Source organism: Mus caroli, unplaced genomic scaffold, assembly GCF_978045245.1.
Source record: "Mus caroli unplaced genomic scaffold, Mus_caroli_1 scaffold_19, whole genome shotgun sequence".
NCBI lineage: Eukaryota > Metazoa > Chordata > Mammalia > Rodentia > Muridae > Mus > Mus caroli.
The window spans coordinates 50,543,831-50,615,919 of NW_028227274.1; the positions used below are offsets into that span (position 1 = coordinate 50,543,831).

At 41.3% G+C, this 72,089-nt stretch overlaps 1 protein-coding gene across 3 annotated transcripts; it reads left to right on the plus strand.

The window, feature by feature from the left end:
- Positions 1-8,852: 8,852 nt before the first annotated feature.
- Positions 8,853-57,474, plus strand: Znf475 (zinc finger protein 475). 3 transcript variants are annotated; one of them, XM_021150625.2, is made up of 4 exons: positions 8,853-9,011; positions 31,048-32,270; positions 54,137-54,317; positions 57,308-57,474. In XM_021150625.2, the coding sequence occupies exons 2-4, from the start codon at positions 31,254-31,256 to the stop codon at positions 57,457-57,459; spliced, it is 1,350 nt and encodes a 449-aa protein (XP_021006284.1). In that variant the 5' UTR covers positions 8,853-9,011; positions 31,048-31,253; the 3' UTR covers positions 57,460-57,474. The 3 variants fall into 3 exon arrangements, with proteins under 3 accessions (XP_021006284.1, XP_085689624.1, XP_085689625.1); XM_085833498.1 differs by lacking the exons at positions 8,853-9,011; positions 31,048-32,270 and adding exons at positions 39,160-39,260; positions 50,329-50,372; XM_085833499.1 differs by lacking the exons at positions 8,853-9,011; positions 31,048-32,270 and adding an exon at positions 39,160-39,260.
- Positions 57,475-72,089: the final 14,615 nt, after the last annotated feature.

Sequence of the window (72,089 nt, forward strand, 5' to 3'; positions counted from 1 at the left end):
AAAACAGAAAACTACTGTCAAGTGGAGATCCTGGTCACATACTGCCTGCTGCAGGACCTCTTAAACCACTGTCACTTTCTTCTCTTTCTCTTAAACGATGACACCAGGATCTATGACTGCAAATTAGGATTCAGGCATCTTACTTCTCAGATGGATCACATTTATCAAGTGTTGACTTGAATGTGAGGAATTTTGACTCATCCCAGCCCCATACACTGGAATGAAAGAAAACATTTCTTTGTAGGCAAAAGGGCAATAAAGTGAAGTCTTAAACTTGCTGTGAAGCAAGAATAGGGAAAGCTCAGGAATGGACTGATTGACTCATGAAATTATTGATGAGGTTTTAATAGAATATTTCAGTGTGAGAAAGGAATGAAAAATATACAGAGAGAAAGAGAGAGAGAGAGAGAGAGAGAGAGAGAGAGAGAGAGAGAGAGAGAGAGAGAGAGAGAGAGAGAGAGAGAGATGAGGGGATATATAAAAGGAGCAGGACATGGTGGCTTACACCAATCTTTCTTCAGAGGACAATCCAACTGTCTGCTGCAGAATGAATACACATTGCAGAACAATCATGTGTATTATTGTTTAATAATAAAAAGTTTAATAAGAAATATACCAAAAAAAGAACCCAAATACACCAAGGCAAATATCTCTGAAATCTGGTAAAAGAGGAGGCAGCTGCAGAATGAGAGAAGTGAAAAGTGCTTCAGAGAGGGGATAAATGTTGAAAACATACAGGAGAGATGAACCATCCCATTCTCTGAGAGTGATGGGAAAATGAACATGAGATAGAATTTTCTAATTACACATGCTCTTCAGTTAAGACACTGAAATATTGGGCTGGCCTGCAGGTAATGAGTTATCTCGATTGATTGTCCACAGTCAGTCACAGATTCAAGCCAGTTGTACCCTTTCTCCCTTCTCACTACTGCACTTAGCTAGAAAAGAAAAAGGGGGGGGGTGGAAGCTGAACTGTCCGTACCACTGACAAGTCAAGATGTTACACTGTCATCAGCCAAGAGCACCAATTTAAACCGGCTTTGAAAAGTTTGGGCAGTAAACTTATGAATAAGTATATACTGGACCTTCATTGTTCATATGCCATAATGTTTCAGACATGCCTAGTGACTGACTAGAGGCAAATTGTTTTTAAATTCCACAGGAAAGTTTAAGTACTGACTCAGCCTTAACATTTTATATCTTTTGTCATCTTCAACTGATCATTATTACCTTTAAAATATAGTCCTAGAAAGTGTGTATTTGGTTGAGGGACAAAAGTAAGTATCCATTTTGTACAAGTGTGATTTAAGGGAGTTGGAAAACAGCTGGGAGGCAGGCGAGGCTAAGCAGATAATTGCTAGGACAGGAAAGCCAGAACTACTCAGACTTAAGGCAAACATTGAAAACCTAGAACAGTTGTTCCTTGAAACAATACGTTTTATAACATGATGTATACAAAGCACATCATTATTGCCAGATACTAAGCATAATACTGAAGAAATATCCCTTTGCCAATAGAAAGAAAGAGCCAATCTTTCTATATAAGGTGAGAGGAAAGCTTAAGTGGGCATTGGAAGATGTTGGTGGAGGGAGAAAAGACAAGCTAAGGAGTTCAACCCAAACTAAGGGTATATATAAATGCCACACATAAATCTACTTTGTGTAAGTGAATTTAAAAAATATATTAAGAATAATGGGATATAAAGTTGCCTGGGTATGGAACAGGGGTATTTTGGGGAACTTGGGGAGGGGGTTAATATAATCAAATAAAGTATATGAGAATTAATTAAGATCTATATTTTTAATAATGGGGAAAACTTAGAGCGGGGCCCAGAGTGAGAGGGGGTGGGGTGAGCAGAGTGAGAAGGGCCAGAGCAAGAGGAAGAAGGGAAGGGGAAAAAGTGGGAAAACTGCACTGTGAAGAGAAGTATCCTGCATGGGTGAACATTTAAGTGGAAAAAGTCTAGTATGGGTTACCTTCTTTTGAGTCATTGGTCAGGGAACCTCCGATGTTCCTAAAACAATACAGGCTATTGTCATTAGAACTCGATCAGACCCTATTGCTGAAGAGACCACACACTTTTGTTACAAGATGTAGAAAAAATCAAGTTGAAACTGAGCAGTAAGCCTCCTTCTTGCTTGCTAGCTTTCATAGTGCCTAAAGGGGCTCTGCAGCCTACTGGAGAGAAAAGCCATTAATGGTCTCTTCCAGATGTGAAATTGAGCTTCAGTACTAGTCAATAGGAAAGATATGCCCTAGTGCCATAATGATGTGACTGTTATGGAGGCAACCACACACATCCTTACTGGATTTGAGGTCTCTTCCATATGAGGGAATTAATGTTGGGTATGGAAAAACTGGCTAAAAGCCTGTGGCTGGGGAGTTCATAGAATTTGCTACTATTGCTCTGCTAAATGTGCATGGAGTCAAAATGCTTTTAAAATGTTTATGATTATACCCATAGGCTAGTGCTGTTCTCAACATTGGTTAGAGAAATTGCTGCCTGTGGCGACTGGCCACTTTTAGTTATATAGCCCTGCAGAGCAGCTTTAGGTACTATGAAAAGCTAGCCAGCAGGAAGGAAGCTTAGTTTTAGCTGGATTTGTCTATGTCTTGCAACTCATAACAGATCAAAATGCTGAGTTGAGTGCTTATCTCTAAGCCGGACATGTATATCTCCCTTTCCAAGGACCAGGGAGCATCACAGAAGAGGGGGCAGACTATGCACAAGAATGGGAGGATGGGATATAGTGCTTTCTTGTAGACATGACATGCACCCATGAACTCCCAGCAGTTACCTGTACCAGACTGAACCCATCAATCTTCCATCACACATGGGAGGGGCTCATGACACTGCACCCTTCCCTGAGGAAGTGTAGGCAGGTGATGGCTGTTGAGAGAAGGGAAGTCATTCCTGAGTGGTGTAGCCAGTGTTAGTGGTTAATTTCGCTTGCTTAAGTAACCCACCATGTTCATGTGAGCAATTATTGAACACACACTCATAAACAGACACGAAAGAAAGAAGGCAACTAGGTGGAAAGAGTCAGTTCAGTGGGCTGGAAAGTGGGTAAAAAGGATAACGGGAACTAAAAGTTTCTGCACATGTCAAGTGATGCAGACTCACGGGATGTTTGTAGAGATATGGTGTTTTGCTGAGACAAGACCCATGGGAGGAGACATGATGTTTGGAGAGAGTATAAATAGGACTCAGTGGACACTGATGGCACACTTATGTACTGCCTAGTTTTGTGTCAACTTGACACAGGCTGGAGTTATTACAGAATAAGGAGCTTAAGTTGGGGAAATGCCTCCATGAGATCCAGCTGTGGAGCATTTTCTCAATTAGTGATCAGGGGGAGAGGCGCCTTGTGGGTGGGACCATCTGTGGGCTGGTAGTCTTGGGTTCTATAAGAAGGCAAGCTGAGCAAGCCAGGGGAAGCAAGCCAGTAAGTAACATTCCTCCATGGCCTCTGCATCAGCTCCTGCTTCCTGACCTGCTTGAGTTCCAGTCCTGACTTCCTTTGGTGATGAACAGCAATGTGGAAGTGTAAGCTGAATAAACCCTTTCCTCCCCAACTTGCTTCTTGGTCATGATGTTTGTATAGAAATAGAAACTCTGACTAAGACAACTTGCACAGCTAGCTTTGTAATGCTTCATTGGTCTCACATCTTTTGCTTCAATGAGAGAGACATGGCAGAGAACTTCTCTTGTCATCAAGGCTGGTCATGGTTGCTCCAGCTGACTCATGCCGATTCTGCAGAGGCCTGGTGGTTTCTGCTGCACTGTGCCACTGCTGCTGATTGGTGTTTGGTATCCTGACACTACTAAACTGGACTGCTGGTATCCTGACAAACAAAGGTTAGATTTGCCTCAAGGAAATACTTCTAAACAGGTCAACATCTTCTTGTCCTATTTACCATCTTTTCTCTCCTACCATTGGATGGTGGGCTAAAAGGAGGGTCCAAGCATTTAAAAACCCTTATTAAAAGTGGGTTAGATATTTTTTAAAAATAGCTAAGCCTACAGTAATGGGAGACTATAATCAAAGTTACATCTGTACATGTGGTGGTATATATAAAAAAGTGTGAAATAACTAAATCAATGAAAAGCACACTTTTGTTTTATTTATTCATTTGTTCATTCATTCATTTTTCTTTTGAGACACAGTTTCTCTGTGTAGCCTTGGATGTCCTGGGAATTCACTCTGTAAACCAAGCTGGCCTCCAACTCATAGACATCCATCTGCCTCTGCCTTCCAAGTGCTAGAATTAAAGCGATGAGCCACCAGAGCCCAGAAAGCTGCACTTAAAGAATAATCACACATTCTTACTATCATGCTGGATCTTTAAAAGAAAAGCATAAACAAAACCTTTCTCTCTGCCTTAGCAGTGTCATTACTGTGCCAAACATAAAGCAAGAGAATCCTTTGATAGCTTTTTCCATTGTTGCTAGACTCTGAACGTAGGTCTCAGTTACCTAAACAAGTAACTTAAAGTCCTCTCTTTATATGTCTCATAGATTTTAAAAAAGCCAGATCGATGATTTCTTTTTGACCAAAGACATCACGCTGTACAGACTAGGGACTACTTAGGTGGCCTTTATAGCTTGAGTTCTATCTCTCTATAAAACCACACAAAAGTATAGGAAACAGTACCTTTGTTTCTCCTTTTCAAATAGGTCTACTTCTTCTCTTGAACATAAAGGAAAACATTCTGTGCCGTCTTAGTTTCTGCTGTCTCTTGATCACTCTTCCATACATCACCTTGCTCCTGAGGTTGAGGTCACTGCCATCTGTGCATTGCCTGTATATCATCTGGCATGGATGTTCTGTGGAAGCAGCAGATACTGTCTTGGGATGGGGGAAGGCTCTCTCATTGGCTGGTGGTCCAGGAAAGAGCCACAGTTCGTAAGCAGGTATGAGGTATATCTGTAATGCTGAAATATGATTAGGAGAATTCTTGACAAGGGTGGGGTGCTGTGGAAAGCACAATTACAAGGCTCTGCTCCAGGGTAAGGACTGCTCTTGGAGGCCTGAGCTACTGGATAAGACTGAATAAATGCTTTTTCTTCCTTCTCCTCCTCCTTCCAGAGGCTTATATTTAAAGTGGACCTCTTCCCCTTTATATCATAAATAAATAAATATATCATAGGACATTTATTTCCAACACTTTAAATTTAGATATTTCAAATTCAATATAGTTTGTAAAGCTTTTTCTTTCTTTTGAAGCATCTTTTTTTTTTCTTTCTTTCTTCTTCTTCTTTTTAGGCCAGATCTTTCAAATGGCAATCTGACAACAAGATCTTCCAAAGGCAGAGTGGAAATCAAGTCATTAGGTGGGAGTAAAATATACCACTGGATTTCCTTTGAATTAAACTTGCATTCAGCGTCAAGACCCTTAATGCCCTGGAGCCCCAGTGTCTTTACCTATTAAAGAAGTATGCTACAGCCAGGCTGTGTGAATTGTTATAGAATTTGAAATGCTTGATGTAAGGTGACTGGCACTCACTATTTATGAGTTAGATAGTAAAAAATGAAGCAAATGCTATGCTAAAATTGGAGGATTGCCATGAGTTGGAGGCCAGCCTAAGCTACAAACTGAATTCAAGGCCAGTCTGGGTTGCATAGCAAGGCCATAGTTCAGAAGAAGAGAAAGAAGGGAGAGAAGGAAAAGGAAGAGGAGGAGACGGGAAAGAGAATGGAGAGAGGGGGGATGGGAAAGGACGAAGTGGAGGGGGAAGAAAAGGAGGAGAAGGAGGAGGAGGAGGAAGAGAGGAAGAAGTGGAGGGAGAGGAGGGGGAGAGGGTGAAGGTGGAGAACATAACTGGGTGGCCTAGAGAGAGACATTCAGTGGAACTTACTTCAACAGACCTCAGAAACATCCTGTCTACATCTTGATGCATCCATGGGGTGGGGAGGATCCTTGCACACAGAATAAAGCTCCTGCCAAATTTAAATAAATGTAACAGTTATTGGTAGCTTTGGGGGTAAAATCCAGGCTTTCATCAGTGAGGAGACTTGAAGATTGTCAAAAATACCTACAAGGAGAAGAAAGCATCTCTCCAGCTCTATAAAAATCATCATGATTTATTCATTTAATGAAAAAGCCTTGGGAAAGCACACCAGCTGTGGTTTATGAGGGGGACGTGAGCCAGAATTCCTTGGGGGCAGGCAGGGTCATTGCCATAAGGGGTCAGATCTGGATTATGAGTAGAGGCTGGCATCACCCACATGGACATAAGCATGCTCAGGCATCACATAGACTGTGGTGAGTAGCTAGGCTTTTGGGTGATATTGTCAAGTAACAGCAAGGCAGCTCAGCTTTTTCCATTGGCTTTGAGCAGCACTTGGGTCAAATGTTTGGGGCTGGGGCAGACGTAGCAGGTTTATGTTAAAGCTGTAGCTGGTTGCCTAATCAACACGTGTGAGCAGTTTCTCCATCCCTGTAAATCACAGCCCCACCCCCCTAGTGTTATAAATAGGGATACGTAAATATTTTGGATTCATCAGCCTCCAAGTATTCTTCAGATGTCTTGGGTTCACCCAAACAGAACACATCGTGCGAGCACATTCTCCCTTGCTTTTTTTTTTTTCTCAGAACTGTCTGTGATTTATGTGAAATAGAATCCATATGTTTCTGCCTCATTTACACGTAAATAATCAAACGGTCCTGTGTTGTGAGAGCTGCTTGCTGTCCAAGCTGTGTCTGAGCTCACTGACCCTCCCCCACTCCCCCACAAGCAGTTTAGCCCCTTTAAAAAAAAGCCAAAGAGAAAAAGAGAGGGAAAGAGGCGGGCAGCGGGAATAATGTAGGGAGGCCTGTTTTGCCAAGATGAAATAATCTTCAGTACCACAGTGTTCAATTTAGGCAGAGATGGCAAGCCCAAGAATTTCAAGTGAGTCCATAATATGGGTGTAAACAAAGGCACCTCTCCAAGCAAGTTAAAAGCAGCTTACACACACACACACACACACACACACACACACACACACACACACACTGGCAACTTGATAACCACATTCTGAAGAGAGGGAAAGCGTAAGCCTATACCCTTAGCACCCAGCTAACAGCTGCTGCAGACTGTCATTCCTGATTCCCTGAGAGTGAGTTGTCTGTCCAATCCAACCCAGATACAGAATTCTCCCTATTTCAGTTCTGGTGCCTTAACTTCCCATTTCCTGTCACCCTGTCTTCTGGGCCAAACAGCCAGCTATTGAACTGAGTACTTGTGTGTATTTAGAAACGTGAGCACTTATTTATCATGCAATTTCTTTAGAGATAGCTTTTAGCTCACAATAGAGCAACATACATAGTGCATTGTAATGTGAGGAACATGTTAGCTAGAGACCGGCAAATTGGCCAATGTTTTCTTGCTTCAACAGTGAGTCACTGCCACCTTAGCTGCTCTTATGTCTTTAAGGCCTAAGCAAACACTTAGCCATTAGAAGGAAAGTATCCAAACTAGAAATACTATAGTGGTTACATAATTTTTAAATATCTGTGGAAGATATTGCCACTCATTTTCACAGCATTCATATGAAGGACTTCATGCTCCGAAGTGATCTTTACATGTAACGCCCCCCCACCCCCCACACCCCCCACCCCAAAGAATTAACAGTCCTGTGGATTACTTCGTCTGCTGGGAAGTTAGTTTTTGCTAACTTAACACAACTAGGAAGAAGGATCCTCAGTAGAAGTGCCTCCACCAGACCAGCCCTGGCCATTTCTGTTAGGCATTTTCCTAATTGCTTACTGATGGAGAGGGCCCAGCCCACTGTGAGTGGTCCCATTGTTAGGCCGGTGGGCCTGGGTTATTATAGAAGAGACTGTTTAAGTAAGCGGCATTCCTCCAAATGTCCCTGCTTCAGCTGCCGCGACCAGGTTCCTGCCTCAAGATTATGTCCAGGCCTCCTTTCATTGTGGACTTCAGTCCCTTTCTTTCCAAATTAGTTTTGGTCAGAATTTTATTCTAGTAACTAAAAGTAAATTAAGGCACATACATACCCCAGTTATCGAGGTGGCAGTAAATAGCATAATATAATGTTTATTTCCTCAACCGTAACCCTAAGAAACACTAATAATATATCCCCAATCTTGCCATAAAGGGCAACAGGAATTATCACCTTGATATGTCTTACACACACACATGCATGCACCTGCTTGTGCACACATACAGCAGGCATGTGTAGCGCTTATTGAGATCTTGCTATAATGTTAGAGGACTGTCCTTGGCAGTGGAGGTATACATGCCTCATGATTATAAGCTGTTTTGATGCTCAAGCTTTCATGTAGGCAGAGCATCCCACTACAGAATGGAGCCACAGTCACCTTAATATATCTAAGCATTTTCATATATGAAACAAATTTAGATCATTAGATCATATATATATATATTTTAAATGTTGAACTCAGTTTTTAAAGTGCTTTAAAAATATTCTTTAGGAAATGCTAGAAAAATAAGTTAGGCATCACTTCAATATCCTGCAGTTCCTTGTACTTGAGATTAAAACAGAGAAACAGGCAGAATATTGCGTTTGGGAGTGGGGACTGTTTTATATGGGAAACCCTTTCCCTCTGTCCCTAGATAAAAGGATCAGGAATCTAACAATTAAATGTTGGGGGCCTTTTCTTCCAAAAAGAGTAAGTTGTGTTTCCACCTGCAGAACGAGATAAACTCATCTGCCTCTGCTTCCTGGGTGTTCAGAACTTTGGTCTGGTTCCCATCCACCTTCCAGTCTACTTCTGCTTCCTTTGCCCCTTGTTTTGAAGGTTACTGAGCAGTTGCTAGAGAGCCAGTCCTGTCCCTTCTGTTGACGGGTTGCCAGGATATAGCCAGGCAACAGAAGCTGGGGTTCCTTTTACACGGCAGCTATACCTACTAACTCCAAGTCCCACAGGGGAAATGTGAACCTTAGAGTTCCCAGCTCCTGCGCCATCCTCTGTGTGGCTCCTCACAGGGAGCTGGAACGCCACAGTAAAGGCCAAGCATCCAGAAGAGGACAAATCCAAGGTATGTCTGTGGGACTGTGTTCTCTCTTGTGTCATAGCTCCTCACTCTGAAGCTTAACTTTCAGTCAGCCTTCGGTTATTACCTAGATTTCCTCCACACCCTCCATACCTGGGGGCGGCAATTATGTCTCTGTGAGAGAAAAGAAATTCAATTAGAAATTAGTCTTAATGATTGTAACGATATTTTCCAAAATAACATTTTACTTCCTTGGATAGTGTCGACAACAAGGCATGAACCGTTACTTAAATGCTGTCATGGCTAAAAAGAGAATCAAATTTCACTGAAAGACACAACCTAAAGAATTTCCTTCCAAGTGAAATCTGTTTTAACCCTACCACTGTATTAAATTTATTGGCCAGTTTATCCACAAAAGAAGCGGTGTTAAAGGCTCCAGTTACTCAGTTGAATTAAAGGTTTAAAAAAGTCACCTGAGTGAAATACAACCAAACTTTAGCACTAAGTTTCAAATTCTTAAATAATTTAACAGACGATTGCCACATAGAAATCCTCTCAACCGAGGCAGGGGCATTTGCGTCACCCCGGAAACTGTTCTTTTGACTTCCGGTTTGCCTTCTCTCCACTGTGCTGGCTTCAGACACCAGAGACTGATATTGCCTCCCCCCCCCCCCATGAACTCAGGATGACTCCAGTCATGCAAAGAGTGCCCCTGTTTCTGCCTCCTGTGGATGTGGAGACACGTTTCTGGGCTGTTCCATGCTCCTTTGGGTGCCTCTGCTCAGCTCTTTGATGGGTGAGCATAACTCGGATTGTTGCACATTTGTTTAGCTGATCCATTCGTTGGTATTTGATTTCTTTCCAGTTTGGACCTGCTGTAACCAAGCAGCTGTAAACACTCCTACACAAGTCCCTTCTTTCTACCAATTTCATTCTTTAAGTCTTCCAGCTGTATTGAGATTCATCTGACAAAATATCCATGCATTTAGGGACTATCATGAGGGGTTCTCCTGAAGTATGTGGCAGGAACTGATTGTCAGAGTGAGCTAAATTGAAGTGCCCATTACTTCCCACGGTGGCCTTATGTGCTTTGTTCTTTGTCGGTGGAATGAATGCTTGTGATTCTCTAGCTTGATAAATAGCAGAAATATACTGTATCCTCATGTCTTCCATCATTGGGGTTTGTGTTTGGTCCCCAATAATTAAACTCAACAACTTGGACCCTTTAACCATTATCTTCCCTTCACACCCAGGCTCCAGCTGATGGCAACCACCATTTGAGTTCTACTCAAATGACTGATAAGTTTAAGGAAATAAAAATATTACATATCACTATTCATCAAGGAAATGCAAGTCAAATCTATCTCTAGTCAAAAGCCACCTCACATGAATTAGAATGGCATTTACCAAAAATTATTTTTTTAAAAAGAGGAACTGGCAAAGGTGGTGTGAAAGGAGGACTCTCAGGGGCACACTGCTAGTGAGAATGTAAATTCATACCACTAATATGGAAGAGCGTATGGATATTCCTGTGGAAATAAAAATAAATCTACCATATGAGCCAGAAATCTCATTTCTGCTATATGTATGTGCAAAGGAAATGAAATCAGTATGCTCTACCCCATTTGTAGTACAGCATCATTCAAGCACCAAGATAGGACATCTAAAAGTCCATCAACAGATGAGTGGAATAGAACATTGTTCAGTTTTGAAAAGAAAGAAATCCCCGTGTGTTGGTAGCAAGTTGAACACGGAGGTCACTGAGCTTAGAGGAATATGCCAGGTGCAGGGAGACAACTGCTGCCTGATCCCTTCCATGTGGACTCTCAAAATGTGCCCAAGCCTTCTGGTGCTTATGTGTTTATTTATCTTTGGTTCACACTTAGGAGTGAAACTGATAAGCACGGTAAGGAGAATATTTAACTTTTCTTGAGTATAATAATGCTATCTTAGCAGAGTAATAATTTGAATTTGTTATTGACAAATGAAGTGGGGCAGGCACTTCCTCACAGTTCTCTTTTTAATTGCCTATTCACACTATGACCCACTTAGAAGTTTTTCCTTACCTTTAATGAGCCATAAGCCACACACTAGACACCCCCTTTTGAGTAGCCACACTGATAAGCTGGACAGATAATGTCACCAAAGATGTCAGCGTGGTCATGCATCTTTGTGGTTGCATCAAACTGTGCTCATCTTTACATCACGGGAGGACCGATGAGTGCTCTGTTACCACGGAATAGCACTGCCTACTCTAGCATGTCACTTGTCACATATGTGCAGTAATTAAGCACATACTTTTTTGAATCTGACATTTTTCGCATCGTGTGTTTTGAGAGGACTCATGTTGTATCTTGGTAGGCTTTTTGTATTGCGAGTCAACCCTCTATGTAAGAAGACACCATGATTTTTATATTTTACCTGCTGAGGTGGAAATGTGTTTTCAGTTTTCATTAGTATGAGTAAGGCTCCCGTGGGCATTTATCTATATGTGAGCTTCTGTAGATATATAATTTTATATTTTATACAATGTGTAGCATATGCATATTGCTAAGTGCCAAACAGTTCTTCAGTGTGGTTGTAGCACTTCACATTCCTACCGGGAAGATTTCCCACATCCTTATTAACACTTGGATTGACAATCCTTTTAGCTTCAGGCATTGTAGTATGCATGTCTACAATCTCTGTGGGTTTTGTTTACATATTTTTCATTTAAAAGATTTTTTTATGGGCATAGAGGTTTTGTCTGCATGTATGTCTGCATACCATGTGACCAAAGAGGCCAGAAGAGGCTGTTGGATTCTGAGACTAGAGTCAGAAGCAGTTGTTAGCCATTGTGTGGGTACTAGGAATTGAACCTAAACCCTCTGCAAGAGTAGCCAGTGCTCTTAACCACTGAGACATCTCCCCAGCTATAGAAAAATGTTAGCCTTTTTTTCTGACGCCAAACAACCAGTAACATTGTATATTATTTCCCAAGTTCTATGAGTAGATAACTTTTGTCATTAGTAATATTAAAATTTGGATTGTCTTGTTTTATGTGTACACATACAGATATACACAGCAAATTCTTTATAGCTATAAATCTTAAGTACATTTTCCACTCTGTCACTTGTCTTTTAATTATCTTAATTTTGAAGATCAATGGCTTCTAATGCAGAAGTACTATTTATTATACTTTTATGTTTCCATCCTTTTTTGTTTTGTCTATGACATTTTTGCAAATATCAGTATCATTACTTTCTGAGGTACGCTGTTTGGTTCAATGCATAGTCTTTGCCTGGGGTCTTATTTGTCCTGCATTAATTATAGTTACATATCTCAGGCTAAATAGAATAGTAATCCCTTTATGAAGAGGAATTAACAAGATTTGTATGTTGAAGTATTCCTAAGACTTAAAAAAAAAACCCAAAACTCTTCACTAAAAGTCCTTTTCCATTCTCTTTTTTTTATTTAAATAATAATCTTGAGTTCTGTTGAAAATGTAATGCAAAACAAAGCTAATTTCTTTCAACATAAGCTGTGTTTTGTTAGCACCTACCATAGGTCTGGCAATTGGCCATGGGCTGTCAGTCCGACTGTAGAGAGCAAATAAGTCCCCAGTGCCTAGGAATTCATGTCCATATGAAGGAAATGGATACCACACGTGCAAAGCAAAAACCAAAACAAAACCACATGTTGTAAATGCAGTTCAGAAAACAAGCTGTGATGTCACTGAACAGAACTGTTGGCCGTGACTGCAGAACACGTATGTACGTGCGTACGTGCATGTGGGTATGTGCACACATGGCTGTGTGTTTCAATGAAAGTGACAGCAGTTACAAAAAGAGGATCAACCAGGAAATGACTCTCTGGGTTGATAATGTTTGCAGAGAGACACGAAGAGAGAAGTCCGAAAGCCAGTCAGAGAACTAGAGGAAGATTTTAGGCAAGAGGAAGGACACACAAGAAACCTCCACCCTGTCTACTGAGGGAAAAAAACAAGACTCTGGCTTGTTTAAGAAACTTGAGGTGGAATGAGTGTAACACTTACAGAGGAAGGGAAAAGGGAAGCAAGATAGGGACCTGGGAGAGAGTAATTCTAGATTACAGAGGACCTCAATGGTCAAGAGTTTGAGCTCTATTTTGAGGATGGTGGGGTATCTATAAGCATCTAGTCTGGGTCCTGGCACTGGCTTCTGGTTGTAATTTGCAGAGATAAATGTAGTTGCTGGGAAAATAAATGTCTTGGAGAGTCAAGGTCGAATGTAGTCCTTCTATGCCATGGTGAACACGGATGTGAATGATTAGGCAACCCGCCTGGCCGTGGTATTCTGTGCATAGGCAAGCATTCAAAAGGAATAGCTGAACATCCGAGGGTTAGATGTAGACACACCCTGTATGTGTTAATGCGGTATCACAAGGTATCCAACATCAGGTGGGTCAAAGGAGCACAGAAGTGAAGTCCTCTGAGAAAGGAGACACACCCAAACTCATAAGCAGGAAAAAAAAAATGGACCACACAAAAAGAGTTACTCTCTTTTCTGTGAATTTAGCAGAGGGATCCACGGGGAAGAAAAACTGCTGCTGGTTTTAATGTGTTGTTGCTTTTTGCCCTTCTTCTTGTGCTGGTCGCATTGGCATGAATCCCACATGCAAAGTGTGGTCAGATTGGGGCTCTAGATGGAGAGTTAGGGCAATGGAGAGCATCTTATCCCAAGTTTAAATACTTGTCAAAAGAGCAGCTTATGATATGAACAGCAACAACAAAAGAAGCAATCAGTCAAACAAACAAGAGAGCCAACAATCTGGAGACCGAAGAGATAAACAATTTGGAAAAACCCATACTTCAGGTTTCAGCCATTGCCAGCCTTGTCAGTACCACGTGACCCAAGTTACAACCCAGGTTTGATACGAAGCCATCCTGGATTAAATAATTGCTTAGCAAACATTGGGGTTATTATTAATACATTGCCTTACCAAAAAGCATATGGAAATGGGGGGGGGGGATACATGTGTGTGTGTTGTATGTTAGCGGCTGAGGAGGTCTGTACTCAGAAAGGGGCAATTAAAAGCAGAGAACAAAATGAAATGATAATAAATATGAGTAATAATCCTCTAGCTAGCTCATTACTGGCCATATATATTCATTAAAGCATATAAATATAATATAGTCAAAGTGCACTCATAAACAGGCAATAAAAAGTTAATATATTTGACTTGGTTCATGGCATTTTTCCCTCTCAAAAATACTAGGTGATTGTGCAATGGTACAATCAGATAAATCTTGGACTGCATTATCTGTTTATTTCCAAGCTAGCCATCTTATATATGAAACACATGACATCGAACAAACCAAGATTAAAACCACATTCCCCTCATCAGTCAGCCTTTCCTATGTAAAACACTACCTCAAATGGAATTCAATTATCCTAACTATTGGGGCATGAATGGGTGATAAGAAATTCCCAAATAAAGTTTTCTACAGAGTCTTCTGGGAGAAACTTATGGTAAACAGCAAGTGCTGTTTTCACTTAAAGTGACTTAAGAGGATACTAGCCATCCTTTGCCTAAACAACATAGGTGTTATTGTGATACACTCAAAATTCATCTCCTCTAATTAGACCAAATTAATTTTATTATTAATTTTGGATCCAGAACTTCACAGTTAAGTAAAAAAGAATCAAGATTTGCAGCCTAAAATTGTGCCATCCTTCACAGAGCATTTGCAGGGTAAACCTCCAAATTTGAGTCCCTTCTCAAATACTAACTCCATAATGGCTTGAGATGTTTTCCTAGACTCTGCAATTTCCCTCATGTGATATGGACTTGAAAGCTTCCAGAATTTGGGGCAAGAAAGATGCCTCAGTGCAAAAAGTACTTGCCACACTAGCAGGGGACTAGAGTTCACATCCCCAGAAACCATGTACGAAAGCAAAAACAGTAGGAGACGGTGGTAGCCATGGCAGTCCTAGCTCTCCAATGGTAAGGACACGGCACCCTGAGGTAAGTTGGCTAGCCTAGACTAGCTGAATCAGCAAGTCCCAGGCTCAGGAAATAAAATGGAGAGTGGTCAAGGAAGACACCCAATATTATCTAACACCCCCCCATGCATGTACATGTGTGTGCCCACACACATGCAAACCCACATACACGTATGCACTCCAACCATACACAGGATTAGAAACAAGGACCACAGAGCTGTGAACAAGGAAAGCAGAAGCAATGTACAACCTTTAAAAGAAAGCTAAAGTAGACAATGGGAGAGACAGTGATTGAATACACCTTGAGACCGTAAAGCCCACAGAGCACACGAGGGCCTGGTGAGCTGTGTGCCGTCTAGACATCAAGTGTCTGCCTTTATTGCTCACAACCCAACCTGGATCCTTTAACCATTACCTTCCCTTTACACCCAGGCTCCAGCTGCTGGTAACCACCATTCTACTCAAATGGCAGATAAGTTTAAGAAAATAATAATAAAAAAAAAAGTTAAACATCACTAATCGTCAAGGAAGTGTGAGTCAAAGCCACCTCATAGGAATTAGAATTATTTTTTAAAAAGAGGAACTAGGGGGCTGGTGAGATGGCTCAGTGGGTAAGAGCACCCGACTGCTCTTCCGAAGGTCCAGAGTTCAAATCCCAGCAACCACATGGTGGCTCACAACCATCCGTAACAAGATCTGGCACCCTCTTCTGGAGTGTCTGAAGACAGCTACAGTTTACTTACATATAATAAATAAATAAATCTTTAAAAAATAAATAAATAAATAAATAAATAAAAAGAGGAACTGGCAAAGGTGGGGTGAAAGGCAGACTCTCAGGGGCACACTGTTAGTGACAATATAAATTCACATCACTATTATGAAAAAAATGTATGGATATTCCCGTGGAAATAAAAATAAAACTACCATATGACCCAGCACATCTCTCTATGTGTGTGTGTGTGTGTATATGTGTGTATATGTGTGTGTGTGTGTATATATATATATATATATATATATATAACTTCTGCTATATGTCCTATTATACAACTATGTGCTATATGTCCAAAGGACGTATGTACAATGGAGTATGCTGTGCTTCATATGTATTGCAGCAGAGAATAGATTTTTCCATGCTTGTCACTTAATGAGGGTGGCCTTGTTGATGGGAAATTCTTAGCTTGAGCATAGGAGACTCGGTTCTTGGGTCTAGAATCCAAAATAGATCTGTAGCCATTGCTCATCGCTTTCAGAAGACTAAAAAGCAAGTCTCATTGTTGCCGGGCAAACTGTTAATCACACTTTGCCCACATTGGGTTTTCCACTCCATATTTGTTAAAGTCACTTGCTTGAACCACTTAAGAGTTCTGAAGACCACCCTGAGCCATCTTGTAAGAAGGGTTTGGAAAAGGCCATTGCACAGCCGAGTGCTACGAGCCAGCTTTTGTCTAGTACCCAGCACTGTGCCAGTCAGCGGCAGCGCCAGGGATCATGGTTACCTAGGGGCAGCTAACTGGGAGATGGAGCAAGTATCCTTAGTAAGGGGAGCAGTGCTGTCAAGCAGGATTACAATGTTCCATACAATTTGGATGAGGTTAGAAAACACACTTATGTTTCCCTAGGGTTCTCAGTATTTCCAGGACTGTGGCTGAGATGTCTTTCAATTGAATCTAAATAAAATGTGGTTTGAGTTAGCTAGGAAATGAAAACTTGGGAACTTGTTGGGGTATTTTAATAAAAAGGAGAATAATTTCAGAAATGTCACTAATTACATTTTCTGGTCTGCTGCATTATGTACAAAGATATGATCATGTATGAAGATGGCATTTGAAAGCACCATAATAACAATCATGATATATATATCATACCCGGTATCTGCCAGCACTATTATCTTATGTTTACTCTTCATAACAACCCTGCCAGGTGACTTTTACATCCACAAAATAGGAAGAAACAGGTCCAGAGATGTTAAGAACTTCACTCAAAATTCCAGCTGATAGGACTTTGGGAACTATGCTATCAACCAAAGTCCAAGTTTATGCAGAGGTAATAAAGCAAAACAAATAAAGAGACAACACTAGAATCTTTGGACACTAGAGAAGCAGTCCCAATACTTTGGCTAATGACATTTTCTGCTTTTCCTTAGAAAATTAAACTGTACCAATATATTTAAGCAATTTGCTTCACTCTATGGCTTTCCCCCTACTAATGGTGATAATTCAATTACAATTAAGAACCAAGAGCCTGGAGAGATGAGTCAGTGGGCAAAATGTTTGCTGTACAAGCACAGGGCTAGAGTGAACCTCCAGGATCCATTGAGAAATCTGTGGAGGTTCTTGCCTATAACTCCAGCATTTGGGTGGGAGAAGAGACAGACTGACAGGTCCGTGGTTTATCAGACACAGAGAGCTCCCGGCTCAATGAGGGGCCTTGGCTCAAAAACTAAAGTGGAGAGTGATAGAGAAAGATACACAACAGAAAAGCAAATAGGAAACCATCTTGTTTCCCTAACAAAATATATTGTGGAAGATGAATTTCTCTCGTGACTTAAGCTCAGTGTGATTAAGTAAAAAAACAAAACAAAACAAAACAAAAAACTGTACAGACTAGTTCAGAGGTGTTTGTCAACGTTTTGGAGCAAAAATATTTAAGCATATGTCAGCTATCAGTGACGTAAGATGGGGCATGGGTGGAGCAACTGAAATGAGTATCACTCACGGTCTCTGTGTTGAAAGGAGCATAGAAGTCTTACTAGTTGGGTATAAGTTGTATTTTTGTAAATTACACCAATCTCATTTCCTGCTAAAAGTTTTCTTTTAAAGGAAGCTGTATTATATTGCTGCCTGTGCCCTGGACTACTCGCCACCTGACCCTACCTGCCCTTGGGCGTTGGAGGTGAGATGGGGCAGAGTCAATGACACAGACTCCATGAGCAGGTGAGAAAAGGGGCTGCAAGCTCCTTTAATACCCTCCACCCTGCGCCCCATTGGTCCCAAGAAAGCATCTCTTCTAAACAGCAGTTCCTGATTGGCTGGCATTGTCTGCATCAGTAGTCCTTGGTCTCTTCAAGCAGTCTTCAGTTAGGTCCTCCTGCAGGAGCTGCTTTTGCTGCTGCGTGGCCCCCAGCATTTCACTGTTCCTGCTACAATACATCATTTTAAGAAATTGAAAACTTACTTTCCCTTGTTCCTAAGAGTTAGAAGCTAAAGGTGTTTAGATTTCATAATCCATGTTCTTTTGCCAATTAAGTGTGGCAAGAATTATTATAGGCAAATCTATGGAATGTTTCTGTTTCCTATTTCGGAAGTAAAATTCCTGATACTAACTGAAAGGCAGCTCATCATTTGTTTCAATATATCCTAGTTTGTTCATTTAATTTTTCATCACTTTCCTTCTCATTTCATCTACAGTTCTTGGCCTCCCAGCAGCCTTCCCCCTCCCTGAGCCCCATCTATCTGTCTGTCTATCTGTATGTCTCTCTCACTGGAACTCATCCACACATACCCATCAACATACTCACTCATATTCCTTTATGGATATAGATATGTGTTTCCACCCACATCCATGCACACATCCCATCAAACAATTCCCAGCAGCTAAATGCTCACTTCTATCTACACTTTTGTACCTTCACACACACACACACACACACACACACACACACACACACACACACTCATCTGTGCATATGCATGCTCACTGTCATACTTTCATGTATGTAGTCCCATAAATTGTATCCACCCACACACTCACCCACTCACACTTAATTCTATACTCAAACACTCATGTACGAATGACCCTATCTCCCCATGTGTGTACACACAGTTAAGCTCCCCCCTGACAAAACCTTATACATATCATACAAAAACTGGATCCTCCCTGTAAGCCAGGCCCTGTCATTTTGTAAGAGTGTCATGCTTTGGGTACTTGTATCTTTATAAATGCTGCTGCTCCACTGACTAAAATTATCTTTCCTTCCACACTTACCTGACTTCTCTGCATCCTTCAGAAAACAATTCAACGTGTTTTGTCATAAGAAAGAGCACAGTAACAAAACTGTATCTGTCTAAACTGTACTTCAGCAGTGAAGCAAAGTATGACATGTACATAAACTCCTACTTTACGGAACAATGAAAACCAGTAGATTGTTGAACTATACAACGTGGTTGACTCGTCATGAAGTTATGCTCAGTGAAAAAGTCTATGTACTGTCTATGTTCATTTACATAATATTTCGAAATTATAACATTTTCAGAATGAAAGGAAGATTTGTGGTTAGTGGGTGGGGGGGTAGGGATGAGGATATAATGGAAAGAAGGTAGAAAATGCTAAAAATAGGAAGACAGCATCTTTATAGTATTGGAGCCATTTGGTACCTTGTCTGTGGATACTTATACATGCAGCAAAGTTATATAAAGCTAAATTCACACAATCAACTGAAATGAGTATCCTGGATTTTATTCACAACTGTCACTCTAGTCACACATTTTACTTTAGTTTTACAAATAGGAGGAAAGAAATCAAATACACAAGGGATCTCCCAGTTATTTCTTTTGACTATATTGAATCTATAATTACCTTAATAAAAATTACAATTAAAACGTAACTATAATGCCATCATAATACCTAAAAATTAAGGCAAGTTTTAGTATCTGGACAAGAAGATGCATTTTGAAGGACTACGCTATGAGAAAAGGATAACATGAACCGTGGCCAATGGGAACTCCCTCAGTGTATGAGAGCAGTCACTTCTGTCCCACACAGAGGGGAAACTTGGCACACAGCAAACCATATGGCCACAACTGGGATCTGCAAGCATGATGAGAAACAGAGACAGACCATCATTCACCCAGGCTTTAAGCACCAAGCTCTGCCACTGCGTAACTGCCTGTATCGTTGTTCCTGGGGGGACGGTACACAGCAGGAAAACAGCAAGATCCTCCCACCCTTAGGGTGGGCACATCACGTTAACAGCAATCCTCCTCCTCTGTGTGAGCCTTTTCTAGCTTGGGAGAGGACTCAAATATGATCGACTTAAGAACAAAATAATCTCTCACATATTAAAACGGAAAACATTTTTCTCCGAGTATCACAAGCAGCAGTCTCCAATGTTCCTATACATTTTGTACAGCACACTACAGTTTCATCTGTAGTTTCCTCACGTTTATGCAGTGCACTCATCGAGTATGAGTTTGGTAACAGTGATGCCCAAGAATGGCTAATGCCAGGGACGGGGGTCATGTAAGAAGTTACACAGGAAGGCTACACAGGGGGACAGAAAATCGGAAGGTCTCCATTATGCCAGAACTCCACACACAGAATGTATGATTTGACAAAACAGAAATGCATTAGCAGAATCAAATCATATAGTGACTCTTCTTTCTCCACAAGGTCCACACACCTCCTTCCAGTCACTAGAGAAAGCTGCTTGCAGTGTGGACAGCATGGTTGCAGGAAGAAAGGATCTCCATTAAGCACGGCACATGACACACCTGCATTAATAAGAAATGGGCAAAAGCAATGTGGGCAAAAGCAATGTGCGTTTAAGTCAAGTTTCTGAAGATTATACTTAATGATGATTCTCTCTGATGTAAATAAGCAACACAAAACAATTAGCATAGTCAAAGAAGGAAGAGGATAATGTGGATGAGCCAGGAAATCCGTTCCGTCCACGGTTGGCATAAAACAAAATTAAAAGTTGTCAGGCACTGTGGTTGGGCATTCTCACCCACTTAGAGAGTGACACTAGGACTCACTGGGCACTGTTGTGTTATTGTTCATCTGTCATCATAGAGTGAATTTCTTTTTTAAAATTTTTTATTTTTATTAGATATTTTCTTCATTTACATTTCAAATGCTACCCTGAAAGTCCCCTATACCCTCCCCGCACCCTGCTCTTCAACCTACCCACTCCTACTTCCTGGCCCTGGCATTCCCCTATACTGGGGCAAGAATCTCCGCAAGACCAAGGGCCTCTCCTCCCATTGATGGCCAACTAGGCCATCTTCTGCTACATATGCAGCTAGAGACATGAGCTCTGGTGGGTACTGGTTAGTTCATAATGTTGTTCCTCCTATAAGGTTGCAGACCCCTTTAGCTCCTTGAGTGCTTTCTCTAGCTCCTCCATTGGGGGCCCTGTGGTCCATCCAATAGATGAGCATCTACTTCTGTATTTGCCAGGCACTGGCATAGCCTCATAAGAGACAGCTATATCAGGGTCCTGTCAGCAAAATCTTTCTGGCATATGCAATAGTGTCTGGGTTTGGTGGCTGATTATGGGATAGATCCCTGGGTGGGCCAGTCTTTGGATCATCCTTCCTTCTGTCTCAGCTCTGAACTTTGTCTCTGTAACTCCTTCCATGGGTATTTTGTTCTCTATTCTAAGAAGAAACAAAGTGTCCAAACCTTGGTCTTCCTTCTCTTGAGTTTCATGTGTTTTGCAAATTGTATCTTGGGTGTTCTAAGTTTCTGGGATAATATCCACTTATCAGTGAGTGCATATCACGTGTATTCTTTTGTGATTGGGTTACCTCATAGAGTGAATTTCATGACAGCTCATTTCAAGACAAGCAACTGGGGTATCTCACCAAGGCACTGAGTTGTTACTGGTGGAAATGTGTTTTCTTACTGTGCCATGACTTAAAATTCCAGAGCAAAGCATGGACAGAGCTGGCAGAAGAACCCCTTTGCAAAAGGCTGCTGCATTCACAAAGCTGAGTTCCTCTTCTCAAGATGATTTCATTTCTTATTATGTGTTGTAAGTTGCCATAAAATTAATGGCTTAAAAAAAGAAATCACAACTTCATTATGGGAGAGTTCTGTGTCAGAGGTCACCAAGCTGAGATGTTAAAAGATCACATTCCTTTCAAAACCCCTTAGAGAGAATCTGTTTCCTACTCTCTCCAGATTCCAGGGCAACCCACGTATCTTGGCTTGTTCAGTTCTCCCTCTGTCCTTGAAGTCAGCAAGTATTTGTTTAGCTCTTTGCGTGTTTCAAATTCCTTCTTTCTCTGATGCTTAGGGACAGGCAAGATTTCATGTTTGTGACCGGAAAGAGCCCATAACATTGTAATATACAATGATCTGCTTTCTGTATACTATAATAGAGTTAATATTTAAGTGGCATATTCTACATGGGAACTTGTTAACATTGTTGCCATTCCAGCCAAATTAGGATGGCTATAGAGTCGACCGTGGGATGCCCCATTCTATATTCATTTCCTGATTCTGCCCTTATTGCCTTGGCTTGTCCTAGATGTAAAGAGAAATGGTACTGAAAATGATGTGGGTGACAAAGGATACGAAAGGTGATGGGGCTGGGGGGGAGCCAGTTGAAAACACAAACAAAATGGGGCAAATACTTGGCCTTTGCCATCTTCTGTGTAACTGAAAATATATACATAGATCTTCTTTTTCTCCACTACAAGTAAACAAGCAGATGCTCTGACATCCATGGCATTTGATAGGAATTTGACATGGAGTGGCAGGAAGCTTTCAGTATGCTGTAAGCCACAAGATATCTAAGCTATAAGTGATGAGGTTTTAAAATAAAGAGCTCTCACCACATTTCATGCTTTGCTTGGGCTCATGGGACACAGAGAAGGGAGTAAGTTCCTCAGAGAACGCAGGAGATGAAGTCTAGTGGTTTTCACCAGCAAAGGGTATCTTTAAGTTTTCCTGAGAAGGAACAGGATGTATTACAGAGAATTCTGAAGCATCAATGAGTTCTAACCATATCGGCTGTGAAAGAGTTTACATCATTTGGTGACATCAAGCAGAATGACAATAGATTTTGGGTAACACATCTGCATAGGATGGTCATAGGTCCACAGCAATAAAAGCCCACAGTAAGAAACAGCATTTTATAGTGTGGGTGTAAGTAAACTATGAAGTCTCCAGACTCACTGCTCGTCAGTGAGGAAATCAGGAAATAAAGCCTCATTCATTGACCGGCACAGTAGAAATCCAGCGTGTCCGTGGGTCCTGGTCTGCTTGACTTTCTGCCCAAGGACTTGCTTCAGATACAGCTTTGGGTAAAGAGAGCATTATTAACAGTGTTGATGTTTAAAATGAATGGTCTTAATGATAAGTTTAAGAGTTAGCCAGGCTCTGGGAGACTCTGACCTCCTGGGGGTAGAATAGAGCTAAGGCACAATGCTGAGTCTGTTATTAAGTCAGTGGAGGGTATGGCTAGAAAGGTCCCTCAAGGACACAGTGACAGCCATCTGTCTCTTGCCAACTGATGCCAGCCAAGGTTAGTCCTATGGATTGTGTTTGTTCCCACCTGGACACACTAGAGCAGTGACAACACTTCGAATGCTCTCACCCTTGGCTTGGCAGTCTATGCTAAAATCGGAGCACTGATAATGAATGAGTCAAGAGAATTACAACAGTCAACCTCTGTTGGGTATCTCATAGGACGGGACCAGTAAACCATGCATTGATTTGAAATTCTTTTAAAGTTTGAATACTAAAAGCTGAGTATCTTTTTTCCTCATTTTTGGTAGTAATTAACTTTAGCTTCTTGATAGAGTAAAGAGATCTCATTCTAGGTTGAGAAGGAATTGCAGCTCTGTTCTCCCACATTTTCATTTCAATCTAATTTATATTCACTTCTTGACAAAACAACTTGGCAAGCTGGAAACAGAGGAAAAAGTAGACCAAATTCTTCCATCTTCTCCAATGAGAGATTTCCAGATCAAGTCCTGAAAACCCAATGATTGCTTTTATTGTTAGTAGATTATTTGAATCTTTCACTGTCTAGTTCTTTAGAAAGAAAGAAAGAAAGAAACATCTAACATCCCACATATGGAAAGACATTAAGTGGTAAAGCAATATCCATTAGCTTATATAAAATAGCTCGAATAACATGGGTTGATAATTACATATACCAATGACTTCAAAATATTCAGATTATCCCAAGAAACACTTTTTTTTTCTTGCCATTGTTCCCCCTTCTGTTATCCTTATGGGTTTTCTAAATCCAGGGTCCCTTGTCCTTTCTGATTGAGATTTCATGTGGCACCACTGATCCTCCAATAACTTATTCCTCCTTACATCACTGCCACTCCTTTCTCCTTGGCTCTTCCCTCACTCCTTAAACCATTCATTTCCTCTTTAGCCTACTTTCATTTGCAAGATTTTCTATTAAGTTTTCACCCATGAGTATGCTGTGACTTTAGCAGTCATATCTTTCAGGAAAGATAATGCATCTTCAACTGGGTCCTCAGTTTCTGAAGAGTTGGGATTTATAAATCTTTGAAGTAGTTTTCAAATATCCAGTTAAGAAGAAAACTGTGGAAAAGGGTCAGTTTCAAATGAGGTTCACAAGCAATCTTACAGACTCAAAATAGCCCTAGGGGGAAGCCTGGCCTATAAATTAGTGATGTGAACTGGTTGAGAAACTTTGGAAGAATCCAGATTGCCCATCTGACCTATGGCTTTCACAGTGCTTTGACTCATATTGGTTATGGGACAGGAATGTAGGTTCTTCAAGCTATATCTTACATGTCAAGTAAATACAAACAACCATCCATGTGATATCTCAAAATTTAAATGTAGTGGCAATTCATTTTTAGCACTTTGATGACTACAAAGAAGGTATACATATAGGGCACAATTGGCCTCTGGCCCCAATACTTGGGATAAAATCATCTGGAATATGAAAAAACACAGTATGTGAACCGCTGGTTAGTTTTTGGCTATTATTGTTATTGTCAAGTTGACACAAGCTACAGTTATCTGGGAAAAGGAAACCTCAATTTGAAAAACTCCTCTATCAGATTGTCCTGTGAAACATTTTCTTGATTGACAAATTGACATGGAAGGGTCCAGCTCAGAGTGAGAGGCGCCACCCCTGGACATGGAGGTCGTGGGTTGTATAAGAAAACAAGCTGAGCAAGCCATGGGGAGGAAGCCCAAAGCAGCTTTTTCTCCGAATGTCTGTTTCAGTTCCTGCCTCCAGCTTCCTGCCTCCAGCTTCCTGCCTTTACTTCCCTTGATGATGATAGACTGTAACTTGTAAGCCAAGTAACATCTTTCCTCTCCAAGGGCTTTGGGTGGGTTTTTTATCACAACAAGATAAAGCAGACGGGGACAGGGATTCTCCTGCGAACAGTCCTCGTTCTCCTGAATCCTCCCACTCCATCCTTTTCTTCATCATGTGTTGTATTTCTTCTGCACATTACAGGGCTCTTGCATAGTCATACTGGTGGTTGGCTTAGTTACTTCTCTACCTCGCCACATATCAGTGTGACAGTTCTGTGGCCATACCTGTGTGGCATTTGTGATTTTACATCCTGTGATTTGGATACTCAATATAGAGTGAAAAGTGCAGGTTGGATCTAATCCTAGCTTACATAGGGTGATATTATGAGTCTTAACAACGTAAGTGCCCATGTGGAAGGCTCTACTTAGAAGCATAGAATGTCCATTGCACTCCTTTCCCAGTGCTTTCCTAACACCACAGACTCTTGTGTCCACACAAGGCAGTTAGAATGAATGAAAGTAAAAGAACTTTGGGGTTCAGTATCTTTCTTAGTGAAGAAAAAATGAGGAAGGGGATTTTTTTTAATTAGCAATTAAGATCCAGATCAGAAATGCTCACAGTCCCGCAAAGCCACACCTCTAGCTACATTTTTTTTTAAAATAGCATCACTATCTTTGTCTCTAATACCAATCTTGGAATTTTTCAAGCCATACAGGCTCCAGGTCCCAGCTGTTCTCATAGGACCTTCTGTCAGTTTACCTCAGATTTACTGAGGACCACAAACACCCGTTTCCCTAGTTCTTTCTAGAAGAGTGTGAGCCACCCAGCTTCCATCAGCTGTTCTGGTAATCATTGGTCTCTGAGTGGGATGGGCTGATATCTCTCCATAGTATGAGAGACAGACTGGATTATCAGTAGAGAAAGAGAGGCATACAAAACTCAACAACCTATAACCTGGCTTAAGATGACAAGTTTCTCCTCATGATTTAATTCAATTATTAACAAGTACAGTAGTGACATTTTATAGCTCATAATACCATTTTGTTAAAGACACAAAACCACATTTTCAGTGGAATTTTTATGGTTGAGGCAAGCACCTGAATCTCTGTCATGTTAGGAAAGAGTTCCTTCGAATTTGTACTTTGCAGCCGTAAAAATAATGTGTCGCTCAAATCGAACAGATTTTTAAAAATTACTTATTCTGAATCTGTCTGCATCCATCAGGAAATAAACTATATATGTTATTTGAACAAAAGGAATTTAAGGTACTGTTGATTAGGAACAAAGCTGTTACTTATGAAACTAGCAGTAAAAATGAACAGCATAAGAGAGATTACAGCTCCACTTCCAAGACTGGAAGGTGAGGGCGTGATGGCACACGCCTTTAATCCCAACACTCGGGAGGCAGAGGCAGATGGATTTCTGAGTTCAAGGCCAGCCTGGTCTACAAAGTGAGTTCCAGGACAGCCAGAGCTATACAGAGAAACCCTGTCTCAAAAAACCAAAAACCAAAAAAGAAAATAAAAATAAAAATAAAAAGACTGAAAGGTGATAGGGGACATCCTGAATTACAGCTTAGACATGCAGAAGAGGGACCTGGAGAGATAAGAATCAGATCTTCCAGGAGGAAGTTCCTACTGATGGCAGATGCTGTTCATAGGGAGAGCTGTAGTCTTCCCCAGTGTTTTATACAATAAAACAGTCATTTATACAGTAAGAATTTATTTTGTGCTATAGCGATGACCATAATTAAATCATTTGAAAACCCTTAATTACTATTAGATTTTCATGAATAAAACTCTAAAATATATAGATAGACATTTGTCTCATGTGAATAAAGTCTAAGAAAGGTACTCAGGTTCATGTAATGGGGTTTACACTTAACTGAGACTCAAGTTCACTCAAGCTGGCTCACATCAAGTGTTACTTGGATATAAACTATTCCAAGATGACTCCTAGGGTTCCAGACGTTATATGTATGTTCTAAGCATCAGTGTCTATAAATGTAGCACTTGTCAAGTGAGGGCAAGTCTGGGTTACATACTAAGACCTTGTCTCAAAGAAAAAAAACTTTCTCAAGTCCCATCAATATGTTCACTAACTACAAAGGAACTCATAGACTTTTAGCTGAAAAATCTGCCCAGCTGAAAGTTAGGACTGCATTAACCGGGGGAGTTGAGCAGAATGGCTTTTGGTAAGTAACCCCCACCACACTCTGGGAGGGATAGTACCTGCTACAAGCCTCCCTATAAGTGACTATATTTGTTTCTCTGGTAAGGAAGACCAGAGCATACATTAGGAAACTGTACTCACACAAGATGCGTAGAGAGAATGGAGGTTGCCAAACAGCATAAAAGACAGAACAATCAATCAAACCTTCTTGGCCTTTGGATGGGCCCATTCAGGATAAGCCTCAACTTCTTATATTTTTGTCCCATTTGGAGAATTTGGGTTCTGTACTTATAGAAAGTGGCCATCTCGTGTGTTTATTATATTTATTTTAAAGGATTAAAGTAGTTTTAAAAGACTTGGTCACACATTTGATTGCATCCGACGGCCTTCCTTTTAAAGAACACAGAGTAAAGCAAAAAAAAAAAAAAGGGCTCTGGAATCTCACAACTCTTATGTTCAAATTTGTGTTTCCTTCTCCCTTCTCATGAACCCTAAAGGGAATGGAAAGGGGCATGATCCTGATAAAATAGGAGCCCTCCAAGGCATTCCTGAAATGTTCAATGTGCAAATATGGTTAAAATGCCTGGGCTAAAGCTGGCTGGCTGGCTTCTCAAATTGCTTCTCTTTATGTACGAGCAATGTTTTACGATGTGTCTGGGTGACAGACTGATTTCTTTACGTGAATTAAATATATGTATTGAGTGTTTCTAGTATTTTTGCTTTCATAACCAACTTACAGTGTAAACAACCAATAATCCTTACCCTGGCACGTTGCCTTGCTGTGGTCAGTATATGAGGTGACACTGTGTATTAAGGAATGGAGTGTCATAGACTTCTTGAGTATTGTGCACTGAAGAGCCTGGGTGAGATAACTGTGCATCTTTCTTGTGACTGAGCTGCTCAGGCATTGCTGTTTTTGTTTGTTTGGTTTTCGAGACAGGGTTTCTCTGTCAGCAGCAGAGACATAATACACCGCTCCTCGTCTTCCCCAGAGATCAGTGTCTAGGCACCTCCTCATTTGCTTTTCACTTGCTATGAGAAATGCCTGCAGGAGAGGGACAAAGTTGATGATTAGAATGGGAACCTTAAGAGGCTTCATTGTGCTTGCTACAGAGGCAGTCTTCAGAGTGAAGGTGCATTCTCATGCAGTTAAGACAGTGGAGAACAGCTGCCAGTGAAACACCAGTTGGCCTCACTGAATAGTGTCATGATCATCTTGTGTCTGGCCTAGTTGGCCATCAATGGGAGGAGAGGCCCTTAGCCTTGTGAAGATCATATGCCCCAGTACAGGGGAATGCCAGGGCCAGGAAGTGGGAGTGGGTAGGTTGGGGAGCAGGGTAGTGGGGGGACGATATAGGGGGCTTTGGGGATAGCATTTGAAATGTAAATGAAGAAAATATCTAACTAAAAAAAAGACAACTAAATCAGTCACTTTCTCACACACCTCTACCCCACACCCTGCCCATCTTTCGCTGGCTGGATAAGTGATCCTGAAGAGGCTGGTAGGTTCAGAGAAAGGATGCGCCACACTCCAACCAGAAGAAACGTCTAGCAAACCATATTTACTGCAAAATAAAATGACCCTGTCTCATACAGAACATCCTTGTCTTCGGGAGAGCTCCTCTCCCGGTTCTGTTTTTTCCATCTGCGATCCTCCTCCCATCTCCCTCTTCGAGCATAGAGATTGGAGAGAATTTAGGCGCCTGCCCAAGAGGCATATGAATAGTACATTAAAATGGGGATGGAAACTAAAGGAGAGGAGCTCCGAGGAATTCAGGTGGAATGGATAATGGAAAGAGCTGTACCCTGGAGCCAGCGGGAACTGGAATTGAACCCCCTGTTCTGTCATTTAGAAATTGTCTTGGGCCAACCAACTTGTCTTTTCTGAGTCGCGGTTGGTGTATAAAATTGAGTAATGATATCTGCCTCATCACTGTCTCAGAATTAACTGAACCATAGACATGAAAACTAGAGCACAGTTGGGCCCATGGTTGCCATTCACTAAATATTAGTCTCTTATGTCATGAGAAGGGTGGGGTTAGAGGAGGTGTTGGTGAAGGTCATAGGGCTTTCTCAGTATCACACTGAGGACTGGGCTCTGTATGTGTGTGTGCATGTGTGTATGTGTGTGTGTGCATGTGTGCTTGTGTGTATGTGTGTGTGCATGTGTGTATGTGTGTGTGTGCATGTGTGCTTGTGTGTGCGTGCGCGTGTGTGCATGCATGTATATAGGGAAGAAGAGGGATAGAAAAACAAAGAGAGACAGAGACAGATGGAGAAGCAGTTTAAGGCAAGGGAGCCTGTTTTATTATATTGAATTTTCTAATCTCTTTCACTACTTTCAGTATCTATAACTTCCTGGTTTCAGGGGAAAAGGATAACTAGGTCAGAATAACATTGGCTCTCAGTATCTTTTACTCAACGCTGATAAGTGTGCTTTGTGTATTCCCTAACCCCCTTATCCTGTGCTCTGCGTGCTCAGAGCCCACTATCTTTTCTAATGATACTGAGAAAGCGATCCGTTTCTCTGAGCTTCATTTTGTCTGCAGGCCACTGTGTTTGAGCCAACACATTCTTTGGTTGCCACGTGTTAGCATCACTGCCTCAGGAGCTGTCAGGATGAAGAATCACTTCCTCCTCTGTGCCAGACCTGAGTTGATCTCCAAACTACAAAGGTTCAGGCTTTTCTTGGCACCAGAAATACAGACACTGGGCTCAGATCTCACAGTTCTTTTTGTCCCTTATAAACCTTATACCTGGGGTTTACATATTAGCACTCTAAGCTCATATGTTTGCTGATGTATGCTGAACCTCAGGTCTGGTGCAGAGCCTGCAACCTAAATGGATGCTTTCGGGCTCCAGCCCTGACCCAGTGACCCAGAAAATGAACAAGGATCCAAGATTTCTGATAGAATTAGCTTGTCAACCCACAATAAAATTCACTCATGATTTCTCCCAAGATGAAAACACCTTATGCTTCTGCCCATAGTGAGGTCTCATTATCCTATTAGCTTTTTCTTCTAGTTTGTTTCAGAAAACCAGGGACCATATTTTTTCTTTCTTTCTTTCCCAAAACTGGTTGGCAAAATATACATCAAGCAATGCCTGAAGCCGGGCATGGTGGCACAAGCCTTTAATCCCAGCACTCAGGAGGCAGAGGCAGGCAGATTTCTGAGTTCGAGCCCAGCCTGGTCTACAAAGTGAGTTCCAGAACAGCCAGGGCTATGAAGAGAAACCCTGTCTCAAAAAAAAAAAAAAAAAAAAGAGCAATGCCTGAGCAGCACAGTCACAAGAAAGATACACAGTTATCTCATCCAGGCTCTTCAGTGCATGATACTCAAGAAGTCTATGACACTCCATTCCTTAATACACAGTGTCACCTCAAATACTTAACACATTTCAACAAAATGTGTTTCACCTTTAAATAATGTTTAAAAAAAACAACTTTTGTTTGTTTTTAAACATCCCGAGAAACCCGATGTTTTCACAATTACCAAAGGAGTCTACGTCACTGAAGAGTTAAGAATCCCTGAAGGAGGTGTTTGTGCGATCGTGAAGGTTTTCTACCGGGTCTGTTGATCTCTTTAATTTTTGTTTGTAGTTTTGTATTTCTCTTCGTCTTTCTCTTCTTTGGACATTCCACTTCCTGAACTCAGACTGTTAGTTTGTGTCATCCATGTCAATGGGATGTCATCTTCAGCCTTCTTTTTGAATAATTCTGCTCTGTTAATTTCAGTACACTGCAATTTGTAAATGAACTATTCCCATTTGTGTTGATGTTTCGTGAGTATCTCTAATGCACGGGTAGTTACTAAGCTAGCCAAACAGACTACATGGCCAATTTAAAAAAAAAATGCTGTCTTTTAACAGTTTATGATCTAAGGGATGTGTGTGTGTCTGTGTGTGTCTGTGTGTGTCTGTGTGTAGTAACGTCTTGATTTATATCTCCTGTTCCTTACAGATCTTGGAGACATCTAAGGCTTAATGGGGACTTTCCCACATTTCGGACTGCTGCCCTCCAATGACGCTCTGAGTCACTGATCCAAGTATTGGCAACATGTGGAAGCCCAGGGCAAGTCAGTGTCACTAGCCTCCAAGTCTAAGCAGTAGCCGAGAACCAGTGTGATCTGAAACTCCAGCAAGTACTAGAGAAAGCCTCCTGTGTTCATGGAAAGAGGAAATGAAAGGATTTCCAGCCAATCACAAGGAACTATCCACCGCTCCAAAGAGCCCACCTTCGTTATCCAGCAGGCTACCCTGCCGAGTGACCTCCATTCAACCCTTCTGCAGGAAACACAGTGTGGCGGTCTAACCAAAAACATAAAGGCTAACACTCAGAAAAGGAGACCGGGAACAGTGATTCTATCAAAACGCTCAAGTCGAATTATGTCAGAAACCCAGCCTAGACCCCCTGTGATCCCATCCCGCAGGCCAGGGTTCCGGATATGCTATATTTGTGGCCGAGAATTTGGGTCCCAGTCACTTGCCATTCATGAGCCCCAGTGCTTGGAGAAGTGGCGCATTGAGAACAGCAAACTACCCAAGCACCTGAGGAGGCCAGAACCCTCCAAACCGCAGCCCATCAGTGGCACTGACTCCTACAACCTTCAGGCAGCCAATGAGGAAGCATTTGAGAGTGCCCAGGCTCAGCTGCTGCCCTGTGAAAACTGCGGCCGCACATTCTTGCCAGACCGTCTCCTGGTTCACCAGAGAAGCTGCAAGCCAAAGGGTGAGAATCCTGGACCACCAAGCATGGGTAGTTCTAATATTCCTACTGGTCTCAAGAAAGCTTCTAGCGGCATCCCAGCCCGACCAAGGACTCTCATCTGTTACATTTGTGGTAGGGAATTTGGCACGCTGTCCCTTCCTATCCATGAGCCCAAATGCTTGGAAAAGTGGAAAATTGAGAATGACCAACTCCCTAGAGAGCTGCGTCGGCCACTGCCCCAGAAGCCTCAACCCCTTCCAACTGGACAGTCCAGCCAAGAGGGGGCGAGTCAAGCCGCACTTGTGCCTTGCCCGAATTGTGGCCGGACTTTTGCTGTGGACCGCCTACCTGTACACCAGAGAAGTTGTAAGTCTCAACCAAAAACTTCAAATTCGAACATAGAAAGGAAAGGCGGTTCAAATCCACCCACTAATTCCAAGCAACAGAGGAACATGGAATCACCCAATGGGGACAAGGTAACTGGTGTCATGTAAGATGAAGTAGGTGGACTGGGGACACACTACATCTTCAAAAGGATGAGAGAACTATTCCTAGAGTCAGCCACCTCAGCCCCAACGATGGTTTCTACCAAAGCCTTACTTGTGTCTCAAAGCAGCCTGTCCAAGTGGATCTCCTTTTGGACTCCAGGGGCTGCGTGTGTGTCTATTTTTGCAAAGTAGACCTAACAGAATCCTTGTCTGGCTTGTTCATAATCCTCTTCAGTCCTACAGCCTAAAAGAAATGGACTGTTTTCTCTGATCCCTCGTCCCAGTAATCCCTGGGAGAGACTGTTACTTAAAATGAGTCATTAATGCTGTGTCTACATTACAGAGATATGATTCCCAACCCAACAGCCAATGTTTATTGCTGGTTTATTTTAGTCATCTACCTTAGGAATTCGGTTTTGGCAATATTGGGTTATGCTGAGTTTATCTTACTAAAATAGAATCTGTGTCAAAAACCCCGAATGACTTTAGCAGTAATTAAACACTGGAATGCTTGCTAAGTCTGTGTGCTTTGCAGATGCAGTGCAATTTTGTTGAAGGCATACATGATTATAAGTGTGTGTGTGGGGTGGGGTGGGGGGTAACCCTTTCGTGGATGCTGAAGCAACTACATATGTATGCATGGTTCTGGGAAGTCCTCAGCCCTGTGTTGTTCTGTACCCATTATGGAGACCATTCACAAGATGGTGTCCCCCAACCTCAGTCATTCTAAACAATGAGCCCAGGTATCATCAGCCTATAAAGTTAAAGCTATTAGCCTTTTACTTCGGGGTCTCACCATTAGGAGGATTGGGTGGGGATAGTTATGAAGGTGGCCAATGGATATCCTGCCCTAAAATCAGGACATTGATTGCCCTGTCACATCCTATATGTCAACTGTAAGAAATAGGAGGTGGTCTTTCCTCATGGCTGTTTGAATTCCAGGCATGCTCAAACCCCCTACTCATGACCTCCTGACAACAGTCTTTAGCCAGATACTGCTTAAAAATTGAGGAGTTTAAGGAAACAAAGGTAATTTGGACCCTTATTAAACTGGAGCGATAAGGGCACATCTTTTATTATGATCTAATTTCTCTTGCTTTTACTTTTTATTACTCTGAGAACTGTCTAGTCCGTGTTCCTAGTTTCCATGACTAAAAATTATGGACTTATTAGTTTTGAAGATCCCATGACAGCCATCCTAGAGCAGACAAGTCAGACCAACATGCGGAACAGTTTTTCCAGTGAATATTGAAGACAAACAAAACAAAATAAATAAAAATGGCTAGATTCTTTGCCCTATGGAAAACCAAATGCTTAAGTGAGGCATGGGTTCTGAGCTGGTCTCAGAAGCCTGATCTGGTTTTCCCATCCTCTGCTTGTTGCTTTTCTTCCAAGAAGTTTGGGGTCTGGAAACAGAGAGTAAAAGGATTTGTGTCTTAGGGCCACCAATCAGTGACCATCCCAGCATTCGAACGCACAGCCCCATTTCTTGGTCGCATGCCTTTACTTTAAACATTCTCATTACAGATCTAGAGCTAGCGAGGAGTACGATCAGGACTCTTGTGCTTATTGTTGGAACACATACTTTGTGCTCCAAGACTGAAGCCAACCAGCTAGGCATGGCATGTTCTCTCAGTCACAACTGCCGAAAGAGACCGACTGACTTGGCCTGTGGTGTCACAAAAAAGCCACCTCCCTCTTCCACCCACCCAGTTGTCTGGAGGAGAAGGTGTCAGCAGGGGTGGTATCTACATGATGCCTGTGTGACTGTGAGCCTCTAGGGAGGTCCCTAGAAGACTGGATGTTGCCAGTGTGCACCCAAACCCTCAAAGGCATTGCCTGCCATGTGTCAGTAGCAAAGTGACACCCACCATTGTTACCTGTTTCCTGACATATTTGGGAACCATACAAGTCCCAGTGAATACACTGACAGGTCATATCCAAATTTAAATCAAGCTTGGGTGAATTAAAATGGAGCAAGTTTTAGGTTTCCCTAAAGCATAAGATATTTTGGAAGTGATGGATGTTATGTGTACCCTCGGACATTGCTTTTAAGGTCTATTCAGAACGCCTTTCCTGACGAGTTCACTTTGCTTTCTGGATCCCGTCTGTTGGAATTTTAGCTCCCTCACACCACTTGCCACTTCATACAACGATTCATCTGTTTTTCATAAAGAGCGCTGACCTATACATCATTAGATTCTGGAGTTGAATCTGCCTGTGACAGCTGACTTTTGGCTGACTGAAGTGCATTGCGTTTTACAATCTGGATGCCTGCTTCATCTCTTTCTCCTGTCAATTAGAGCAGTTTTACTTTGGAGTTCTTGATCTGATCTTGGATTAACATCAGCTATTCTTGCCTGATATTCTTAAGGAGCTCAACCCAAATTCCAGAGAGGAAAAAAATATGTCCACAATAACAGGGACGATTGGGGAAACAGTGTGCTCTCTCTCTCACTGGGTGACAGTGAGGTTTGATGGCCAGCTACATTGCTGCTGAGGATGGTCCTACAATTGAAGGTTCTCTTATGATGCAGTCAATCAAAGAAAACAAAAATAAATGCCTGTGAGATCTAAGTGGGCACCTCACTTTATCCTTATATGAACTCAAACTCTGCTGCTATGTATAATCTGAAATACAGAGCCAGATCCACTCTGTGTGATCTTTTGTGAAGTGCTCTAGCAGTGTTTAAGGGGAATAAAAACCTTAATGTGGAATTATGCAAAAGTCTGTTGTCCTAGGGGCACCATTGTCTGGTCCTATGTCGTTGTGATCAGGATTGTGACATTCTCTTCCTGTGAAAGAAGAAAGGCTTGGGTGAGCTACACCTAGTTAAAAATGTCATATGACATTTTGATGGACGGTGTGGAAAAATACAGATTATTGTTTTCAACTTTACTATTGTGTTAGGTTAATAGAACACTCGTTTTGCAAGTATTTCTCCATGGTATCTTCTGAAGAATATGATAGAACCCATTATTATTCCTTATCTTAAAACAAAAAATAAATGTTAACAAGTTGGTTCTTTTTTTTTTGTTTGTTTTTTGGAAGCTGATTGTTACCGTCTTTAGCTTGAGACCTCTTCCAGTTACTTGCAGCACAGGATGATAGTTGAACACGTAATTATAAACCCAAATTCACTCTTTGCCTAATGACCTTCTCTAAGTAAGGCTAGGGATCGACTGTCTTAGGATTCTGTTGGTAACATATGAAGTGTTTATACAAATCCTGCCTTACGTTGTGAAGCTGAAATTATTTTTTATTAAAGGATGCTATCTTTTGTACAGAAGACTGTCTCTCTGGACTTGACTCTGAGTACTTTTGGCATCTCCGGGGTTCAGGTTGCGGCTGAACACATCACTAGCATCTGGTGCTGCCATCTGCTGCTCTTTCTTTTTAATGCCTTCTACATTGTCAAATATGGAACTGCCTTTTTCAAAAAAAAAATTATTCTTTATTCTTTTTAATTATGTGTATGTGGAAAGGTGTGTGGCTATGTGTAGGCATGTGTACCTGATTGAAGGTGCCCTAGGAGAACAAAAGTGTCCAAACGCCCTGCAGCTGAATTTCCAGGTGGTTGCAAGCTATCTTATCTGGGTGCCGGGAACTGAACTTAGGTCCTTGAGTGCTGTTAACTGCTGAGCAACTTCTGCAGCCCCTACACCTCTTTTCTTTTCTTTTTTATGTATGAATGTTTTTCTCTAATGTATGTGTGTGCAGTGCATGCATGTCCGGTGTCCTCAGAGGTCAAAAGAGAATACTAAATTCCTGCGAACTGGAGTGATGGATGGTTGTGAGCCACCATGCAGATACTGGGAATTGAACCTCAGTCCTCTGCAAGAACAACAAATGCTCTTAACCACTGAGCCATCTCTCCAGCTCCTCCAGCTCCACCCCTTTATTTTAACATCCAAAATCTAAGAAGATTCCTGTAGAGTACAATCATGAACTCCAGTTATTCGGGGCTATAGTTATATTAGATTATATTAGATTATAGTTATATTAGATTATATTAGATTATAGTTATATTAGATTATATTAGATTATAGTTATATTAGCTAGAGGTGCTGTTTCCGGGGGTGAATCTCATTTCTTGAAGGCAAAATATCTAATGGGACTGTCTCAACAAGAAAGGTAGAGCAGATATGGACCCCATTTTCATATTTGTGCATGGATTTCTGTTAAATAGAAAGAACACGGAGTCTAGGGACATGAAGGGAAATTATGAACTTTTTATTGAGTATCTTTATGTATTCATCCATTCTACTATGAAAAATGCCTGAGACAGGGTAATTTATGAAGAATGAAGATTTGAGTCTCACATTCTGGAGACAAGGCAGCACAAGGTCAAAGTACCAGCAGCACTGCTGTCTGGAGGAATGTTCTATGTCCAAGATGGGGGCTAGATGCTGTTCTGGCTAATGCTTGTTTTCACAACAGGAGAAGCATTAGCTTCAAGCTTGATCCCATTGATAAAGGTGTTAATTTTATTCACAAAGGTCACTGCCCACATCCTGAGCCTCAATATGTGTTCCACTGAGGATTAAGATTCAGCATGACTTTAGAAGGAACAACATCACTCAGCATTGTTTTAACCATCAGCACTTTGTGCGTGTAATCTGCTCTAAATTTTCTCTAATTGTCTGGTAGGAAGTTTGAGGTTAAGAAAGAGTTGCCTAGAGTTAGGTAGCAGGTTCTAAAGTGGTGCTAGGGCTAGTTCTAAATCTAAATGAGCATATCAAGTGTCCGAGAAGGCATGTTAGAACCTCAGGAGTAATTAATGTACCTGTGTTTGCAATTCCCAGCATGGAAAGGTGGGATTATTGTTACCCTGGGAAGCCTAATCATTAGGCAATACAAAGAGGAAACAAGTTAGCAGACTTACAAGAATTCATCATTGGGAGTTGGCCTAAACACAAATATATACTTATAACAAAACAACAAACAAATGAACAAACAAACAAACAAAAACTATAGACCCAGCTCTTAGTCTTAGGAGGAAATGATAGCAAAAGTAAAAAAATTATCAGATAGTATTAAATTTTGATAGCCCAGTGTGTTGTGATGGGAGGCAACATTGAGAACCTTGGTGAGAGAAAACCTCAAGGGAGATTCTTCATCTAAGACCCATGGCCTGTGAAAGCCTTTAAGGAGCAGGTTGGAATGAAGGTATGGCTATAGGGGGAGACTGTGGTCTGACCTTACAGTGGAGCTAAAGAGCCCACATGTGGCTGGCACCTCATGGGGGATGATTTTGCACTAGAAGCAGCTGTAGGGGTGGCACTTCGGCAGTGGTGATATCTCAAGCTGCCCTCCACAGATCAGTACACCAGTTGCTTAGCTGTACCATGAATCCAGTGATCGGTGGCAGACTTGGAGATGAAGTGGGGTAAGGAAGACCAAGGAGGACTCCCATATTTTAGTGGGAACACCAGGTTTCATCGTGCTGCTTTCTAAGAGGGAAAGGGATGCCACTGGGAATGGTTTCATTCCAGAAATTAAAATGTTACCAGGATATTTAAGTAATCTGAGCTGAGATGTATGAGTTTGGGACTAAGAAGAGAGGACACGGCTGGGATGTCCATTTGTTGGTTATTAGTAATTATCGAAATCTGAACAAGTGCAGGATTACAAAACCAGACTAGGGGCTAGACTGGCTCAGCAGTTGAGTACTTACTATTCTTGAGCAGGAACAGAATTCAGAGTCTAAGATTCACATGGTAGCTTAACAACCATCTCTAATTCCAATTCCAGGGGATCTGAGGCCCCTCTGTTGACCTCTTGGGCACCAAGTACACACAGATATAGGTGCAAACAAAACTACAATGCAAATAAAATAAATCTTAAAAATGAAAAAGAAAGACTGAAGCTGACCCCTGAAGGGGTTGAAGAATGAATATCCAAAAATATGATTGACTAGAAGGGCCTGGTGAGAGAGAGAGAGAGAGAGAGAGAGAGAGAGAGAGAGAGAGAGAGAGAGAGAGAGAGAGAGAGAGAGCAAGCTCTGGAAGGTGGTAGCTGTGAAATTATCAGCACAAGAAGAACAGCAGTAGGCATGCTCAGAGAGGAAGTAGAGCCAGAACTGAAAATAACTTTTCTTTTGGACATGTAGATTTACCTATGAATGTTGGAAGGAACACACGCATTTGGTTGGAGCATGTGGGTATGTTTTGAGAAATTTCGCTCTCCAGTGTAAGAGAAAATAAGTGAATAACTTAGAAGTAGGGGTTTCTTTAAACAATAGAAGCATTGAGACTACATTGAATGACTAAAATAATTCAGTGGAGAGGAAGAGCGAATTGAGGTGTCCAGAAGAGGTAAGACCCCAGAAGAGAAGCAGGCACCAGGACTTAGGATCGCCGGTGCACAGAAAGAGCTAATTGTAGGATGTGTGCTTCTTTATTTCAGGAGGATGCTGAATGCAGAAAAAACAAAACAAAACAAAACTAAAACAAAACAAGTGTATCCACTAGCAGTGGGAAGATGGAGGGGCTGCAATCTGTTTATATTTCTTAAATTCACTATCAGGCACGTCTACCATGCTATTCAGCTCATGAGAATGAGGAGGAAGGCTAACTCTGAGAGTGTTCTTAGTGTTTGTTCCCTTTGTGCCCTCTGTTAAACTGAGTTCCTGAAGTCAAGACTAAGGAAGGTTCTTAGAACTGCTTGCCTCTATTCTCCATAAATCCAAGAGTGACATGGGACTCCTTTTGGAGATGATAGATCACACAATAAGTGGCCTGTGGTTCTCACACTTAGTCATCTTCAGTGGCCCTAGCTCAACTGCTCCTCAGTGCTGATGTCATGAAAGCCAACCTTACCTCATAAAGTGCCTTTTGATGATGCTGCCAGCTGGGCTACTTAATGACCAACTCCACATGACACTTGATCATCTTTCCTTGGGGCCAACCATGCCGGAATATCAGGGCAGCATCCTAAGATCCTGTGGCTCTCAGGTGTAAAAGAACAACAATAAGGTAACAATCCTGGCTCTTTTGTTTTTTAACAGTATTGGCTCTAAAAGCCAAGCCAGGTGAACCTGTGGACAGATATGGAATGTGTGAAGTGTGTGTACTGGGAAGAGCTTTAGAGTTTTAACAGAAAATTTACTATATATGTTCTTTATAAAAAAAAATTTAAAGGATAACACCTATACAAATGGTAGTAACATGCAACTTAAACGTAGAAGGTCTGCCTCAGATTGCATCAGAAGTAGCAAGACTCTGATACAAGCTGATATTCCTTCATGGATTTGCACCAGAATACCTATATTTTGCTTGCTGCTTCTTTAGACAGATAAATGTTAATTATGTGTTACTCCTGTGAGAGCATAGGACCAGATGCTTATACACCAAATATTATTCAGTCATAAACTCAATAAAACTATAGCTACATTATTTAAAAGTTGGTCTATCTTGGGCTGGCAATATGGATCACTGGGTAAAGTTGCTTGCTGCCAAGCCTGACAGTGACTTCTATCTCTGAGATCTGCATGGTAAAAAGAGGGAACCAAGTCATGCAAGTTAACTTCTGTACATGCACACACACCCAATAAAGAAAATCTGACAAAAATGTTAACCTATCTTAACATGTCTTCATAAACCTGACGCTTTTCAATACTTGCTTCCAGCCCCAAATGCATGCATCTAGATTTCCTAGTAATATACACCAATGCTTATGGTTTGGAACATGATTGCTACCCATCCAAATTCTAGCATCAGCACTAAATTCTTCTCCGTGAGTTTTGGAACCACATCAAATGTAGTTGAACATATGCTGGCAGAGTCCAGACGAGCAGGCATGTCCCTGAGCCGCATGAGGCACAAATTCTGCCGTGTGATTGGGCAGAGAGCATCAAGAGAATCTTACCTAAGCTCTCTTCTCTCAGTTGCCATTTATCTACATAGCTCTTCTCCTCCTCACTTCCTGTGTCTTTTTATGGCCTTCCCCAGAACCATATTGTCTTACATACGAAATATAACTCGACAAATGCCCAATATAGGAATTCAGTAAGTTTCTCATATTTTTGTCCAGCTACCTGCCTCTAATACCACGACCCCATCTTTAAAGTCTTGGAGGAACATTCACATCCCAGGCTAGCTTGAATCAGAGAACACCAAAGCATAAAGGCATTGTTCCCAACTTCAAGATGAAGGAAGATAGGGGCACTATAGGCAACAAGGGCAACTCACCTCCATGATGGGAAAATTTATAAAGCAAAAAACAATCAAAAAAATACCTTGCCTCGTAAAATTAGAATTATTTCTGGCCTATCTGACATGGTGGGCTTTGGTTTGTTTGGTTTTGTTTATATAGAAATCTACTCCTAAGCACACTCCCTGAGCTGGGGTCTTTTGCATCTAAACCATAGAAAAATGAGTCATGGAAAACAACTTTCTGCCCTAAGTCCAGCTGCCACTATCTATCTCTTGTTTGCCCCCTCTATGGTCACTGGATAGTTGCCATCTTGCCTGTGGGTTCCCCTCAGTGCTTCCTCCTTGTTTGGTTTGACTCTGTCACCTAGAAGCCACCTAACCATGAGAGTGAGGGCTGTCATCCAACTGATGAGCTCCGAAACAAAACACCAAAACATCCTGTATCAATATTATTCTAAGAAAGTCATTTTTAGGGCAAGAATTTATCCAGAAAATCAATATCCTCCAATGGTATCAATGGTAAGGTCAGTTTTAGTTTTAACCTCAAATAAGATAAAATGGAAAAATTGTTTAAGCAAGAGACTGTTCCTTGGCTGGGAAATGGCTCAGGTGGCAAAGCACTTGCCTTGCAAACTTGAGGACCTTTCCATCTCCAAAATGCATTAAAAAAAAAAAAACAAAAACAAAAAACCCACACCATCTGTGGTAGGGAGGGTTTATAATCCCAATGTGGGCGAGATTCAAATAGGTGGATTCCTGAGATTCATTGGCCTGCCAGCTTATAGTAACAGGGGGCAAGGTTTCCTGCACCACAATAAGAGAAGGAAGAAAGTATCTTAAGGGCAAAACCCCATGCCTCAGACAAGGCTGCATTTGTAAAGAAGCAAATTCATTTAAAGGGAAAGTCTAATATCAAGACAGCCACTGCTCCTTACAAAGCAACTGGCTAGGAAAGTGCTTCCCTGGGCCACACACACACACACACACACACACACACACACACACACACCACAGCCCACAGCTCACAGCCCAAGGGAATAAGAACTCACAGTGTTGTAAGCACTGTGACTTTTAAGGCAGTCCTGAGAACAGAACAGATGCATAAATGGGGGCTTTGCTGGTTTCTCTCAAAGGCAGTACATGGTTCCTCGTTGACGACAGATGGTGGATTTGGTTTAGGATCATGGATGCACAACAAAGTCATGGTTTTTGTCACTGAATTCACCCCTTAATGTAGTAGCGTCTTATTCCTGAGGATAGCTTCAAACCTCCCTTGTACTTCAAACTAAAGCACGGGCTCTCAACCTTCCTAATGCACTGACTCTTTAATATAATTTCCCATGTTGTGATGACCCCAAGCATAACATTATTTTTTTGCTACATCATAAATCTAATTTTGCTACTGTTATGAATAATAATGTAAACAATCAGAAATGACGTGGTTGCAGTTGAGATCAAGTTTTATGTAGCATTCACTATAGGCAACCTACTGATTATATTGTTACATAAAATTTATGTACAAAGAGATATGTATTTAGAGCTCAGTTTGAGAGTAAATCTATTTAGCAAAATAATAATAATGAATTTACCTCTGGGACCCTTGAGTTCTCCAGCCATGGATTCTTGGCAGATGTACTCAACCAGGCACAAGTTTCTTCCTGTAGATCAGGCATTACATTCAGTCAGGAAGCATCTGACCATCCCCATAACATCCATGCCACTGTTGTATTTATAGGTAATTTTAGGGGCCTCTTCTTTGCTTCTGTTTTGGTTTTCTAATTTCACCACCAGAGATTCATCCTTTTGGATTGCTACTTTTAGGAGATGGCAGTTAAAAAACCAGTTCCCTGGTCAAATAACAAAGCTTTCTTAGCCACTGATGTGTTAATGTAATAAATCATGTTGTAGAAATTAAATATGAGGCAAATTCTTTTTACTATGATGGTCAAAGGATTGGAAGAATAAGCTGCTTAAAGTCACACTTCAATGCTTTCGGGGATAGATCAGGCTGTACAGTGAACACTAAAAGTAAATGTCTGTTGTATCCTAGAGAGTAGGACCTTAAAATAATAATTTTTGAACTTACAGGAACAACAGGTTGACCAACTAAAGAATTGGTTCCCAACCTTCCTTAATGCTGTGACCCATTAATATAGTTACCCATGCTATGGTAACCTTCAACCATAAAATTATGTTTGTTGCTACTTCATAACTGTAATTTTGCTACTGTTATGAATCATATGTAAATATCTGTGTTTTCTGATGGTCTTATGCTCCTGTGAAAGGGCCACTTGATCCCCATGTCGAGAACCACTGAACTACAGCACACTACTAGCTGAAAGGACTATGGTCCATCTACTTGCAATCTGAGATCTAAAGGATACTGATAGAGGCCAGTCTATGGAGTTCCTATAAAGAGGACACCGTGGGACCTGATAGACTAAATGGGCATGCCCAAGGGATTCATGTGTCCATGCACTGTGAAGAAGGGCTCACGTTTTGCCACTCACTCTGCTTCCAGCCACGACTTGGATGACCTACAAAAGTTTCTAGACCAGTGATTCTCAGCCTGTGAATCACAATCATTGAGAAACACATATTTCTGATGGCCTTAGGAACTGAGACACTGAGCACTCAGTAGTAAAATTACAGTTATGAAGTAGCAACAAAAATAAATTAATAGTTGGGAGTTACTACAGACCATTGTTCTAGATCATGAGGCTGTTTGTACTGGCCAAACACCAAATCTCTTATGAAGTTTAAAGGGTCACAAAAGTTTAGCCGTCTAAAATGGTTCCTTGCCAGAAACCAGTTCTCAAATAATCAGCCCAAGCTAATACACACCAATAGGCATAGAGGTCAAGGAAACACTGTCTCTACTCAGTAGAAGCCCTTCTTATGTTCCCTTCCTCTGGTTTTTTGAACCGTTTCATGTGTTGTGAGTTATACATAGGCAAATGGGGATCCATCAGCCTGATATTCACTCATAGAGTTAAAGAATGTTTCTCAAGGAATGTGAGTTCAGTGTGGTTGTACCTACTGCTTAGGGTAAGTTCTTGGTTCTGTTCCCTATACAGAGTCTGGCACATGGCAACAGCAACTTCCAGAGCACCAGTATTTCCAATGCAGTTGAATCACTAAGAGATGCCTACTCTTTTCTTCCTACATGGCCTTTGGTGCAGGCACCATTTGAATCAGTCACAGCTGTCCCTCCAGCAGGCACCTCTGCTTGGTTTCTGCTCAAACCATATTGGCACCATCACTATTTAGAATACCACTGTCTTACTGACTTTTCTGGAGTTGGGAAATAGTTGATTAAATCCAGATAGTCATACACTGGCTGGGCCAGTGACGAGTCATGCTCCATCTGAGAGACAAAATACACACAGATAGAAAGGACAGCTCAAAAGCCAGTTTTGAGACAGGGTAAGGACTGTCATGTCTACCTCTCTCATGGTCACCACTGTTTTGAATTTCGATGTTTTGGCTTGTATCATTACAGATGAATGATTACAGCCATATGCTTGGACAACATCTGAAAGCAGGCGTGTCTTCTGTTAGATTGCTGGGAGTTGTGGTTTAGATCAATGCTCTCTTTACCTTTTACAATACTTTTTAATTTTGTGGTCCCTTGAGTGTTTGTTTGTTGGTTGGCCTTTCTTTTTGTTTGTTTGTTTACTTTTAGGTTAATGAATGGTCTCAGGTAAACATAAGTAATAGGGCTGTTTTGATACAGGGATGTTATAACACAGTCCCCCAGACAGGGATGGCAAAGCTCTGTTTTTAAGACTATTTCCAAATAATATATAAATCATGGCTTATTTGGGGGAGAGGTCTGGTAGTTTATTTAATTTCAATACAGATTTAGTAATAAGAATGTAATTTGCACTACTATGTGGTTTCTTTGGCATAGCCTCACTGAAATGTTCTCCTTAAGAAGAACAGACAAAAATGCTTCAGTGACAAGAAATAAATCTAGGCTGGTGACAGGGCTCAGCAGGATAAAAGGTGCTTGCCACCAAGCCAGACAACCCGAGTTCAATCCCTGGGACTCACTTGATGGAAGGAGAGAATAAACTGCTATAAGTTGTCATTTGACCTCCACATGCACTGGCTTGGTACATGCATGCAGCTCAGACTCATGACTCCTCACAGGAGTAACATACACGCACAGACACACACACACACAGACACATGCACACACACGCACACTCATGCACTATACAAACCCAAACAAAAAATTTTAAAGCTACATATTTGAGTCATGTGCTCTTAAATATCCTGTAATACTGCACACACTATAAAAGTTCGCTCAGTGTTCACTATAAAGCTGGTGTAAAAATTTAACAGGTGGCATAACTTCATTCTTTACTAAAATTACTACTAATGACTTCCATTTTGACTTTCAGGGTCTCTTCCATTGAGACTCCATGTAACATTGCTCTTCTTTTTTTTCCTTCGGACCAGTGTTTCCTTTAAGACATCCTTCAGAAGCTCTTGTTTACTAAGCCACACATTTCACCATGGTTTCCTTTACACTGCTCCATGCCGAGGCCATCAAGATTGGGTGCATCAGGCTCCAGAGCTCCTCTGAAAGAAGCATATTTACTCCCCTTCTGCCAATAACTCTCTTCAGCTTTTCCTCCAAGCCCCGCCCCCCACCCCCTGTCCTAAGCTTTACCCTCTTATCTTCATGGTGCTATCAGAGCTATTAATTTTCATTGTAAAAAGTAAGGCAGTGGATGAGAGGCATTACACTGATAAGAAGAAAAGTTTCTAATTGTTCACTCACCTCTTGTGTTAACCAAATTTGACCTAAACCATCAACTGCCAGGTGCTCTCCTCAGAGTGGGGGGGGGGGGAGAAGCATAAACAAAAAGTAAAAGGTGCTGCATGCAAAATAATAACAGAATTCTACCAGTGACCAGTAAAATGATTAAAAGCATATGAAAAGTTACTGATTCAAGTAAAATTCTCTCTCTCTCTCTCTCTCTCTCTCACACACACACACACACACACACACACACACACTTTCTCTAAAAAACCTATATCTATATTTGGCCTGAATTGGTTTTTCCACTCACCGGAAAGGACTAAAGCAGAGGAGAGGTGAGCTTCGATAGACACACCTACGGAGTGAGTATTTCTTACTTTCATAAAGTGCTTCACAGCTGAGCAGTGCTCACAGCCAACTAGAGATTCACTTTTTTTCTTTATATATATATATAATTTTAAACTCCAGATTTTATCCTCCTCCCGGTCTACCCTCCGACTGATCCACATCCCATACTTCTTCCCATCCCCCTGTCTCCACAAGGATGTCCCCATCCCCCAACCCCACCCTACCAGACCTCTAAACTCCCTGGGGCCTCTAGTCTCTCGAGGGTTAGGTATATCTTCTCTGACTGAACCCAGACCCAGCAGTCCTCTGCTGCATATGTGTTGGGGGCCTCATATCAGCTGGTGTATGCTAGTGGTTGATGTTCCAGTATCTGAGAGATCTTGAGGGTCCAGGTTAATTGAGACTGCTGGTCCTCCTACAAGGTCACCCTCCTCAGCTTCTTCCAGCTTTTCCCTAGTTCAACCACAGGAGTGACACAGCTGCTGTCCATTGGTTGGGTGCAAATATCTGAATCTTGTTCCTGTCTGAAAGAACTGCAGGGATGCAATGGAGAGGAGCCTGAAGAAAAGAAGGTCCAGTGACAGGCTCAAAGTGGGATCCAGCTCAAGGGGAGGCCCCAAGACCTGACATGATTATAGAGTCTATGGAATGCTCACAAAAAGGGGACCTATCATGACTGCCCTCCAAAAGAGATTCTCTTTTAAAACTTCAGTTCCACAAGTACTATCTGAACTGTTGATGGGAAAACTAACTCCAATACTTTGTTCTGTAGAGAGTTCAGACTTACGGGTTTTTCTTTGCCTTCCTTTGATTTCACAGCACAACAGTTGGCTGGCTCTGGCAAACTCCACCACATGAACAGAGCTTGCTGTCCTCCTGTGACCTCTAGGGGCAACTTTCACTGTCCCTGTTCTGCTGTTCTGCTGTTGTTATCCAATGCTGCTTACAGCACAATGGGCAAGAGGGGCACTGTGCTAGCTCTATCTGGGTTGGGTTGTTTCTCCCTGTTCTTACTCTCCACCATCCAAAACCCACCACACATACAGACACGTGCACACAGATTCATCTCTGCCTACAAACACTGAAGAAAGAACTCACTAGTAAATCTCTGGTAATCACGGTAATGGCTTTGACCACAAGCCACATTGTTCCATGAAATTTCACACTAATAGTGAAGTTAATGAAAAAATAAATCAAGATATCATATCACTCTCCAGACCCACTAGGGAACGTTTTCTCCTCAGCAGCAGATGGGTTGTCTACATCCCCCAATAGCATTCCTTAGCAAGAAGATGCTCAAAGTTAAGAATATGAAGTACGTTTCAGGTCAATTGAAGTTCAATCCCAAATATACAGCATAGGGGAGCTCTCAAAAGAGACACAGAGAACACCATTCCCTTTTACTGTAGTCATTTTCTCCTACATTCTTTACAGTTCTCAGGGTGTCTTCTGGCCTCTGGGTCAGCCTGCTCGCTCACAAGTTTCCCTTGCAAGGGAGACTTTATGACAATTTGATGTGAATGTCTTCTTTCTTTGGAACCATGCCATTTGCATTGCTGGTTGTGCTTGGTTCAGCGCTGGGCTTGGCTTGTGGTCCAGATTCCATATGGAATCTTAAGAAATACGCTCTCCTCGAAGTAAAATGAGCGTCTTATTTTTCCATGGAAAGCCCTATAATTGAATTAACCTTCCCAGTGAATAAATGCTAGAAGACAGAGTAGGGAACCTCGAGATGTCTCAGAACCTATGGCTAGTGCTTTATACTTCCTCTTAAGTCTTCAATTCTCTGCTTCCCAAGTCATTTTGCGTGGGCTATACAATGCCACACGGCATGAAAACACAAGAAACAAGCACTTGCTCACCTTGGTGAATGCAGTCTATTGCTGTAGTAGTCGTCAATAAAAACAGTACACCTCAAATAAAACCCACATTTTAGGAACTCACTCCAATTGCTTGGCCTCTTAATTTGCTGTTTAGTCTTCTAGAATCTATTTTGCTCCTGGTAGTCAGAATTCATACTGGTTTCTTTTTGTTTTGTTTTGTTTTGTTTTGTTTATTGTGGTCTTGTTTTCTGTTTTCTCCATTAAGAGACTGCCCAAAAGCTGTGATTAAAAGCAGGCTGATTCTAAAAACATACATATATTATGGTGTTTTATTTACCCAAAGGATAACATAGCCATTCACTTTGTTTCTGTCTTTGTGCCTCCGATCCCTACTAAAGAACATACGGGGGAAGGAGCCTTTAATGACACTGGAATTTGTTGCAATTCTATTCAATTATGGCATTTTTTTTCTTTAGTTAATGAGTAGCTTTCCTAATTCAATCACTATCACATCCCACAACACCCAATCCTGTCATTTTGATACTTGCTGTCTCAAAAACCTGAATCTCTTCATCCCTTGAAGATCACGTTACCCAGGACATGAAGTTTCCTCTGTGTGAGCTCTGCCAACCCTGACTTTCCTATGACCACCTTCCTCCTTTTCCTCCTCTTTCTCTCCTTTCCTCTGAGCTCAACATCTCCAATCCACCCTAGTGTCCCATCTCTCTCAGACGGTGAAGGAAGACCCTATTTTATAATCCTGTCATGGAAATGTCTCTTGACTGCACTCAGCTTTCATTTCCTTCAAGCGCCTTTTGATAGCACTCCCTGCTTGTAGGTCTAAGTTTGAACGTCTAGCAACTGAGGGTACTGCAGTTTGCTGGTACAGGGAATCAACACACTTTAGACTTCCCTTTACCTTTCTTGCTCCATCAGGGCTGAATGCTCATCAGTCACTGCTGTATGAGCTAGTACTAAATCTGATGTCTTTTTCTCACCAGTGCAATTCTTTTTTTTTTTTTTTTTTAACATTGTACCGAGTGATGACTCCACCTTGCTGGAAGCCAGGAAGGAGTGTTTCCAAAATTCTAGAAGGAGCTTTTCTCGCCATGCCTCAGTTCTTAAACTGAAAACTTGAAACTTTCTTTGTATTTTTTTTACCTATAGTTTTATATATTTAATATTCTTATTATGGACATTCTACCTGAATTTCTCCTCCATACTCTAACCCTTTCATCTGGCATTTTCTTATTTAAAATGTCCTTTTCTGCATGAATAGTTCTAAGAACTACTAACATCAAATTGCAGACCTATTTCCTGTTTGTGTTACGTTTGCTGAGGTTCAATTCTAGGACTATATCAGTCTCCTTGAGTCAAGAACACAGTGTTTTCCTCTTCCTTCAGTTTGCTTTTGTTCATTTCTCTCATTCTGGCCTGGGCTGCCACCTTCCAGAATATAGTGTTGCCATATCTGGCCCCAATTTACCCTTATCTGCAGGACAGTCATTTATTGGATGCCATAGTCCTGCTGGCCTGCTAGCCACAAACCACCAGGTTAACATCCTGACCTGCACTTACGGCTTCGTTCTTGCTGAACGGCTCCTATCACAGTAAAACCCACATCTCAGCTTGGCTCTCATGGCTGCCGATGCCCCTGCAGCCTCTTACTTATCTGACTCAAGCTGCCTACCCTGAACATAAGACATGCCTGCTTTTATTTTCTAACTGGTCACATGGAATATGTTTCCCATTCTTTTACTTGAAGCCAACTTGCATGGTGGTGTTCATAAAATGTGTTTCTTGTAATAAAAACCACAAAATTGGATGTTGTTTTTTTAATCTAGTGTGGAAAATGTGTTCTCTTTCACTTTTATTACTTTTAATTTGTGTTATTCTGGCTTTTTGAGATGGAGTCTAGCTCTGTAGCCCAGGCTGGACTAGAATATATTATGTAGCTTGGGTTGGCCTTGAACTCATGACAATCTTCGTACTTCAGCCTCACATTTACGAACATTGGGTATGAGTCACTGAGCCCAGCAGCATAACTTTTCCTTGTGTTGCTTAGACTATTTGTATTTACTGTAATTGTTGATTTAAAAAGACAAGGTTGTTTGAGGAATACTGCAAGAGGCAGAAGGGTAGGCAGTGATAAGAGTCCCGCCCCTGACCAATTATCAACACATTTGACTTTATTGCTAGCCATCTTTCTGTATCAATCCACTCAATAACCATGTTTGGTGCTTTTGTTTCTCTTTTATTACTCTTCCTTCTTTGGGGATCAGTTAATTTATCATTTGATATTTGGTTGCCCATCTCACCTGTCAACTTTAGTTCCTTCTCTTACATATCTGTATGCACTAGTGGTTACTATATAAATTAAAATATGTGCCTTTAACTTTCAATATACATATATTAAAACTATTTCAAGAAAATATAAACAAATGAATAATTATCTATTTTGTTTTTTTCTCCCCAGTGTGTTATTGATGACTATCACTTGGTTTGTACAGATACAGTATAAACTCTCTCGTGGATACTTTTGTCGTAAAGACCATTACCAAAGAGGCTTAGTATTCTGTATGGCAAAACTATGAATACTTCAAAGCTTATTTTATTGACTGACCTATTTGTGTTTTATATTACTTTCCCATTGTTTCTTACAGAACAAGACTATTTGCTGATATTTCCTTTTGTAATTTAAAATTTCTCTTAAAATTTTTGGCTCAATAAGTCTACCAGTAGTGGATCCTTTAACTGTTCTGGCCAAAAAAAAAAAAAAAAAAAAAAAAAATCATTATTGGATCTTAAGTTTTGAAGACTATTTTTGCTGGACTAAAATTCTGAATTGACATTGTTTTATACTTATAGTAGGTTAATTGTTTTCTCTTATTATTTAAAAAAAATCTGAGGTCATCATTTTGTGGCCTCTATGTTTTTTCTGCAGAGATTCCATAGAAAGAGATATATGAAAAAGAAGAAAGATTTATAGTAAGTAACAGATATGGAATGATTTCACTATAGATTTCTGGAAAACTCTATGATATTGCCCTTAGTGATTTTTTTACCCACCAATTCTAATCTATATTAGCTACTCTTATTATTGTTGTAATCAAATACCTGACAAGAAGTAATTTTTTAAATTTTATATTTTTATTGGATAATTTCCTTATTTACATTTCAAATATTTTCCCCTTTCCAGATCTTCCCTTCGGAAACCCCCTATCCCATTCCCCCTCCACTGCCTCTACGAGGGTGCTCCCCCACCCACCTACTCACTTCTGTCTTCCAGCCCTGGCATTCCCCTACACTGGGGCATTGAACACCTACAGGCCCAAGGGCCACTCCTCCCTCTGATGTCCAACAAGGCCATCCTCTGCCACGTATGCTGCCGGAGCCATGGGTCCCTCTATGTGTACTCTTTGGTTGGTGATCCAGTCCCCGGAAGCTTGCGGGGGGGTGGGGAGGGGGAGGGGTTCTCTCCTGTTGACACTGTTGCTTCCCCCACCATGGGGCTGCATACCCCCTCAGCTTCTTCAGTATCTTCTCCAACTCCTCTATCAGGGACCCCACACTCAGTCCAATTGTTGGCTGTGAGGTCTGCCTCTGTATTTGTCAGGCTTTGGCAGAGCCTCTCAGGAGACAGCCATATCAGGCTCCAGTCAGCAAGCACTTCCTGGAATCCACAATAGCATCCAGGTTTGGTGACTATAGGATGGATCCCCAGGTGGGGCAGCCTCTGGATGGCCTCTCCTTCAGTCTCTGCTCCATACTTTATCTCCATATTTCCTCCTGGGAATATTTTGTTCCCCGTTCTTAGAAGCACTGAAGCATGTACATGTTGGTATTCCTTCTTCTTGGGCTTCATATGGTCTGCATATTTAATCTTGGGTATTGTGAACTTTTAGGTGAGTGCATATCGTGTGTGTTCTTTTGTGACTGGGTTATCTCACTCAAGATGATATTGTCAAGTTCCATTCACTTGACTGCGAATTTCATGAAGTCATTGTTTTTAATAGCTGAGTAGTATTCTATTGTGTAAATGTACCACATTTTCTGAGTGTCATCTGGGTTATCTGGACAGCTTCTGGCTATTATAAATATGGTTGCTATGAACATAGTGGAGCATGTGTCCTTATTACATGTTGGAGCACCTTCAGAGTATATGCCCAGGAGTGGTATAGCTGGGTCCTCAGGTAATACTATGTCTAATTTTCTGAGGAACTGCCAAACTGATTTCCAGAGTGGTTGTACCAGCTTGCCATCCCACCAACAATGGAGGAGTGTTCCTTTTTCTCCACATCCTCCCCAGCATCTGCTGTCACCTGAGTTTTTGATCTTTGACATTCTGACTGGTGTGAGGTGGAATCTCAGGGTTGTTTTGATTTGCATTTTCCTGATGATTAAGGATGTTGAGCATTTCTTTAGGTGCTTCTTGGCCATTTGAGTTTCCTCAGTTGAGAATTCTTTGCTTAGCTTTGTTCCCATTTTTTAATAGGATTATTTGGTTCTCTGGAGTCTAACTTCTTGAGTTCTTTGCAAATATTGGATACTATCCCTTATCAGATATAGGGTTGGTAAAGATCTTTTTCTAATCTGTTGGTTGCTGTTTTGTCCTATTGACAGTGTCCTATGCAATTTTATGAGGTCCCATTTGTCAATTCTTGATCTTAGAGCATAAGTCATTGGTGTTCTGTTCAGTAAATTTTCCTCTGGCCCATGTGTTTGAGGCTCTTCCCAACTTTCTCTTCTGTGAGATTCAGTGTATCTGGTTTTATGTGGAGGTTCTTGATCTACTTAGACTTGAGTTTTGTACAGGGAGATAAGAATGGATCTATTCCCATTCGTCAACATAATAACCACCAGTTGAACCAGCACCATTTGTTGAAAATGTGTCTTTTTTCCACTGGATGGTTTTAGATCCTTTGTCAAAGACCAAGTGACCATAGTTCTGTAGGTTCATTTCTGTGTCTTCAGTTCTATTTCATTGATCTACCTGCCTGCCACTCTACCAATACCATATAATTCTTGTGAGAATAGTTCACTATCCTGGGTTTTTTGTTATTCCAAATGAATTTGAGAATTGCTCTTTCTACCTCTATGAAGAATTGAGTTGGAATTTTGATGTGGATTGCATTGAATCTGTAGATTGCTTTCGGCAAGATGGCCATGTTTACTATATTAATCCTGCCAATCCATGAGTATGGGAGATCTTTCCATCTTCTGAGGTTAACAGGGAGCAATCTAATAGAGAGTTGATTTTGAGGGTACATTCATCACAACAGCAACTGTAAACTTCTTCAAGGATACACTCAGAGGAATATCTCCTAAGTGATTCCTAATCTGAACAAGTTGACAATGACAGTCTCAATGCTGTCCAAAAGTCAAGGTTAAAGTCCATCAGAGACTCAAGATAATCCCTTAACCATGAGTCCTCATAAAATAAAAAAGCCACCAATTTCTAATATACACTGACAGACCATGCATTCCTCCCATTCCAAAAGTAAGAAACTGAAATAGCAAGTAAAGAACAGACTAAAGCAACAATAAAATAAGCAGGGGAAACACCAATCCCCAAAGCTCTATGTTCCCATCATCTGGACATTTGCTTGTTTGTTTGTTTAGTTATTAATTTATTGGAGTGTGTGTGTGTGTGTGTGTGTGTGTGTGTGTGTTCACATGTGCATGGAATGCCACAATGTGCATGTGGAGGTCAGAGAACACCTAGCAGGAGTTTACCCTCTCCTTGTATGGGCTGCAGGGGCTCTAACTCAGGTTTACCAGACTTGGTGAAAGGCCTTGTACTCATTGAGCCTTCTCATCTCCCAGTCAGAGGCTCATTATGTCATCATATGGATTCCAGATATTACTCACTATAGGATATCTTCCCACATCAGTCACACCTCTTTGGAAATTCCCTCAAAGACATACCCAGAGGTGTGTCTCCCCAGTGATTCTAAATCCAGTCTACTGGCCATGAAGATCACAGGCAAGATGCTGGGTATTCATCTACCAACTTGATGAGTAGGCTTGCCTGTGGTGGACCTCACTCCAGACTCAGAAAGACGGTGCAGGTACTTGCAGGAGAAAAAAGCTGAGGAGAGAGTGTGGACAGACCCGTTTCCTGCTCTCTGATGACACTTTCATTTTCAGACTCATTGGCGCATTAGATCTTGCCACTTTGTAGAGGAGAATTCTAGCCTCCATTCCTATTGAGTTTCCCAGCATTACACTCAGGTACAAGGATTGGAAGATCAATCAGTCTTTTAAACGATGAGAATACATTTCAGACAATACCTCTTTATTCCCCTCCAAGGTCATATCCACTCATGTAACAGCATATTTTGATCTCTTAAATTGCCAAAGAAGTTAAATTCACCAGACTGGTTACAGTTTTCTTTTTGTCTCTGTTTTTCTGTCTCCTGTCTCTCTGTCTCTCTGTCTCTCTGTCTCTCTGTCTCTGTCTCTGTGTATGTGTATGTGTATGTGTATGTGTATGTGTATGTGTATGTGTATGTGTATGTGTATGTGTATGTACATGCCTTTGGAATTTGGAAGGAGTTATAGGCAATTGTGACTTTCTGGGAACCGAATTTAGGTTCTCTGTAAGAACAGTACTTTAACTACTAAGCTATCCCTCTTCCCATGATAATTGGAATTAACATTGTTAACTTTCCATATAAACTGATTTTACTGTAACTTTCAAATAAGATTTCCATACTTGTACTTTATCTAATGAGTTATATTATTTTCAGCCAACAATGATAAGGCGTCCACCAACAGTTGTTTGTTACATCTGTGGCCGTGAATATGGGACCAAATCTATTAGCATTCATGAGCCACAATGTCTGAAAAAGTGGCATAATGAGAACAATCTGTTGCCTAAAGAACTAAGAAGACCAGAACCGAAAAAGCCAGTAGTCAGAACCATTACTGGTAAGTTCTGTCAAGAGGGGTTGGGGGAGAGAGTGAGTTCAGAGATTTTTTTCTTTCTTACTAGTTTGAACATCTGAAATCAGCAGCACTTACTGTCTTAAAAGAAGTCAAATTTGATTTTTAAAAGACATTCTGGAATGTCTGTCCAGTGATATCTTCAGATGCTGAGACATATCTATCCTTCAGATGTTTTGTCCTGGCAAAACCTAGTGAAAGGGACCCATGAGAATTTACCATTTTGCCTAAATGATTTCTATATATTGTCATGCCCGATATTTTTGACAGACTTGTTTCATTTATAAATGTATCTTGAGTACCAAACTCAAAATTCCCACCAGGTCAACTAGTCAGTTACAATTTAAAAAAAAAAAAAAAAAAGAAGAAGAAAAAAGATTTTTTTCTTATCTGAACAAAGAGGGAAGATGCCCCCATTCAGCTACTGTTGTCATTAGGAAACTTAGCCCAAGAGGGCTATAATTTTGAATGCATGCAAAGGGAACCAGAAAGCTAGTCATCTGGATGGGATGTTCAGATTTTGATTATTTTGTATTCTTTTATTTCTGCAATCAGTGTTATAAGGTACTGTTCACCTCAAGTAAAAGAGGAGCTGTAGTTTCTCAGGTGAGGGTTCACAGAATGCTGGGTTTCCTCAGAGTGCAAGCAGAGTTAAGAAAAGAAAAAAATACATGTCAAATTATATAGGTAGATATATTTACATAATTGCCATGCAAACTCAGTCTCAATTATCATATTTCTATCATTGATTTTTCTCATTTGATTTCCTCATCCTTTAAGGGATATTTTATTTAAAGAGAAGCATATTTCAATGTCCCTTTCCTGTGTAGTCATAGCTATTGTGCAGTCTGTTTATCAATTGGCCAATATGATCTGAGAAGAGATGACAACCCAGCGAGTGAAATTCAGGTTGCTATAAGTTCGAAATACTATTGAAACCCAGCTATTCATAGTCCTAGGCAAGAAGGGACTTAAAGGTTGAAAGGAATTCAGGGTGAATATACTGGAGAAATGAGCTAAAGAACACCGAACTGTTCTGGGCAGAGAACCAGAGTTCTGTTCCCAGCATCCACATGGCAGCTCACAACCATCCATAACTCCAGTTCTAGGAGATCCAACATCCTCTTCCGACATCCTTTTACATAAGGCACACAGGTGGTAGACATACATGCATGCAGGTAAAACACACATAAAATTACAATAGAATAGAATAGAATAGAATAGAATAGAATAGAATAGAATAGAATAGAATAGAATAGAATAGAATAGAATAGAATAGAATAGAATAAGCTGAACTATCCACGCATTGGAATCATAGCATTTAACTCCAGAAAGACTATCTAGAACTTCTGCCTTGGCACACAAACCAATCTTCCCTCATTCTCTGTATCACTCTTTCTGCTTGATCTTTATTGATATATGGCTAGAAGAAGTGGGGATGGTGGTGGGCAATCCCTGGGATGTGTTGGGAGCTCACTGTTTGCCACTGTTGGCAGAGCGAATGAGTAAATCCTGTCCTTTCACTTGCCTGCAGTTTTCCTCTTGGCTTCATGCTTTTATCTCTGAAGGTGCCTTTCTCCTGTAAGTAAATAAAATTGGCATCTCCTCCCCCATACTTCTTTTCCTGGATCCACAGTCAAAGGCCTATGCAGAAACATTGCAATGAAAAGGTCAGTGCTATCCTTTGATCTACAGAGTTTTCAAAGCACTGAAAATCTACATTCATGTGCTGGAAAGATGGCTCAGCCATTAAGTCCACAGATTGCTCCTGCAGGGGAGGGAACCAGAGTTCCTTTCCCTGTACCATATTTGGCAGCTCACAATTGCTTGTAACTCCAGCTACAACACATACAACATCTCTGGCCCCCACAGGCATGCATATTCATGTGTACACACAAACACACACACTTAAAAATAAAAGCCAATCTTTAAACACATGTGTAATAGTGACACTTGCTTTATCTAAAGGAGAAATACCAAGCTGCACCAGGTCGAAATCTCCATTAAAAGCAGACATGCTAAGAATCTAAAGGATTGTTACGGTTGTGTGAGCCATTAAGATAGAAATCATGAACCTAGCCTAGTGTTTAATGGAGTAACATACACTAGCCAATGATAAAAACAGATCCATTTTGAGTGCCTGGCCACATTTGAGAGACCTATTTTCAGAGATCTTGGGACATAGTCAATTTAATGTACTAAAGTCATTCTATTTAAATACGGCTTATTAAAGTTAAATCCCGCATTGTTCCTTTAAATAAAGCCATATGCTTTTCTCTCCAGTGTGCTGCCAGAGGAGAGTGCACATTTCTCAGCTCTTTTTGTTTGATTAAGGGCACTTCTTCCCTTCAGCTTATTTTGTTTGCCTTTTTCACTTTAATTAGTTAAAGAACGTCTGTGGTTATGGCCATGAAAAGATGATGTTCTTTCAGAGTATAATTCATCTTAAATTCACTCTCAGTTGTCAGTTTGGGTCTCTGAAAACATTCCAGGGAAGTATTGCATAAAAGAAAAACACAAACACGAGTTCTTTCCCCATTGTATGCTTTATATTTATAACCAACAGAAAGGAAGCCAAAAGTTATATTCTCAAGATAACAATGTGTAAGCAAAGATGGTAATAATTAGTGAAGAATGCATATCATAACAAGAAACTGTATCTTTCCCCTTTTAATATTCAAAGCAAAAAAAAGTCTCCAGTCCCTAGCTGAAGAAATGCTCAGCACTGTTTACTATTTATTTATTAAGATCTGGCAAAGTCATGTGATTTGCTTGAAACCACCAGTCAAAAGGTATTCTCTGCGACTGTTTTCTATAAATAGTAAAATATGGTTTCTGAGATTGTAAACTAACCCATTTTACCATTTTACTTTCCTTTTCATAAATATATATGAAATATATATATATATATATATATATATATATATATATATATATATTCCTTTTTTTCCTCCCTCTTCCTTTCCTCTATGCAGCCAAAGGGTTCTACGATCTTGATGCCTTAAACGAAGCTGCTTGGACAAGTGCCCAGAGCCAATTGGTTCCCTGTAACGTTTGTGGGCGGACCTTCCTGCCAGACAGACTAATTGTTCACCAGCGATCTTGTAAACCCAAAGCCTCCAAGTAAAGTCCTTTCCTCAGCACCGAGTATTATAGGAGTGAATGCCTTCCAAAATGAGGGTGGAGAGATGGCAGGGGGAAGAAACCAGGAGAACGAGAGCAGAGGGAGCATTGGCCCAGACTGGAGGGACCAGCTCTGAGCGGAGGTGACCAGGTTTTTTCCAGCTATTAGGGGACCATGTCATACTTTGTGTCAGGAGGAATTACTGGCAGACTGGTTCTTATCAGAGCTGGAAATTTTGTCCAAAGGACATTTCTCAGGCAATTGTTGCCAGATTTCTCTCATTCTGGTTTCCTCAACAAGGGTTTGTACCTCAGAGTCAGGCTTGTGCCTGGTGAACAGAGGCTTACAAAGGCAATTTGAGACAATTCTAGGTTGTTCGCAGTATAGACTTCCACCCTAATCCTTTGCTTTCTGACCCAAGGATGATGCTTTTACACCGACTGAAAAGTTTCATTACATTGTACGATCTTCTGACAAGATAGATTAACTTAAGAGGCCTGAAGATGTTAACAGTATTAGAACTGTATTCGGTGCTGTTTCTAACAACACGAATTGCTGCTCAGATGTTGCATAGTCAATGGCACCAGCCTCAATGTCTCAGGAGACCTCTGTAACACAATTCATCAAAATGGGTGGAGGCAAGCTCCTTCCTCCTGTAGAGGCCTAAGCAAGGGTTCTTTATACCCTCTTTGGGTTTTATAGATTCTTCATTGTTTTTTTTCTAAAATCCTGCCAGAAAGTTCTGTGCCTCCCGCCCAGACCCATGCACCCTAAGTAGGCTGTGAAAGAGCTTTGTATTTCTGAGACCTTGAATGTGTTTTAATCCAGGGAGGGCTCTCCTGGAAGGAGGCCTGGGGCCAGAGAGGTGCTCTGCCCAGGAAACTCTGCTCTCCTGGGCAGCATTGGCTTTGCCTAGATGCCCAGCATTCTACTTGGGATCTTTGTTCCTGACTGGGCTGAATTCCAAGACCATGAAGATCCACTGGGTTCCTGCAGTCCTTGCCTCCACCAACTTACAAAGTACAGCCAGTTAGAAATCATAGGCAAATTCATTCAACCTTAGATTTTGGTCCCACATTCTACTTATTATCTGGGGTTGGGTTAGGATAATTGTGCCAATCACTCTGTTTTCTTTTCTGTTTGCCAAAGGAACCAAGTGATGATTAAAAAAAAAAAACAACCTGGAGATACTCTGAAACAAGAATCTTGTGAAAGGGCTAGCAATTAATGACTCTATTTAATAATAGCTCCATTCTTTCTACTTGCTAACCTAAATGGTGGAGTGTAGCATATTTGAGTGTACAGGGTGGTCGGGTATCCAGGAATTGTTCTAAGGGCTTTGTATATAGCAACACATGTATGTCTCATATCAGGTTCACAAATAGATGGAGTTATGTTTATTTTGCAAATGAGAGACCCCATACTTAGACTAAACAGCTAGCTTGGGATCACACAAATATTGAGGTAAGTAACAAATAAAGAAACAGTACTGGGCTGAGCTTTCAAGCCAGCTGTAATCTGTTGCTGTTTATGACAGATATCAGCATCAATACAATTATCCACACCCCAAACACATATATGCTCTGACAAGGGTGGCATTTATCCCATAACATCTAGGAACTAAGGCAAACAAGAATCCTGGCACCCTTTCCATTCTCCTGCTCATCTAGATTTATCTTAGGCTGAGGTAAGACCAAAATTTGGAAGTAGGCTGTTACAGGTTTTGAAAGGTATTTTAGTATTTTGCTGATGTTCCAGGAATAAGTGAGGGAGGAGGGGTGGAGAGGTAGAGCACACAGTCTGGCCTCGTCTTTGAAAGGAGTTGCAGCTAAGCATCACAAACAGCCCAATAAACAGCAGCTTCACCTATACAAAGTAAGCCTCCAAGTTCCTGAAGTGTTTGAAAATGAGGGGTTCTTCCAGGAATTATCACGCCCTAGGAGAACTGTGAACGGGTTTGAAAAATCCATCAAGGCATTGACTATGGGGATTCCACGTGGAGTTCCAGCTCAGCTGGACCTCAAATGTTCCATGGACTCAAACATGGGGAGAGAAAGCTTAGCTGTAATGACATCACCCTCAAGTTCTGGTCCATGATGAAGGCGAGTCATCAAACCCTTGCCATGTGTAGGCATGAGCTCACCAGCTCTTTGCCAACTACCCCTTCCCTCCAGCAAGTTCACATCTGTTGAAGATCTCTGCAGTTCTCAAAAGAAAGTCGTTGAACAATGGTTGGCACCTCCACAACTCATGCATTTGAACCTTCTAGCTTCCATAGCAATTCCCTACATGATAAAGAATAATAGGTGAAGCTACGTAGAACTCTCCATTAGCCCAGGTAGCTATTGGTGTGGAATCTAATGCCATTAAAAATACCACCTCTAAAGCAATGCCTTCTTCACTCTGTTACCTGACGCAGTACATACTTTATCTGAGTTATCTTCTGGAGGTTATGGGAATGATCCTTTACATACTGAATCTACATGAAAGTGACAAGTTATGTCATACCAAAAGACAATGAATGGCAAGGGTGTTGTAGTAACAGACATTGCTACTATGTATAAGCACTTAAATATTTTATATCCATTATGGGGCTCTCTCCAGGCAGCTACGTCATAGTATTTTTGTAACAAGTATTTCCAGATGATGTTTCAAAGTGACTTTCTGTCCAATTGCTTTAGTTTGAGGAACATGGGTTTCTTTGTAGAAAAAAAAAAAGAAGAAGAAGAAGAAGAAGAAGAAGAAGAAGAAGAAGAAGAAGAAGAAGAAGAAGAAGAAGAAGAAGAAGAAGAAGAAGAAGCTGCTGCTATAGGAGTTTCTTTGGAACTATGAGTAAGGAAGAGAGATCAGAAATCCAATCTCTTTTGCTTCCTGAAAACAGGACTTGGACTTTCTGTTCTTGTCTCCTTCTGGTATTAATTTCTTCTTCTTCTTCTTTTTTTTTTCCTTGCGTCTAACACCAATTAGAATGGCTTGAATCCCATATCATGTCAAGGCAGGAAGCTCAGCCCTTTCCTTCCGCTACTCTGAGAGGTCCTTCCCCTAGTCTGGCGGCAGGCCATCTTGCCTTATCACTTGCCTTTCATACAGATTCCATATCTGGCCCGAACAAACAGTTGGCCCCACCCTCTCTTCTTATCAAGAGGTGAAAGGTAAGGTTTTCCCTGAACTTGGAAGAAATATCACAAATGAAAAGCATCCAGGCTTCCAGCAGAGGTCATTTGGCTGGAATTTGGGAAAAACTCTTGATACAGGATGGTACTGGGTTATTCTTTAAAATCATGTTAGAAAGATACTCAACTAGATACCCTCAAAGACCAAAGTAGAATGGAATCTCTTGTTTTCTACATCCAGGTAGACTTGGTTCTGCAGTTACACCAAGGCTTCATTTGAATGGTTTTAGTCCCACTGTTATCATCTGGGACAAAAAGGAAGATGAAGATGTCAGAGACAAGTGCTGTGTCCCCTGATTCCACTGTGTCTCTTTGGAAATGCTTTTCATTCCTAGTTATGAAAGCACATTATTGAATGAAAATGGTGATGATAACAACAAAGTGATTCATACAATGAAAACCGATATAGGTGTCACAGACCCAGGTTCTATTGCTGATTCCCATTGAGATTGAGCCACGCTATTGGTTTAGAGTAGTGGTTGAGATGCCTTTGAGTTAGCAGAGCTTGTATCATGCAAAACCTCTAGGATGTCAATATCATATTATCTAAAACTACTTTTCTCTTGCTTTGGTAGAATACCCTGACAAGAAGCAACTTAGGGGTGAAAGGTGTTATTTTGACTTACAGGTCCAGAGAATACAGTCCATCTATTGAAGATGGCCTGGTAGCAGGAGACTCCTAGTCAGTCTGTCATATTTTGTCTATACGTAGGAAATGGAGAATATAGATAGTGGGAGCCAGGCTTTAAAACCTCAAAGCCTGCTCCAGTAACATACTACCTGCAGCTAGGGTCTCCTACAAGTTCCATACTCCACCGAAACAGTATTACCTACTGGGGTCCAAGTATTGAAACTCATGAACTCATGAAGACATCTTTAAAGCCACAGCAGATGGTAAAGGGACTTCAGAGGTGTGTTTAAGGCTGTTATGGACCTTGAATGGGAAGACTGTCCTAGATTCTACTGGTGACATTACGTCTAATTACATGAATAACTAAGAGTAAAAAAGCAAGAAGACCAAGAGAAGAGAAACAGAAGCATAAGGATTTAGCTCCCATTGCAGGATTTTAGATATTAGGAGCCAGCTATAAGACCTAAGGCATATGGGAGCTAAGGGCTAGCAAGAAAATGAGCTTCAGTCCTACATCTATGCCAAACTGAGTTATTCAAAAACAAACAAACAAAACTATAAATAACCAGGAAAACAGATTCTCCCTCAGAGCCTGTAGAAAGGGATACAGTGTTGCAACATCTTTTTAAATTAAGAAATCTCAGGCTTAGACTTCTAACTCTATGGAACTGTATGAACCTTTGTGTTGTGTAAGCCACTAAGTTTATAGTAATTTGTGATGGTAATAACACAGTCAAAAACAGAGCACATTTCTAGTAGTTTGCGTAAGACTTCCCTCATAGGCTGTCGAGAGTTGCCAACTGTTGTCCCCTGAGTCACTGACTCTCTTTGGGAAGCTTTAAGTGCAGGCTTAGTGGAGGAAGTATGCCACTGAGGTTGGGTTTTGCAAGTAAAAGGCCTCCCTGCCTTCAGCAGATGCTTTCTCTGCATCCTGCCTGCATTTAAAAATGCTGCAAGCACCTCAGCTTCTCAGCTTCCTGCTCCTCACTGTGCCTGCCACTTGCTGCCAAGCTTCTCCACCATGATTGGCACTCACCCCTCTGGAACTGTAAGCCTAAAGAAATTCTTGCTTAAGTTGGCCCAACCATGACGTTTTTGTCACGGCAACAAAAGTAACATATAATATCCATGTGGCATAAGGTAGAATCCTGTGTTAATCAAAGAGGTACAGCTCTCGAGCCCACAAAGCAGAGTGGACATTCCACTTTTGGATCCACTAAAAGACAACTAAGCAACACGTCCTGGGGCAGATAGCCCAGGAAACACTGAATGGGTGAACCATCAAAACAATCTGAAGTATAGAGAAGGAGTGGATCCATTGACTGATAAATTATCATGTAGTAAACTGACCTTCAATACTTCCATTTCTCTACTTTGAAATTTCCCTCTGTGATCCCTTCATAGTCCTCATTAGTATCTCCACTTTAAACATACACCCCACAACTGCCCAGACTTAGCTTTCTGTTGGACCAAAATGTAAATACTCTATGCCCCAGATATTCCTCTGTACGAGTTACTTCTGTGTACCTGTCAAGTAAATATCGAGCAGAACAACTTAAGAAGGATTTATCTGGGCTCATCATTTCAGGGGACCATCAGGGCTTGGAAGGCAGAGTGAGCAGAGTTTATGGCCTTATACATAGGAAGCAGGAATAATGGCAAGAAGTGTCCAGGAGCAAGCACTCACCCTTGACGATCTGCTTTCCCCAGCTTGACCCACATCCTAGTTTTCTGACATTTCTGAGCTTCCTGAAATAGCCTCACTAGCTGGGAACCTACACTTTAACAAATAAGACTGAATATGAAGGAGCTACTTCATATTCAAATTGATAACAATCTTCCCCTCATCTGCAAAGGCTCTCAATGATCATCTCATCATGAACAGTCTTAACAGCTCCTCTGTTATCCCAAGTCCCAGATTCAAAGTCACTTCTGAGTCTCCAGGCAAACCATTACCTGCAAGCTCCTATAACAAATCCAAAATAAAACTACCTTTGGCGCAGAGAAAACATTTCCATTTCAAATGGGAGGAGTGAGGGCACGATAAAGAAGATGGGACCAAGGCAGGGCTGAAATCCAGTGCTGCAAACAACAAACCCTATAATAGCCTTGTGTGTGGCAATGCGGGGCATGCACTATCATGAGTTGATGCCAAGAGTGCCTTGTCTCTGATGGACTTGACTTGCTTAGCACACTTAATCTCTTCATGGAGCTGACTCCTCTCATTGCCTGTAGCTTTCCTTAATGGATAACCCACATTGCTGACATCTCCAGCACGCTGGGGTCTCCACGAATGGTTAGATTTCAACCTCACGGCATACATTGCATACATTGTCTTCTTGGGGGCTGCCTACAGGAATCCTCACCCTAGCATAGTGCTGGGGTTTTCAGCCTTTCTTTTGAAATGTGTGTTGAAACTTCTCTGGCCCCATAACTCATGCATTCTGTACAGGTGAAAAACCAATATCCTATAGTCTACCATCAGTTTGTGCATTACTTCACACACACACATACACATTCAGAGAGAGAGGGGGGGAGGGGGAGGGGAGGGGGAGGGGGAGAGGGAGAGAGAGAGAGAGAGAGAGAGAGAGAGAGAGAGAGAGAGAGAGATGCAATAGCCTTTGTGTAAAGGGTACACAGTATCTCTCTCTTCTCAGGGGAATATCTTTCAATTGAGTTTATCATTGTATTCCTGAAACCTGTGACAAGTGCTTTCTAGACAATTCCTGAGATGCTCTTGAGGCATCTTTTCTATTGTCCCAGTGCAAAGTGCTTGCCTTTTATAATTATATCCTTTACTCCTCCCCCACTGTGTGTGTGTGTGTGTGTGTGTGTGTGAGAGAGAGAGAGAGAGAGAGAGAGAGAGAGAGAGAGAGAGAGAGAGAGAGATTATATAGAAGTTAGATTAAACTCATCCAGTTTAGAGGGAAACTCCTTAAGACACAGGATGGGATGTTTACAGTGAGGTTAAACCAACAGAATATTCTAAGGGGAGGTGAAACAGTCCATCTTGTAGGAAAATGTGTTAACCTTAGGAAGTAAACACCTCAATGGTTTCAGGAAGTCCCTGAAACTGAACAAATTACCACAGTGTGCTATTTGGGGGCTCTTTATGCTTGCAGAAGTAACCCACCCACATACCTGTAAGTAACCCAATAAAACTCATTGGTTCACGAAGCTTTAGTTTAGTGGTATCCATAATTAGGTTTGTCTTTGATGGTTTTTAATCTGGCATGATAGAAAAATAAAAATTAGATGTTTGTGCATGTTACTGCAGAAATAAAGCCACATGACAGTCACAACAACCACAGGACAGTCACACACAACCATGCATGGTACATGTGTGGAGATCTGGATAACTTGTTGGGAGTTTGTTTTTTCTGACATAGGCAGCCTGCTTCTGTGCTCTCTCACAGAAGTTCCTCTCCCCACCTCCCTCCTGCAGCAAGCTCAAGACTTCCTTCCCCTCCCTGGCCATTCAGAGAGGACCCAATCTGGTGTTGGAATATTGATATACCCAGTTTCATAAAGACAACCCCTAAGGAGAACCCGAGGAGCCACAGATGTTAGTTTGAGAGTAGACAAATGGCAACCTACCTTGCCTTATGTCACCCAGGCTGGCACTCTCTCTGATAAATGGCTAAGCACTTTCCAGGTGCAGCTGGCACCTGTCCTTGGGAAAAAAACAAAACAAAAAACCAAGCACTCTTGGGAAGATTAGGGTCCCGCATTTTGATCATGAAAGGAGGGTAATCAGTAGTCATAAAACACACTAGTTTCTGAAAGCACCATAAAGTTACTCCCCAGTCAGAAGAGTTCCCCCTTCCCAGTCCCATGATTCTGCCTTGCCTCCTGAACAAATGATATCGTGTTTGAAAAATAACTTGCTTTGTCGCCTCCCCAGGCACTCTAAAAATCCAAAAAATTCCTGACTATGCTGTATATAACCACCAAGCCTTCTAGGCTCGAGGTCTCACTCCTGTTCTGTGCAGGAAAAGTTTATGATCCGAGTCTGACTGGTATTAATAAAGAGACTCTTTTATATCTTTTCATCGGGCCCAGCAGTTCTTAGAGCTCTCCCGGGAGTCCCTCAGAATTGCGGACACAACACCACCACATGGGGCCCAGGAATTATACCCAGATTATCAGGTTTGGTGACACATGCCCTTATCAGCTAAGCCATTTTACTGGACCTTTTCTTCTAATGGTATTAATATCTTTAACAGTCATACTCCTGCCAAAAACGTTGGAGGTGTTGATTTGTTTGTTTGTTTGTTTTCCTGGCCACACTTCATATTGTTCACATGTTTTGGCTCTGCTCTTTGCTCCCAATTTTTACTATAAACCAACTTAAAAGCACCCAACTATAAGCATCCTCTGTGTGTGTGTGTGTGTGTGTGTGTGTGTGTGTGTGTGTGTGTGTATGTGTGTAAGATGTGAATTTGATCAGTTTTAGGGACTTCCTGAAACTACTGAGGTGTTACTTTCTAAGCTTAACATCAAATGCTCAGCTGTCTTGAAGTGTCTTCTGTCCAATTAGCCTATTACTTTAAAATTTAGATTCATTCACGGGACACAGAGAAAATATAAGTTGAATTATCTACAGCTTTCCCTGTTACTGTGATAAAATGCCCCAATAAAAAGAGCTTAAGAGAGGCTTAACTTGGTTCACAGTTTGAGGGGGCAGTTCATCACGGCAAGGAAGTCATGGTGGAAGGAACTTGACAAAGCTGGTAACCTTGCTCCCACAGTCAGGAAACAGAACAGTAACTAGCTGTAGACAATTGGCTTTCTCCCTTTTTTGTAGTTCAGAAGCTAAGTCTATGGTATAGTGCTGATCATTTTTTTTTTGGTTGGCACCTAAATTAACCTGTGCTGGTTACTTTATGCCATCTTGACACCAACTAGAGTCATCTTGCAGGAAGATAACTCAGTTGAGGAACTGCATCCTCCATCAGACCAAACTCTGGGGCATTTTCTTGATTAGTGATTGACATTGGAGGGCTAAACCCACTGTGGGTGTGCTGCCCCTAGACAGGTGGTCCTGGACTATAACAAAACAAACTAGGTAAGCCAGGGAGATCAGTCCAGGAAGCTGCTTCTGTCCACAATTCCTGCCTCTGTTCCTGCTTGAGTTCCTGTCCTAGCTTCTCTCAAGGATGGACTGAAATAAAGATCTGTAAGTCACACACATCCTAAATTACTCAAGTCACTTTTTGTACTCCTGTACAAAAAGCAACAAAGCAACAAAGAACTAAATGAATATCTCACCCAAGGAAGAGAATCTCTTATTAGTATGTCTTATCTAGGTGATGGAGTTTCTTAAATCCTGGTAAGTTGATCATCGTTATCAACCATCACATATATCAAGAGAAGTCTTTAGTCCACATTTTTATCAGTGATATGATCCTGTCATAATTGGCCATTATGCTGTTTATGGATCTCCCAGTCTTCTCCATCCTCATTCTTCAAATGCTTCCAAATTCTTTCTAAATGGAGTTTCAAAGGTTTCTTTGAGTCACATTATCAGATAGCTGCAGCAATAACCCCACTTCTCTGGCACCAGTGTTTTGTTTGTTTGCTTATATTAGTGACATTTTTCATTGCTGTGACAAATATCCTCAACTGAACAAAGGAGGAAGGATTTATTTCAGGTCACAGTACAAACAATTTCAGTCTATTGTGAAGTGGGAAGCATGGTGAAGCAGGGTAATCCACAACATGGCATCCAGAAGTAAGAGAAAATGGCAAAAAAAAAAAAAGGGTCTAGGGCTGAGGTACCCCTAAGGACTGACCCCTGGCAACATGCTTTCTCCAGCTAGTTACCACCCTTAAACATTTCAAATAATCCAATAAAACTTCCAAAATAATGCCACCAGCTGGAGATCTAACCTTTAACTCAGAAGTTTGGAGGTGGTGGATATTTCATCTAAAGACATAAAATCATCCATCTTTCCTAGTCAGTTCTTCATACTTTACTATCTGTTTCACAGCTTTTAAGGTATTGATTTGAAGAAACATCTTTATTAAACAGATCCCAGAGAATCACTTGATTGTATAATATGATAGAGTTACTTTAAAAGAATATTCATGGTAATGTTGAGTGTTGAGCTGGGCACCATGGTACATGCGCTCTTATAGTTCCAGCTAGCATTCCGGAGGCTAAAAAGGTAGAGCCATTGCTAGTCTAAGCTTTATGAACTTTATAGTTAGTTCCTAGTCTGTAGTAGGAGACCTTGTCTCAAGAGAGCAAGTGAAGAAGGAGATGAGGCAGTGTGCTGGCTGGTTTTGTGTGTCAACTTGACACAATCTGGAGTTATTACAGAGAAAGGAGCCTCCCTTGAGGAAATGCCTCCATGAGATCCAGCTGTAAGGCACTTTCTCAATTAGTGATTAAGGGGGAAGGGCCTAGCCCATTGTGGGAGGTGCCATCCCTGGGCTGGTAGTCCTGGGTCCTATAAGGAAGCAGGCTGAGCAAGCAGAGGAAGCAATCCAGTAAGCATCACCCCCTCCATGACCTCTGCATCAGCTCCTGCCTCCAAGTTCCTGCTCTGTGTGAGTTTCTGTCTTGACTTCTTTGGTGATGAACAGCAATGTGGAAGTGTAAGCTGAATAAATCCTTTCCTCCCCAACTTGCTTCTTTGTCATAATGTTTTGTGCAGGAATAGAAACTCTGACTAAGACAGGTAGGTATAGGAGGAGAACGAAAAGCTGAAAGAAAGAAAGAAAGAAAGAAAGAAAGAAAGAAAGAAAGAAAGAAAGAAAGGAAGAAAGAAAGAAAGGAAGGAAGGAAGGAAGGGAGAGAGAGAGAGAGAGAGAGAGAGAGAGAGAGAGAGAGAGAGAGAGAGAGAGAGGAGATGAGTTATATTTTTATCTAAAGTAATTAAATTAGGAGTTTAGACAAATACTGAGATGATGAAAGAAAGCATAAAACCACTACTAACATTAACTGTTAAATGTCCTTTTCCCCAGAATGCAGACTTACTCCAGGGTAAAGGCATGTCTGACTGTTGGGATATTGGTTTACAGCATGTGTTATCATTAAGGTATTTAGTATAACAAACAAGTAAGCAAACCCAAAAAAATAGAGTAATGGCTTAAAATAAGGCCCAGGCTCATTTCCTGTTCTAAAGAGGGCACTGAGCAGGAAAGCACTTCATTGAGATGGATCTCTTTCAGACTGATGAATATCTGTTGTTTTCTTCATTCGACTAGGTGCTCTCAGAAGTTATCCTGAGGTAAGGGCCTCTTCTCTCAGTCTACCCAAAGGAGAAAAGTGTAAAATGTTTCAAGCTAGGTCTGGGGGAATATTAACCATTCCTCGAATTCACTGGCCAACAAAACAACATAACACAACACAACAACAATAAAACTTCATTAATATGACTGCACCTAAGTGCAAGGAGACTGGGAATCATGTTCTAATTGAGACAGCAGAGAGAAGATGAACAGAGATCTAGGGGAGCAATTAGTCATCTCTACCATATGTCTACATGTAAATCAATACTATTTCTAAAAGAAGAAAAGAAAGAGGAGGAGAAAAGAAAAGAAAAAGAGGAGGAGAAGAAAAGAAGGAGGAGGAGGGAGAGGAGGAGGAGGAAGAGGAGGAGACAGGACACTATTCTTGACAGAGAGGTAGATAACTTGTAAGAAGGAGTAAAATGGTACAGCTTAAAGTTGGCTACTTTTTTCACACATAAGGATCAGTCACTTTTTATAGGAAAGAAATGTTTTTGTTACTTGCTTAAAGAAGTGCTCCATTGGTATCTTTTATATGCAAACTTTGGCTCCAAGTTTAGTCTCACTGGACAAAAACTAGAGGCCATTTTGAAAAAGGATGTAGATATTCATTATGTCAGGCAGGACTCTAATTTTGAGCAATTATTATGAAACAAATGGGTTCTCATCCTCTGTCTAGCACTTGACAAGACATAAATGACAACACATACATTGGATTTCTTTCTTTACTCCAAACTAACTCTCCAGTACCTATAGTTATAGGAAAAGATACGGGGACAACAGGATCTTGTCAGCAAGACAGACTGGGAGCCTCCCTTCATTGGAATCAGAGAAGAGTACCATTCACTTACCAAGTTTTCAATGTTGCTTTCCTGCATTCTGATCTGACTTTTGTATATTTTTCTTCAAGTCCGGAGCAAACGTTTTAGTTACGCCAGTCTTGTGAAGAGCTGACTTGGAGTACTGAGATACGCCATGGTATGAAACTTACAGCACACTCTGTGACATATTGGCGGTTCAGGAACAAGAAGAAAGCATCCCTTTCTAGAGAGGAAGCAAAGTCAACACAAGGACAAACAGGCTTGGAAACATCAAAAAGTTCATGCAGCATGAATATGTGGGCACCAAATGAGCAGCAACAGCCAAGGCAGGTAAAGAGTTTGTGCCAGTCTTCAAACTCGTTAGAGAGGGCTTGGATTCCTGATCTCAACCACAGGAGTTCAGATCTTGAATCATTTTCCCTTAGGAGAGATTTGAATGGGGGCAGGGAAGATGGCTCAGCAGATAAGTCACTTGCAACCCAGGTTCCAGGATCAGCGTGCAAAGCCCCCGGATCACCTTGCCTCAATAAAGTGGAGAGCAGATGAGAAAAACAGCTGGCATTACTTTCAGGCCTCCACATGTGTGTCTGTGTGCATATAGGTCCACCTACACACTTGTGCCCACATGCTTGTAAACACAGATGCACATATGCGTGCACAGTGCACAAATATACACAATGCATAACAAAAACCAAAAAGAAGAAGTCTAGAGAAAAATTATCGAAATCTCCTCACATTTGAACACTTGGCACTGCTCATCATCAGGGAAACTTTGGTACTGTGGCCTGGCTACCTGAAGTGAGCCTCTGGAGTTGGGCCCTGAAGATGACATCTGCTTCTTGTCCCTGGTTTGCAAAGGTGCAAGAAGTCATGGAGTAAGCCCTCCTCTGCTACAGGCTGAGCTGCCCAGCCACCACACTTTCCTTGCTATAATGAACTGATGCTCGCAGAAACTGTAAGCCAAAATATATTCTTCCTCCTTTAAATGGTTTCTGTCACAGAAACAAGGAGGAAAAAAAAAAAAACCTTATTTGCTCTGCTTCATTTAGTCTACTATGTCTGTTGAAATAACTTTTGAATGTCAGTCCTGTCTAATTACTAGTAAAAAATCAGATAGTAGGAGTACTTAGGTTCAGGAGGAGATGAAGAAAATCCTTTCTAGCAACAAGGAAAGAAAATCTATATATAACCATGTAACAGAAAAGGCTCTGGAGAGTCTACTAGTGGCTAAGTACGGTGGCTGTCTGTGCAACCAACAGTACACTGAGACAACTGTGGTCAGTATTACATAACTCATGTACAAGGTAGGAAATGGGCATTGGCAATGAGAATACTAGTTGTAGCTTCATGTCTTCCAAGAACCCAGCTTTCTGTAGGTTCATGTGTAACTTGGATAGACTGTGTGATTTCTCAGTTTCCCTTCATGATGGTATTTGACAGGACGGCTTCTGTAGAAAAAGTGTAGGAGAGAGAACGGAAAGGCTCCCCTGTTTGGTGTTATTTCCATCTTTCCTAAATTCCAATCCCTGACAATATTATGCCCACCCCTTTCTATTTTCAAAGGCAGGTATTCACACAGCCTTTCTAATAAGCCCTCTGACACTTTCAGTCCAGAAGAGGGCAGCATTTAGAAACGATCAACACAAATCACTGGACAGCATTTACAAGCCATCAGCATAAATCCTTGTGGCTCAGGCACAGCAGTGTGGGGCCAAGATTTGTTCTTTCTCCTTTTGGTTATTTATTTGTTTACTTACTTTGTGCTAGCAAACTATAAAAGAGACTTGCATTTACTCCTGAAGTCATAACATGTGACCTTCTCATCTCTCCCTTCCCTGCCAACTTTCTGAAGAAATAACCATAAATATTTAGGGTATAGATTTCAATTTGGCTTCATAAGAAGCAATGCTTTGGCCAGATTCCTAAGAAAATGTACACACAACATAAACTGTAACTGTCTAGTTACTCTGAGCCGAAAGAGCATAGCAACTCAAGCAAAAATATTTTTCTTCCAGTGTTCCTGCTTTTAGGCAGTTGGGCAAATGAATTAGTATTCTCTCCCCTGACCTCTTGTTTTTCTCTTGAGTAGAAGCAAGTTATTAGCGTTCCCAACACATAGTTATTGAGAAAAAAATGCTGGCTAGACCACGGGTGGGGCACACAGCCTGGTTGGGCCATGCTGAGTTGGAGATACCTAAAAACTGGAGGGTTTTTACATCAGTGAGTGGGGAGAGTGACAATGATGTTCTGAGAACGTTGAGTTTCTGGTCATGCTTAAAGTAGACTTTTGGGGAGTGACGTACTGGCAGTCTGCTAGTGACCTATCGTTTACCATTCCCCATTAAAACTTACTTCTATGGCAAGGTGGAGGGGTTGGGAGAAGGTGCTGTGCTCTGCGGAAGTGGGATAAGGAGTATGGGATGAGCCGAGAGGCCCAGTCAAGGGTGTGGAGGTCCTCACTTAGGCTCAGGGTATTTTGTATCAGTCGCTTCATTTCTAAACTCTAGTGTAAAGTGTGGTGGAGGATTAAAGGGAGCTTTCTCAGCCTCCCTTAAATCCCACTGTAGGCATACTACGTGTGAAAAAAGCATTGCCTAATTAGATGTCACAGGCCTGTCCTACATTCAGTAGAGTAAAATGTTAGATTCTTGCTTTCTCTCTCAGGAGTAGGATGACTGAGAGCTCTATCAACCTCCACCTCCAATCTGTATAGTCGCTTAAGTTTCTTTGTAGCAATTTTACTTTTTATATTTAATTCTTAATTCACAT

What these genes read in the sequence shown, in the direction of transcription:
- Znf475 (XM_021150625.2), top strand. Translation starts at nt 31,254, where the DNA reads ATGGAAAGAGGAAATGAAAGGATTTCCAGCCAATCACAAGGAACTATC. An exon ending in AATCACCCAATGGGGACAAG is followed by an intron (nt 32,271 to 54,136) that starts GTAACTGGTGTC and finishes TATTATTTTCAG; the next exon opens with CCAACAATGATAAGGCGTCC. An exon ending in AGTAGTCAGAACCATTACTG is followed by an intron (nt 54,318 to 57,307) that starts GTAAGTTCTGTC and finishes TCCTCTATGCAG; the next exon opens with CCAAAGGGTTCTACGATCTT.